Raw genomic sequence first — 72,089 nt, 5'->3', positions numbered from 1 at the left:
CTTCCCCGGGGTGAGCGGACTGTGGTGATTTGCCCTGCCTTTGAAGCTGCACTGGGGTGGGCTCAGGGTTTGCGGATGCCTACTGCGAGGGTGCAAGAGATGGCAGGGGCAGACAAGCAGCGCGTGCTGGTTTTAGTGTAATGAAATGGCGGTACTGTCAGGCTTCCCCAGACAAAGTAGTAACCTGATCCACAACAGATGGCGCCAATGCTCGCTCCCGACAGCTGTAGGCTGTGGGAGTGAATATTTACAGAGAAGGTGGGACATACCCGCCTCTGGCCAATTGCGTGCTGAAAGCCTCACGCAAAGGCCAATAGAAAGTGTGGGAAATGAAAAGGCACACGCACAAGTTTAGTGCAAGTCTGGAGAAGTCTGTAGTGATTCTGCTTAGAGCAGCGCATGCACGCGAGGCGAGACCTAAAAAGGGCTCTTTCCTACAGTAGTGATCATCAGTGTCTCACTCAGACTTGTGGTGTTCACTCTATTAGCTATGCATGCCCTGTTTATTGCCAAATCTGCATATCTTACACCTCATCTTTGTCCTCTACAGCACCCTTTTCACTCTCTCCTTAATGCACTTCCTTACATCTTTACTTCACCACCCCCAGACACACAACACACCCTCTCACCTATAGCACTGTATTTACTTAGGTTGAAGGACCGGGTTTTAGAACCCAGTGGCGTCAGGGAGAACGCCTGATACCTTCGAGTTCCCCTGTCTTGGCAAACAGAGACACGGGATACTTCTTGATGACGTCAAAGACCAAAGTTTATTGGCTGCAACCAGGAACAGAAATCTACGAAGTACACACAGGTAGTTCCTCAGAGACTGCACAAATTCAATAAGCGGAGCATGGTCTTTTATGCCAAAAATCAAGCTTCAGGCAACATTCCAAATTTACATTCGGTGCATACAAACTGACCAATGACAGTACATTTCAAAAGTAGTGTATGACGACAATCCAAGACAATCCCATTTTCCGTTGTCCAGCCCACCAGAAATGACCAAGCGATTTCCAGGTTTCCTGTTCGATCAGGCAGGACAAACCCATCATAAAACCTTCAACCCAAATCAATGATTATGTCGTAAAGGAAAGGCAGAAACAGATGAGAAAGGAGATAGAAAGGTGGGAGCAGTGTACCATAAACTCTGGCACGTCCTGCTCTTTCATCTTTATCAGACCAGCTGCTGAACAAGGAACTGGCTCAGCGAGGTCAGCCTCGGGCAAGGAGTCAGTTCGGCCAGGTCACCCAGGAGTCAGCTAAGGCGTACGTGTCTCAAGGACTCGTTCGGCCACAGTCATCTGGCCTATGTTAGGGCAACCACACAAAATGGCTGCCGCATACAAAATGGAACCCGGAGGTTCAAAACTAAATCCTTGAATACAGAGTGTTCTCCTATATCGAGTCATACGAAAACACTCAGACACGCTACACTCGCCATTTGCGGTCTGCTGACACCAAAATCGTCCATTTCCGACAATCTTTATTGAACGGGTTCGGAACCCTCGAACCCAGTTCACGGACCACGGAACCACAGACCCTCCTTTTGCCCTTACATAGGCAACAGACCCAAACCCATGCTAATCTGAATCTGGATCTATATTCATCAGATCATCGATATGTTGCTGTAGCATCATCCTATTACTTAGTACCTCTCTCTGGACAGGTCTCCTTGCACACGAAGTAGCACAGAGGCCACAAATTGCAGGAGCACACTGCACACAGAGTCAGAACATGAAAAGGATTGCTAAGACCATCCATCCCAATGACCATCAAAATCTTCCAACCCCAAGTGGATATCAATCCCCATAACCATCACATCAAAGACCAATCTCCTTTGTCCAGATGGACAGAATCGGAGATCTTATGCAATTTGAAAATGGCCTGGAAGACTGATGGAGCGTTGTCTGGAATGAAAACGCAGCAGCTCGATTGAATCAGCTTGCAAACTCCACCTCGATCTGCTAGGATGACGTCAAGGGCAACTCTATTCTGAAGTGTCATGAGTCTATCCGACTGGAGCTCAGCAGTCAAGTTACCAAGGGCACTAGCAGTCTCGACTATGGTGGACTCAACCACTCTCGTCAACTGGCGAATATTCCTACTGTTAGCCATAGGTCCCCAGAACGGCAGAAAACCCTTAAAGAAATCTCCCAGTTCTTGTCCTGCAGTGTCTTCTTGACTAAAGACACCTCTAGCAACTCTCGTCTTATGGTAATCTGCCGCAGCTGTAAAAGTGGGAGGCAACAGAAAGGAAACAAAACATGTGCCCGAGAAGTCGGGGGGCAACCATGTATACGCTTTGTCATAGCAAACAAAGTAGGTACCCTTAGCAGCTAAGAACGCCGGGGAAGACTGAGGCGCAAATACATAAGTCTTAGCGCAAACACTCTTCCCTAACTGAGCCTTCGGATTCTTGCCATTGCCCTGCAGACAATAGTGACCCCGATGGGGCACTATCCAAATCGGTGGAGAACTTTTCGCTCGCTGGTTAACACTCAGACTAACTCCATATCCGGTAACGTTCCAACCAATGTAAGCCAGTGTCTCATCTCTCGGAATAGTCTCATACGAGCTAATCCCTCTAATCATGTCGACAATGCCTTTAACTATAGCGCTATTCTTTGGATTGTCTTTCAATGGACGTTGGGGGTAAACGCTATGGGCATAGATAAACATCGTTCTATAAGCCCAAATTGAACCATTTAAACTAAAGGGCAGAACTAAATAGGGAATACCCTTATCGGTTGTATGAGGCATCAAACCACAAATCCAGCAGTTGGTCGTATTCATCACTAACTGGTGTTGGTGCAAAAGCTGGATAAAAGAATTGTTAGAAAATTCCAATCGTCTGACTACCTCGTGCTCAGGCAAAGGATGAAAAGAATGAGAAGAAATAGTAGGTGAAGGTGTAGGTTGCATAGTGGGATTAATCGTCATCTTAAAAACAAAGGTTACATAACCAGCTATAAATATCACAAAGCTCAATAGTAAAAATAAACATGGTATCAAAAAACTTTTCTTCAATATTATTTTACATATCCGTTTTCTAAAAGTCAGTGTCTGTACAGGTCTCTCCAACTCAAAGAAATCCATCCTAAACTAAATGTGCTGCCCGCGGTGGTTGGTTGATTCTGCTCAGGAGTGCCTCTGCTAACCCAGGAAGACTGCCTTGAGCCAACAGAACCCTCGACCTAGTGTCTCAGGCTTGCACTCCCAAGACTGGTAGCAACCGCGACCCTAGCAGCGAGAACCGGATGGCGGTTCAAGAAAAACAAAAATGAGTAGATCCTTGGTGGTGAGTTAACCTGCAAACAGAAAAAAAATCATCAAACTTTATTAGTCTTTATTATTTGTCCGTAACTCTCGGTCTCAAATTATAGCGATTCTTTCCAGCTAATTCTTGATCAGCGAACAAAAGGTGAGGCTCTGTAGTGTCCAATCGATCTGCAGGAGGTACTGATGCTTGTAGAATACTGTCACTCTTTTTCTGAGTTCGTTCCAATCAACCTAACATCGCTGAACGGTATAAACCGTGGGACAACTTCCGTTTCAGAGTCTGCAAGTCCCTTCTGGACCCACTTATTGTATGGCAGGGGCAAAGGTGCCCTCTTGGTATGAGATCCGTGGATCCAGTTGCGCTTGCCTTGCACTCGTACCGCAGATCTCGTTGACAGGAGTACTTGGTAGGGCCCCGTCCTACGGGGCTGTTCGTTCTTGGTCCGCTGGAAGTTACGTACAAAAACCCAAGACCCAGGTTCAATGGAATGCCCTGGATCCTCTGAAGCTTGCGGAAGACTGTCATGCACATGTTGGCGTAAAACACTCATTTTAGTTGTCAATTCACGCAAATAATCAAGCAACAAAGGATACTCGAGGTCTCTGAACCTCGTTGGTCTTGGTATGCCCCAAATGTTTGCTGGGCGACCAAACACAACCTCGTATGGACTCAAACCCATTCCCGAATGCACAGTCATTCTTGTGGACAGAAGTGCTAATGGCAATGCATCTGGCCATTGTAAACTAGTGCTCTCTTGGATTTTGGCCAATTTTAACTTGAGTGCCATTATAGCACTCGACTAAACCAGCTGAGCTCATACCCTGACAACCGAGCACTAGTTAAGTGCTGTGTCTTAGTTCGATTCAACAAGGTATCCACTGCATGTGGAACCATAACCACTAACGTGTTATCCATAACCAAACCAGCAGATTGTCGAATTGAAACAGCAGCTGCTGCCGTAGCTCTCAAGCAACTCGGCAACGCTCTAGCTACAGGATCCAAAGTCGACGAAAAGTACGCACATGGGTGTTGCTTATCGCCAAACTGCTGAGTCAAAACCGACAATGCACATCCCTCTCTCTCGTGGACATACAATGTGAAAGGCTTACTGTAGTCAGGAGTACCCAACACAGGAGCCGAACACAAAGCATTATGTAATTCGGAGAAGCTCTTTTGACATTCGTCAGTCCAGGGAATAGGATTCGGAGCATCCTTAACAGTAAGAGCTATCAAAGGCTTCGCTAGCAAAGAAAAATTGGGAATCCACTGTCGACAGTACGACGTAATACCCAAAACGCACGCACTTCTCTCTGTGTCGTAGGAACACTCATTTTCGCAATAGCTTGAATTCTTTCTGGGGTCAGTTTCCTTCCCTCCTTCGATAAGAGGTGACCTAGATAGGTAACTTCTTGTCGACAGAATTGCAATTTCGAGAGATAAACTTTGTGATGACAATCAGATAAGTGTCGCAATAAAGACAAAGTGGCATCCTTACAAATCTCCTCAGTATCGGTGGCAACTAACAAATCGTCAACATACTGGATGAGGGCTGCACCTTCAGGTAAAACCAACAAATCAAGTTGTGTCTTTAAAGCTTGACTGTAAATCGATGGACTCTCGCAATAGCCTTGAGGAGCGCGCTTAAAACGGAAACTTCGTCCTCCTAAAGAGAATCCGAAGATATCCCTGCTCTCCATGGCAATCGGGATGCTGAAGAAAGCATTTTTCAAGTCGATCGCCGAAAACCAGGTAGCAGAAGCCGGAATCAAAGTCAATAATGCAGTAATGTCAGGCACAACAGGAAATTGTGGAACAACAATCTTGTTCACTTCACGGAGATCGATGACAAATCTATATACAGGAGGCTGTGAAGGATCAGTTCTCTTTAGAACCGGCAAAACAGGACTATTGCACACGTTACCTCGCGTCTCTTCGATGACACCCTTGTCAATCAGATCATAAATGATCGCTAAGAGCGCACGCTCACCATCACTCGAGATACGATACTGCGGAATGCGTGGTAACTTAGCATTCGCCTTAAGTGTCACAACATATGGGGGAATATCTAACAGGCCCACATCATTTGGACCCGTAGCCCACAGTGAATCTGGTAACAAAGACAATTCCAATGGAAGACAATCTTTCGATATATACATCGGAGAGATCACACTCTCACCCAAACTAAGATGTACTCCTGACGGGGAACAATACAAAGTTGCATGCAATCTCTTTAACAAGTCTAATCCCAGCAAATTCTCATTACAACCTGTAGTCAAAAGAAGGGGTGCTTCAAACCTACGAGGACCAACAGAAAGGGGCAACGAAGCAGAAATCCGATTCGTAACGGGGGCGCCAGAAAAACCTACAGAAACATTATTAAAGCCAGACAAAGGTGCGCCAGGGAGTTTAGAATGCATAATCGAACTCTTCGTAGCACCAGTGTCTAGCAGAAAAAGCTCTGACACACCTGATGCAATCACCTCAACATAAGGTCCGCTCTGATCTACTGGAACTGAAACAACTCCCTCTCTTTGTCCATGGCTGTCCTAACAATCATTACCATGTGCTTCATCACCCTCAACATAGTAATCGTCTACATAGTACTGTCTTGTCCTACCAGACGAATTCTGCTGTTGGTCAAAACTGTTCATCGAATTCTGTGGAGGCAAAGGGCGCGCGTTCTGCCCACGACCTCTACCTCTAGGTGCTTGCTGAGCACCCCTACCTCTCACACCAGGTGCACTATTCCCTCGTTGTAGCAAAACCGGACAACTATTCTTGTAATGACCTTCTTCCTTACAATACGCACACTGATTAGGGCCATACGGAAAACGCTGTTGAGGAGTCTCGTCTCTTTGCGAGTTCATGAATACTGTTGAGGTTGCTGATAATCACGCTGATTATTAACACAGGCGGATAAGCTTGTTGTAGAAGAACTTTAGTCTTCAATTCCTTAGTCTTATTGTCCGCTTTCTCTAACTCATCCTTACGTCTATTCTCATAGTACTGAGCCGTAGCTAAAATCTGCGCTGATGTAGAAACAGGCCAAGCACTCTCAGAATCCTTCAACTTAGTGCATAACTCAGGAAGAAGATTGTGTACGAACTTGTCTACAAACAACCTCTGGCCACCCTCGGTAGCCATATCCTGACCACTGTGATCGACAAATGTTTCTTCGAAACGTGAGAAAAAATCTGACACAGTCTCATCTTTCTTCTGCTTGCATGCAGACAACTTGTCCCAATTAACACGTACTTCAGGCATCAGAGTCTTCATAAAAGTAATAATCCTACCAGGAAGTTCTGTAATGATATTTTCAGGCTTAGCACCTCCGACTTGTCTATCATTCGCAGCAACAAGATTCACCCACGAATCACCCAATTCATTATCATGATCCGTATGTCGAAGGACATTCCAGATGGGCAGTGGAACAACATTCCCAAACAACATATCTATGTCTGCCAAATTCATGACGCACGAACTCACAGTTTGCGTAAGCTCTTTATAATACCCCGCTGGATTTTTCTGCGGATCAGGCAAAGTCTGTTTAAGCGCTAAAACTTCTGCACGCTTCCATGGAACATATACCCACACTCGCTGAAAATGCACAACAACAGGTGGATTAGCATTCGCATCAGCAGGTCTCCATACCGGAGGAACCTCTCGCATCGGGTACTGACGCGCTTTTCTCCCAACTGACGAGTCAGGTTCAAGCAATCGTTCAGAAGAAGCATTATTTCGAAATGACAATAACGTCGACACCGCTCTCTCGATGTCGAGAAGACTCACAATCGTTCCCTTCGCAAACTCCGAACACAGTCGCAACAACTCTTCAGGAGCTTTACCCACTTCGTCCGTCCATTGTTCATGGAGGAACGCATACATGATCTCAAAAACGTACCGTTGCTTTGGCGCTTCCCATTGCCGAAAAACATCCATGATACCCTCAAGATCGTACTGGGACACATACGTAACCCATCTATGTGCCATGTGATCTAAAACCACTCGTTCATCTGTATCAGGCAGTTGACTACGCAACTGTCTATGCTCACTCACAGGAGACATACCCAATTGACCCAACCAAGGAGTCACAAAACCAGAAAAAGCAGCGGTCATCCGCTGTTTAGGAGAAGGAGTAGTCGGAAGAACAAGGGAAGACGAAACAGAAGTAGAAGAATCCAAAGTCGGAACAGGCACAGAAGCAGTAGGGACAGGCATAGAAGCAGCAGTCGTAGGAAAGGGCAAAGTTGGCGGCCCCTGAGGAGGCTGCGCCAAAGGAACAGTAGCCAACGGAGAAGCTGGCTGTAGAGGAATCACAGGAGGCAAAACAACCGGCAGTTGCACAGCCACGGCTGGTGGCGGTGGTGCCGTAGCATTCTGCACATAAGGTGGCGGTGAATTTAACAGATGCGACATTAAAGGATCTTTCGTAAGATCTTTCTCGTCTTTCTGCTCTTTAGGCGGCAAGACTGGATAGCATCTATCTACCGCTAACTTCCTCACTCTAAGCATCTGTTCACTTTCTTGTTCTTCTTCATTATCTCTATATGCAATGGCAGCTTGCACCATTGACATACCCCGTTCTCTCTTATTCCTTTTCGCTAATTTTATTTCTTTCTGTTTGGCTTCTTTGCGCCATATGCGGAAAGAGTCAAACAACGCCGGCCGGGCTTTCTTCTTGAACAACTTCACCTCGAGGTTATCTAGAATTTCCGTTTCAAAACTACCGAAACGGGGCCACTGTAGGACACCGTCACTCTTCGTATATTTTACCCAGATCTCATTATAGCTAATAGGGCCCACACCATGCTTCACATACAACTCGTATGTAGGAGTTCCGATCGGAGGAACCGGACACGAATCCTCTAACCGGGAGTCCCTCGATATACCACAACTAAACAAGTTTCTAAAACTGCTAAAACCAGGCATCTTGCTCACTAGTCTAGCTTCAAACAACAAGGGGAATCTAGAAACGATAGTCTCGTGAATACACGAATCCCTTGGCTTTGGGGCCTGCAGGTACCAAATCAAAGCTATCCACTAAAGGATACAAAATAAACTAAGGACTGGGAGACGCTCTGCTTATACTTAACTGAAATGTCGATGGCGTCACCAGAAGACCCGTCAATCGTCTCGCTCTACAAACGGCTAAGGCTCCAAAACAGGGCGACAGTCAGGGCAGCAGTCCTTCGTAGCCGTCGGAAAGCGGGAAACCTCGCAGCAAAGACTTTCGGACCACGACGACATACAGGGGTCGATGAAGTGGCTGGCCTTCCTCCAGAATTTTCACACAAAGCTTCTCACGAACCTCTGGCTTGGACCGGTACCGCTGAAGTCGCCCCACGGGGGCGCCAACGGAAGCACCGGGTTTTAGAACCCAGTGGCGTCAGGGAGAATCGCCTGATACCTTCGAGTTCCCCTGTCTTGGCAAACAGAGACACTGGATACTTCTTGATGACGTCAAAGACCAAAGTTTATTGGCTGCAACCAGGAACAGAAATCTACGTAGTACACACGGGTAGTTCGTCAGAGACTGCACAAATTCAATAAGCGGAGCATGGTCTTTTATGCCAAAAATCAAGCCTCAGGCAACATTCCAAATTTACATTTGGTGCATGCAAACTGACCAATGACAGTACAACATTTCAAAAGTAGCGTATGACGACAATCCAAGACAATCCCATTTTCCGTTGTCCAGCCCACCAGAAATGACCAAGCGATTGCCAGGTTTCCTGTTCGATCAGGCCGGACAAACCCATCATAAAACCTTCAACCCAAATCAATGATTATGTCGTAAAGGAAAGGCAGAAACAGATGAGACAGGAGATAGAAAGGTGGGAGCAGTGTACCATGAACTCGGACACGTCCTGCTCTTTGATCTTTATCAGACCAGCTGCTGAACAAGGAACTGGCTCAGCAAGGTCAGCTTCGGGCAAGGAGTCAGTTCGGCCAGGTCACCCAGGAGTCAGCTAAGGCGGACGTGTCTCAAGGACTCGTTCGGCCACAGTCATCGGGCCTATGTTAGGGCAACCACACAAAATGGCTGCCGCATACAAAATGGAACCCGGAGGTTCAAAACTAAATCCTTGAATACAGAGTGTTCTCCTATATCGAGTCATACCAAAACACTCAGACACGCTACACTCGCCATTTGCGGTCTGCTGACACCAAAATCGTCCATTTCCGACAATCTTTATTGAACGGGTTTGGAACCCTCGAACCCAGTTCGCGGACCACGGAACCACAAGCTTTCATCTTGTCAATATTCTGAAAACTGGGAACATCCTTCAAAGACATTCGCACAGAATCACAATTGTGACTAGAATGCATGACTATTGTGCCATCTGCAAAGAGGCCAAGGATTGGATGACCATGTATTTTGAACACTTAAATGACCCAATGACTGGCACTTTGAGAAACTCGAACTGACCTTAGCTTCTACTCCAGAGTGCTCTCAATCATGGCCCATATGCAACTTAGTTCAAAGTTTGCACAATACAAGAGTAATATGCAGCACAAAAACACAATATCCTGAAATAGTGAACACTCTTAGGGAATGTAAGCTTAAGTAAAACGTGTGAAATACAAACCATATCTGATTACCTTACAGATTACATTCATTGTTCAGAAATCGATCAGCGTTGCCAGTAAAGGACATAACTATAGCGCCCCATTGGGACCGGGTTCACAGCCCGTTTCTAATGACGTCCTGGTCTGAGACCCGGAATGATCCGGCCTATCTAAAGCCCTGAGAGCACCTGAGGAGAGCACAACATGGAGGGTAAATGGAGAGCACAGTAGTAAAGCACAGAGCAAAGCATAAAAAGAGGGTAGCAAAAAGCACTTGAGGAAATCCCCTGAGGAGAGCACAAACAAGCAGGCAGCAACAGCAGAGATCATTAGAGGAGAGTTCCAATTGGAGGGAGGAGCAGTTATCTCTCCCAAGCTTGCACTGATGCACAGAGGGAAGAGAAGATCAACAGGTCACGGAGCAATGCACCCCATACCTAGCACAATTAATGTCAGCACGAGTAGAATTTTGAATCGGGAAGGGGTTTGGCAACAAATATCCTGCAGGGCACTTTACTGAGCCTACAATATAGATGGCTCTGAGGCTTATTGAGAAAAACTTGACAGAACCAAATTTAGATTACTCTCTGGGCACAATCTGCTCCACTATGGACTCAGGTTTGAACCTGATTTGAGTTTCAAAGGCAAACCTAATTAGTATGCATTATTTTAAAGTGATACCTTGTGGGAGACCAAGGGCCTGATTTACATCTTGGAGGATCTGGTCCCGTTGTCACATTTCTGGCGGTTTCTCCGCCTGTCCACTCAATTTAGATGCTGTCGGGTATATGAACGAAAGTCTGAGTGCCGCAGTCTCTGCTAGAATTTTCCCATCGTGTCAGTGGCTTCACAGGCAAAAGCGACTGTCAGAGGGATGGGAGCCGGTATTTCCGCTAGGCCAATCAAGATGTGCCTTTCCATCGAGGAACTTGTGGCGGGTAAACATCCAAACCAAAGTTGGAGGAATCTTATGGATATGAGGTAGAAACGTACCCTTTTTTCTGTTTTTTACTTTCATTTCTATTATGAACCCGATTGCTCAAGTCCTTCCTTTGCTGCTGCTACTTGACCACAAAGCAAGTTTACTCCGGAGCTACTTTTTTTAACTTGTTTTCCTATGAATTGTCTGTTACATTTGGTCTGGACTCGTGCATTTGGAAATTGCTTTTACATGCAATTATTTTCTTATGTGTAATACATATGTGTTTACTTTTTCATTTATTAATTGAAAAAAAATAAACACACCTGTATAAACACTTAAAACACACATTCCGGGGGGGAAGCAGACGGGGGGGGGTGGCCAAGAGCGTCACAATGGCGGTGGCACTCAAGAGTGCTCCGGACACCTCTGTTATGTGCTCCCATCCACACACAATTCAGGACCTCATACTATCACCCCTCTGTTACTATAGTCCCGAGACCTGTGTGCTGTGATTGCGCCTACCAGCGGCTGTGGTGATCGCTTCCATCTACGGCGAGGCCTGCTGCATGCACACTCATAACATGGCCTCACCCTGAAGAAGCATCACCTCCCCACCGACTGCCTCGAGCTGCTGCGATCGGGGCCTGCCTACGGAGCTCAGCGAGAGGCTGTCTGCGGTGCACTCTTTGGTTTATCCCACCTGGATGTTAAAAATCAACCAGGTGACGGCTCATCCACACGATCTGCCCAGGTCAGCCTCGCTACAAGGGCTCCTAAGGTTAACCTTCATCGTTGAATTCTGGAGACCTGGCTGGCCGTGAGGTGAGCGACCAGTGTGCACTTACATGATTCCAGGACCTACTAGCTGTACCCATGGCCTGTCGAGGACTATTGTGGCTCTTTCTGTTCCCATGGCAACGCGAGAGCCTAGACGAGCGGCCACTTCACTGGCAGCCATTGCGGACTGCCAGACCCGGGGCCCTGCACAACAGTGCTGTGTGATGAGGCCGATTCCGCACGGCTCCAACCAGGGGCGTAACAAACACCCCTGCAGCCCCCGCGGTGCAGGGGGCCCCAGTCTCTTCAGTAAATGAAGGGGGCCCCCTCAGCTCTTCGGTGAGAGCTGTGAGAGAGGCTTTGCGCTAAAGCAAGCCTCTCTCCCTCTAAAGCAGGTGCAGGCTGTCTGCAGCCTGCTCTGAGCCCCTCCCGCTGACTGAAGAGAAACAATGTAACAACTTACATTGTTTCTCTTCAGTCAGAGCCCAGCGGAAAAACGATGGGGGTGGGGGCCCAGAGACAGCATTCCCCACAGGGCTCTGCTCCTCTGAGAAGAGACAAGGACAAGGATGGGGCGGGGGCCCCAGAGACAGCATTCTCCAGGGCAATGCTCATATGAGAAGGGATGAGGTAGCACAATGGTGCCCTCAGGTAAGCACTCGTTAGAACGCACCATGGGAGTCCACAGGGGGGGCAAGGGGAGGCACTTGCCCCCCCTGGATTGCCAGTGCGTCTGGTGTGGGCACAGTAAGGGCCGGCCCTAGTCCATCATGCTTTTGAAATGGTGCCATTGTTCCAGGTGGAAGCCCCTTCCATTGGGTGGTAAGGGTGCAAGGGGGTGGCCGAGAAGGGTGCAAGGCAGAGGGGAGAAGGGTGCAAGGCAGAGGGGAGAAGGGTGCAAGGCAGAGAGGAGAAGGGTGCACGGCAGAGAGGAGAAGGGTGCAAGGCAGAGGGGAGAAGGGTGCAAGGCAGAGGGGAGAAGGGTGCAAGGCAGAGGGGAGAAGGGTGCAACGGGGAAGGGAGAAGGGTGCAACGGGGAGGGGGAGAAGGGTGCACGGCAGAGAGGAGAAGGGTGCACGGCAGAGAGGAGAAGGGTGCACGGCAGAGGGGAGAAGGGTGCAAGGCAGAGGGGAGAAGGGTGCAACGGGGAGGGGGAGAAGGGTGCGAGGGGGAGAAGGGTGCAAGGCAGAGGGGAGAAGGGTGCAAGGCAGAGGGGAGAAGGATGCAAGGCAGAGGGGAGAAGGATGCAAGGCAGAGGGGAGAAGGGTGCAAGGCAGAGGGGAGAAGGGTGCAAGGCAGAGGGGAGAAGGGTGCAAGGCAGAGGGGAGAAGGGTGCAAGGCAGAGGGGAGAAGGGTGCAAGGCAGAGGGGAGAAGGGTGCAAGGCAGAGGGGAGAAGGGTGCAATGCAAAGGGAAGAAGGGTGCAAGGCAGAGAGGAGAAGGATGCAAGGCAGAGAGGAGAAGGGTGCAAGGCAAAGGGGAGAAGGGTGCAAAGCAGAGGGGAGAAGGGTGCAAGGCAGAGTGGAGAATGGTGCAAGGCAGAGGGGAGAATGGTGCAAGGTAGAAAAGGGTGCAAGGCGGATGGGAGAATGGTGCAAGGCAGAGGGGATAAGTGTGCCAGGCAGAAGGGTGCAAGGCAGAAGGGAGAAGGGTGTAAGGCAGAGGGGAGAAGGATGCAAGGCAGAGGGGAGAAGGATGCAAGGCACAGGGGAGAAGGATGGAAGGCAAAGGGGAGAAGGATGCAAGGCAGAGGGGAGAAGGATGCAAGGCAGAGGGGAGAAGGATGCAAGGCAGAGGGGAGAAGGATGCAAGGCAGAGGGGAGAAGGATGCAAGGCAGAGAGGAGAAGGGTGCAAGGCAGAGAGGAGAAGGGTGCAAGGCAGAGAGGAGAAGGGTGCAAGGCAGAAGGGAGAAGAGTGCAAAGCAGAGGGGAGAAGGGTGCAAAGCAGAGGGGAGAATGGTGCAAGGTAGAAAAGGGTGCACGTCGGAGGGGAGAATGGTACAAGGCAGAGGGGAGAAGGATGCCAGGCAGAATGAAGAAGGGTGCAATGCAGAGGGAAGAAGGGTGCAATGCAGAGGGAAGAAGGGTGCAATGCAGAGAGGAGAAGGGTGCAATGCAGAGGGAAGAAGGGTGCAATGCAGAGGGGAGAAGGGTGCAAGGCAGAGGGGAGAAGGGTGCAAGGCAGAGGGGAGAAGGGTGCAAGGCAGAGGGGAGAAGGGTGCAAGGCAGAGGGGAGAAGGGTGCAAGGCAGAGGGGAGAAGGGTGCAAGGCAGAGAGGAGAAGGGTGTAAGGCAGAGAGGAGAAGGGTGCAAGGCCGAGAGGAGAAGGGTGCAAGGCAGAGGGGAGAAGGGTGCAAGGCAGAGGGCAGTAGGGTGCAAGGCAGAGGGGAGAAGGGTGCAAGGCAGAGGGGAGAAGGGTGCAAGGCACAGGGGAGAAGGGTGCAAGGCAGAGGGGAGAAGGGTGCAAGGCAGAGGGGAGAAGGGTGCAAGGCAGAGGGGAGAAGGGTGCAAGGCAGAGGGGAGAAGGGCACAAGGAATAGAGGAGAAGGGTGCAAGGAATAGAGGAGAAGGGTGCAAGGCAGAGGGGAGAAGGGTGCAAGGCAGAGAGAAGAAGGGTGCATGGCAGAGAAGGGTGCCAGGCGGAGGGGAGACGGGTGCCAGGCGGAGGGGAGAAGGGTGCAAGGCAGAGGGGAGAAGGGTGCAAGGCAGAGGGGAGAAGGGTGCAAGGCAGAGGGGAGAAGGGTGCAAGGCAGAGGGGAGAAGGGTGCAAGGCAGAGGGGAGAAGGGTGCAAGGCAGAGGGGAGAAGGGTGCAAGGCAGAGGGGAGAAGGGTGCAAGGCAGAGGGGAGAAGGGTGCAAGGCAGAGAGGAGAAGGATGCAAGGCGGAGAGGAGAAGGGTGCAAGACAGAGGGGTGAATGGTGCAAAGAGGAGGGGGAGAATGGTGCAAGGTGGAGGGGAGAAGGGTGCAAGGGGGACAGGAGAAGGGTGCAAGGCAAAGGAGAGAATGGTGCAACGGGGAGGGGGAGAAGGGTGCAAGGCGGAGGGGGAGAAGGGTGCAAGGCGGAGGGGGAGAAGGGTGCAAGGCGGAGGGGGAAAAGGGTGCAAGGCGGAGGGGAGAAGGGTGCAAGGCGGAGGGGAGAAGGGTGCAAGGCGGAGGGGAGAAGGGTGCAAGGCAGAGGGGTGCAACCGGGAGGGGAGAAGGGTGCAAGGCAGAGGGGAGAGGAGTGCAAGGCAGAGGGGAGAAGAGTGCAAGGCAGAGGGGAGAAGAGTGCAAGGCAGAGGGGAGAAGAGTGCAAGGCAGAGGGGAGAAGAGTGCAAGGCAGAGGGGAGAAGAGTGCAAGGCAGAGGGGAGGATGGTGCAAGGCAGAGGGGAGGATGGTGCAAGACAGAGGGGCAGATGGTGCAAGGCAGAGGGGAGAACGGTGCAACGGGGAGGGGAGAAGGGTGCAACGGGGAGGGGGGAGGGGAGAAGGGTGCAAGGCAGAGGGGAGAAGGGTGCAAGGCGGAAGGGAGAAGGGTGCAAGGCAGAGAGGAGAAGGGTGCACGGCAGAGAGGAGAAGGGTGCAAGGCAGAGGGGAGAAGGGTGCAAGGCAGAGGGGAGAAGGGTGCAAGGCAGAGGGGAGAAGGGTGCAACGGGGAAGGGAGAAGGGTGCAACGGGGAGGGGGAGAAGGGTGCACGGCAGAGAGGAGAAGGGTGCACGGCAGAGAGGAGAAGGGTGCACGGCAGAGAGGAGAAGGGTGCACGGCAGAGGGGAGAAGGGTGCAAGGCAGAGGGGAGAAGGGTGCAACGGGGAGGGGGAGAAGGGTGCGAGGGGGAGAAGGGTGCAAGGCAGAGGGGAGAAGGGTGCAAGGCAGAGGGGAGAAGGATGCAAGGCAGAGGGGAGAAGGATGCAAGGCAGAGGGGAGAAGGATGCAAGGCAGAGGGGAGAAGGATGCAAAGGAGAGGGGAGAAGGGTGCAAGGCAGAGGGGAGAAGGGTGCAAGGCAGAGGGGAGAAGGGTGCAAGGCAGAGGGGAGAAGGGTGCAAGGCAGAGGGGAGAAGGGTGCAAGGCAGAGGGGAGAAGGGTGCAAGGCAGAGGGGAGAAGGGTGCAAGGCAGAGGGGAGAAGGGTGCAAGGCAGAGGGGAGAAGGGTGCAATGCAAAGGGAAGAAGGGTGCAAGGCAGAGAGGAGAAGGATGCAAGGCAGAGAGGAGAAGGGTGCAAGGCAAAGGGGAGAAGGGTGCAAAGCAGAGGGGAGAAGGGTGCAAGGCAGAGTGGAGAATGGTGCAAGGCAGAGGGGAGAATGGTGCAAGGTAGAAAAGGGTGCAAGGCGGATGGGAGAATGGTGCAAGGCAGAGGGGATAAGTGTGCCAGGCAGAAGGGTGCAAGGCAGAAGGGAGAAGGGTGTAAGGCAGAGGGGAGAAGGATGCAAGGCAGAGGGGAGAAGGATGCAAGGCAGAGGGGAGAAGGATGCAAGGCAAAGGGGAGAAGGATGGAAGGCAAAGGGGAGAAGGATGGAAGGCAAAGGGGAGAAGGATGCAAGGCAGAGGGGAGAAGGATGCAAGGCAGAGGGGAGAAGGATGCAAGGCAGAGGGGAGAAGGATGCAAGGCAGAGGGGAGAAGGATGCAAGGCAGAGAGGAGAAGGGTGCAAGGCAGAGAGGAGAAGGGTGCAAGGCAGAGAGGAGAAGGGTGCAAGGCAGAGAGGAGAAGGGTGCAAGGCAGAAGGGAGAAGAGTGCAAAGCAGAGGGGAGAAGGGTGCAAAGCAGAGGGGAGAATGGTGCAAGGTAGAAAAGGGTGCAAGTCGGAGGGGAGAATGGTACAAGGCAGAGGGGAGAAGGATGCAATGCAGAGGGAAGAAGGGTGCAATGCAGAGAGGAGAAGGGTGCAATGCAGAGGGAAGAAGGGTGCAATGCAGAGGGGAGAAGGGTGCAAGGCAGAGGGGAGAAGGGTGCAAGGCAGAGAGGAGAAGGGTGTAAGGCAGAGAGGAGAAGGGTGCAAGGCCGAGAGGAGAAGGGTGCAAGGCAGAGGGGAGAAGGGTGCAAGGCAGAGGGCAGAAGGGTGCAAGGCAGAGGGGAGAAGGGTGCAAGGCAGAGGGGAGAAGGGTGCAAGGCACAGGGGAGAAGGGTGCAAGGCAGAGGGGAGAAGGGTGCAAGGCAGAGGGGAGAAGGGTGCAAGGCAGAGGGGAGAAGGGCACAAGGAATAGAGGAGAAGGGTGCAAGGAATAGAGGAGAAGGGTGCAAGGCAGAGGGGAGAAGGGTGCAAGGCAGAGAGAAGAAGGGTGCATGGCAGAGAAGGGTGCCAGGCGGAGGGGAGACGGGTGCCAGGCGGAGGGGAGAAGGGTGCAAGGCAGAGGGGAGAAGGGTGCAAGGCAGAGGGGAGAAGGGTGCAAGGCAGAGGGGAGAAGGGTGCAAGGCAGAGGGGAGAAGGGTGCAAGGCAGAGGGGAGAAGGGTGCAAGGCAGAGGGGAGAAGGGTGCAAGGCAGAGGGGAGAAGGGTGCAAGGCAGAGGGGAGAAGGGTGCAAGGCAGAGGGGAGAAGGGTGCAAGGCAGAGAGGAGAAGGATGCAAGGTGGAGAGGAGAAGGGTGCAAGACAGAGGGGTGAATGGTGCAAAGAGGAGGGGGAGAATGGTGCAAGGTGGAGGGGAGAAGGGTGCAAGGGGGACAGGAGAAGGGTGCAAGGCAAAGGAGAGAATGGTGCAACGGGGAGGGGGAGAAGGGTGCAAGGCGGAGGGGGAGAAGGGTGCAAGGCGGAGGGGGAGAAGGGTGCAAGGCGGAGGGGGAAAAGGGTGCAAGGCGGAGGGGGAAAAGGGTGCAAGGCGGAGGGGAGAAGGGTGCAAGGCGGAGGGGAGAAGGGTGCAAGGCGGAGGGGAGAAGGGTGCAAGGCAGAGGGGTGCAACCGGGAGGGGAGAAGGGTGCAAGGCAGAGGGGAGAGGAGTGCAAGGCAGAGGGGAGAAGAGTGCAAGGCAGAGGGGAGAAGAGTGCAAGGCAGAGGGGAGAAGAGTGCAAGGCAGAGGGGAGAAGAGTGCAAGGCAGAGGGGAGAAGAGTGCAAGGCAGAGGGGAGGATGGTGCAAGGCAGAGGGGAGGATGGTGCAAGGCAGAGGGGAGGATGGTGCAAGGCAGAGGGGAGAAGGGTGCAACGGGGAGGGGAGAAGGGTGCAACGGGGAGGGGGGAGGGGAGAAGGGTGCAAGGCAGAGGGGAGAAGGGTGCAAGGCGGAAGGGAGAAGGGTGCAAGGTGGAAGGGAGAAGGGTGCAAGGCGGAAGGGAGAAGGGTGCAAGGGGAGGGGGGAGCGGGAGAAGGGTGCAAAGGGGAGGGCGAGAAGGGTGAAAGGCAGAGGGGAGAAGGGTGCAAGGGGGATGGTGATGAAGTTAAAAATGTGCCCCCCCCCCCCGAAACATTTCTGCAGACGCCCATGGAACGCACACTATTTTGTGAGAGAGAGTGGAGAGCGAGTGGAGAGAGAGAGAGTGGAGAGAGACAGTATAGAGAGAGAGTGGAGAGAGAGAGTGGAGAGAGAGACAGTGGAGAGAGAGACAGTGGAGAGGGAGTGGAGAGAGAGAGTGGAAGAAGACAGTGGAGAGAGAGAATGAAGAGAGTGTGGAGAGAGTGAGTGAGAGAGTGTAGAGAGAGCCAGTGGAGAGAAAGAGAGTGGAGGGAGAGATTGGAGAGAGAGAGAGTGGAGAGAGAGTGGAGAGAGATTTGAGAGATTGGAAAGAGAGAGAGTGGAGAGAGAGAAGAGAGAAGAAAGAGAGAGAGAGAAGAGAGAGAGAGTGGAGAGAGAAAGAAAGAAAGTGGAGAGAGAAAGAGAGTGGAGAGAGAGTAATGCCTACGTCATTTCCGCAGACGCTAAGTTGTATTCATCTATTATAGCGTCCAGATTACAAGATCTCATGCCCGCTCTCATCCACCCAGACCAATCGGGTTTCATTAAGGGACGCCAGACCCACGATAACACCCGAAGGGTGGTCCACCTTATAGAAAAGGCTAATCGCTTCCGTATCCCGGCAGTCCTGGTGGGTCTGGATGCGGAGAAGGGCTTTGACCGGGTGGACTGGGGTTTTTTATTCCAGACCCTTGCGGCTTTTGGCTTCTCGCCTAGATTCCTGTCCATGGTGGGGGCGAATTATAGCTGCCCCCGTTCCAGAGTTTCGGTCAACGGCCACCTATCGACCTTTTTTCCACAATCACGTGGCATTAGGCAGGGGTGCCCTCTTTCTCCCCTGCTTTTTGCCCTAAGTATAGAGCCGCTGGCGATGGCGATATGGGAGCACCCGGACATCCGGGGACTACCTTTCACTGGCGAGCAACATAAAATCTCCCTGTTTGCGGATGACATCCTACTATCCCTCTCCGACCCCACACACTCCCTCCCCCACGTTCAGACGGAACTGGCGCGTTTCGAGATGGTAGCGGGCTTTAAAGTCAACTACGACAAGTCCACTATTCTAAATCTCACGCTCTCCCTAGCAGAGGTTGACCGCCTTCGCCCGCTGTCGCCTTTGCAGTGGACCCTTTCCTCTCTGCTGTACCTGGGGGTCCACCTTACCCCCACAGTGGGGAAACTGTACGCCGCTAATTCCCCCCCCCCCTGTTGGCGCGTATCCGAACAGATCTGAGACGGTGGCTGCCTTTGTATATCTCGTGGCTAGGGAGGATACACGCGATTAAAATGGCACTCCTCCCCAAACTTCTGTATTTATTCCAAGCGCTACCCGTAGTTGTAGACACGGACTTCTTTCGCAGTGTTAAAACCCTCATGCTCCGCTTTATTTGGCAGGGAGGGCGGGCTCGCTTTTCCTTTACCTCTCTTAGGCGTCCGCGAGAGGGGGGAGGGGTTGGCCTTCCTGACATGCTTCTCTATTACAAAGCAGCGCAGCTCAGGGTGTTGGTGGAGTGTTCTCAACCAATGTCAGAAACACATTGGCTACATATGGACAGGAGTGTGGCGGGGAGATCGATTTGGGATCTAGCCTGGAAGCCCAAGAGAGATAGACCTAAGAATGCATATATCAGCACTCCCACTGGCACCACCCTGAAGGTAAGGGATTCGGTCTCCGGGGATGAGAGGGGACAACATTCCCCTCCCCCTTTACACCCATTCATTTCAACCCTGCCTTCCCGCCCGCTCTATATGAGGGGCCCTTTGATGCCTGGAGGAGTGGGGGCTGTTTTGCCCTTTCCCACCTGTTCCATGGGGATGCCCCGCTCACATTTGACAACTGTAGACGGGACTATGAGGTCCTCCCAGCAGAGCGGTACCATCATGCCCAGCTGCTTCACTGGGCGCTCTCCCCTGCTGTTCGGGACGCGGCCACTCGAGCCCTGACCCCCTTTGAGGCCTTCATCTCCCGGGCCGCTGTCATGCGGGGAGTTATCTCCTTTCTCTACCGTCACCTCCTGTCCACGGCTATTTCCCCCAGACCGCGTTACATGGGCCTCTGGGAAAAAAATGTTGGACCGCGATATATCGGATGTGGAATGGTCACAACTGTGGAGAGATTTGGCGAAACACAATCATTCCATTGAACTTCGCGAGGCACATCTCAAAACAATGATGGATTGGTACCGCTCTCCCGCTAAGTTACATCGCATATACCCTGGCACTTCCGACAGGTGTTGGCGCGGCTGTGGCCTATTAGGAGACTTTCGCCACATCTGGTGGGACTGCCCGGCTATCCGCTATATCATGACAGGAGTCTGCATCAGGAAACCCACCTAAAATAGGGAAAACTTCCCCGGCCTACTGATGACAGGGACCCTGTAATGAATGGACCACCACCTATGATAGCCTGTTGGCAGACTAAGCCCAACCTTTAACTCCACCATCCAGTGTTACTTATAACGGCTGTATTGGTGACAGTGGCGTAACAATAGCCCCGCATCCCCTGCAGTATGGGGGGGTCGCTGGCTGAGAGCTCTAGAATGGCACGGAGAATAGGGGGGCCCTCCATGTAGTTTGCAGGGGGGCCCCCTCAAGTTGCGTTGCGCCACTGGCTCAAACTACGTGACCTGCTGGTCATCCTTCAGGATTGAACATCCGCAATACAGGTGAGGAGGACGCATTGCCTTTGGCCCTGTGGTGGGCCGAAGGACTATCGCAGGAGCACAGGGGTAGGGGGGCTGGGGGCTCCTGCATGTTTTCATAGATGTGGCTGCTAGAGGCGTTGATAGTATTCAGCAAAAGTCTGCGCGATACCACAAAGGGTGTGTTGAATGTAACATCTGGTTCACTTGGAGGCGAGAGTCGAGCCAGTAAAGGAGTTTACCCTTCTTGTCTCCCCATCCATAAACTCAGGCCTCCATATTTGCTTCGCAGTTTCTAGGGAAATGTGATGGATTTTCTCTCGTATTAGCCGGAGTTGACGGGAAGCATCATCTCGGTTGCTCATGGTTGTTACGGAGAGCTTGGGCCTCCGACGGGGAGAGATGCCGATTTTGGCCAACGCTCTTCTTTTTCAGGTATCCCTTGGCATACCGCCTAATTGTGGCCTTGCTAGCAGCCCACAAGGTATCAGCTGACTGAACTGTGCCGCTGTTAGGCTGGATGTAGGTCTTGAGTTCCTCATCCAGCACCCGTTTGTAGGCCTAGTCCTGGAGAGACCAATCATTGAGTCTCCATATGGGAGGAGGGTTACCTATGGGGATCACAGATGGAGGAGAAGGTGGGCGTGGTCTGATATGCCACGTGAGAGGATTTGAATATGAGTGAGGTTGCAGCAATCTGGGGCAGGCATCAATTAGATCTATGCAGGAATGATATGATTATGATGTGTTGTGGAGGACTGAGTGTATTGGAGTTGTTGAGCGTGCCTAATCCACCATACGTCACATAAACCAAATGCAGAGGTCCAATCTGAGAGGTGTTTTGCGCCCAGCAGATGGGTCCCCTGTGGTATCTCAGTCCGGAGCCAGTACTGCATTGAAGTCACTCCAATCACTGTCAGTCCCTCAGAAAGGGCTGTCAATAATTTGGAGAGGTCTCTAGATCTGCTGGGGTGAGGTAGGCAGAAAGAAGACTAATTGTACATCTTCCCATAGTCCCTGTCAGGGCTAGGAAGCATCCCGGAGGATCTAAAATTTCCTGTGTGACCGCTAGATGAAAGGAGCGTCGAAAAAGGATCTCCACTCCTCGGGAACCATATGTGAACCCTGCATGGAAAACTCTATCATATCCCTGATGTGCCAAGAATGGGCAGTGGTTCCCCCATCAAATCTCTCTCCCGCTACATCAAGGCACAGGGAGGAATCAGTGAGAGTATTTTAGAGCTGAAGTGCTCATCCCCGGTCAATGAACCCGCTGACTATCCAGGAGAGCACCTGGATAGGTTCCTGATCAGGGAATGTTGAGGCCATATTTTTGGGTGATGAAGGGAGTGAACAAGCTTGTATGGGATGCATGTCGGTGTCTCTGTATCATGCAGGAAGAATGGCAGCGTACTGGTATAGGTTGCATTGGGACAGGTCTTTACTAAGTGTTGTGCAGTGTGCTGCTACAGCTAAAAACAAAATGTAAAACAACAATATAACACATTCTCCAACTTCCCCCAACAAACCCCTCCTCATACTTCACCCGTAGAAGCATCTGTCGCCCCAAAAGGGAAATCCAAAATGGAACACAGCTTGACCTCCGGAACGGAGTGGTAGACCCCTCCATGCTGTAGGATCAGGAGCAAAATTCATGACCCAAGGTCATTTTGTAGGTGACAGGGACATCGCCTAGTCCCCACACATGAATAAGGTAGTTGCTCTGTCCCAGCGTGGAGCTCCGAGAGAGGTCCCCATTTTCCATGTGGGCAGCAGCTGGAGTAGAGGGCTATACACGAGGATCTTCGTGGTTTGAAGCAGAGTCTAGCATCATGGGTGGTGGTGAGGCGAGTGGGAGAGGCCCGGTCCGGTCCCGAGCAGTCGAGGTGGGCGATGGTGGTCTTTTTTTATGCTACGCTCTCTGCGTGAGCGAGTGTGCGGTCTCTTCGGCTTGGGGGCCAAGTCCGACTTGGTCAGCCCGCCCTGTCTCGGAGTGGAGGACGGGGAGGTTTTAAATGCATGGAGTAGTCATTCCTCCGTAAGCCATGTCCAAGCTGACTCCAGGGTGTCAAAGAAGTGGCATTTGTTGGTGAAGACAACTCTGAGGCGGGCCAAGAACAGCAGTCTGTGGGAAAGATTATGTGCCTGGAGCTTGACAGCAGCATAAGAACAATGCTGTGATTGTACCTCATTGGTGTAGTCCAGGAATTTAAGCTCTTAATTGCCTTAATAGGATAAGTCAGAGTGGGAGCGAGCCTATTGCAAGGTGCCATCTCTGTGAGGATACGTGCAATCATTGGCATGTTAGGGGCTCCCTAAGGTGGCTTAGGTGTCAAGACCAGGTGCAGGCATTCAGGATCTGATCCAAGTTCCCATGAAGGCTGCCACCTGCAGGGGTTCCGCCCCCTCAGGAATACCTATGAAGTGCAGATTGTTTCACCGGGAGCCGTTTACTGCTTCTTCCACCCGAGTATGGAGCTCAGTTGTGTGCGACATTAGTTGGGAGACTTGTGTCTTCAGAGTAGTAACGTAGTCTTCCACTGTAGATAGGTGGGGCTCTGCGCCTCAGTGATCCTCGCCATGGCATTGTGCAGTTCTTGATGCACCTCTCCTATTTTAGTTTCAACAGAGGCCTGTGAGGTGTCAATAGCTTGGAGGATAGTGGCAAGCTAGTTCTTGGGCAATGGGGGTTTGTTAGAGGCGGTGCCCCCAGCGTGGTTATGGCTTGTGTCATACTGATCTATGTGAGTTTGAGAGGCCTGTGGTCAGGTAGGTCTGTCCTTGCCAATGACTACAGCAAAGTGAGAGGACGCTCAGAACTTGCTGTATTGGTCCGGCCTGCTTACCATGGTGTTACTGAGCACGAGCGGCAGGACTCGAGAGACACCCGGTCTCGACAGAGGCTAGGATGTATGCCAGGAGTGGCTCTGGCCACAGGGAGTCCAGTGGGCAGGTGTTTGTAGCAAAGATGTGTACCTCTCGATCTAGATGGTCCTCCGGCGGGGCATGTCCAAGCCGACTCCATGGTGTCAAAGAAGTGGCATTTGTTGGTGAAGACAACTCTGAGGCGGGCGAGAACAGCAGTCTATAGGAAAGATTATGTGCCTGGAGCTTGACTGCAGCATAGGAACAATGCTGTGATTGTACCTCATTGCTGTAGTCCAGGAATTTAAGCTCTTAATTGCCTTAATAGGATAAGTCAGAGTGGGAGTGAGTTTCCTGCAAGGTGCCATCTCTGTGAGGATACGAGCAATCATTGGCCTGTTAGGGGCTCCCAAAGGTGGCTTAGGTGTCAAGACCCGGTGCAGGCATTCAGGATCTTATCCAAGTTTCCATGAAGGCTGCCACCTGCAGGGGTTCCACCCCCTCAGAAATACCTATGAAGTGCAGATTGTTTCACCAGGAGCCATTTTCTGCGTCCTCCACCCGAGGGTGGAGCTCAGTTGTGTGCGACATTAGGCGGGAGACTTGTGTCTTCAGAGTAGTAATGTAGTCTTCCACTGTAGATAGGTGGGGCTCTGCCTCATTGATCCTCGCTGTGGCATTGTGCAGTTCTTGTCGCACCTCTCCTATTTTAGTTTCAACAGAGGCTTGTGAGGTGTCAATGTCTTGGAGGATGGTGGCAAGCTCATTCTCGGGCAATGGGGCTTTGTTGGAGGCGGTGCCCCCAGCGTGGCTATGGCTTGTGTCATACTGATCTATGTGAGTTTGAGAGGCCTGTGGTCAGGTAGGTCTGTCCTTGCCAATGACTACAGTAAAGTAAGACGACGCTCAGAACTTGCTGTATTGGTCCGGCCTGCTTAACATGGTGTTACTGAGCACGAGCGGCAGGACTCAAGAGAGACACCCCATCTTGACAGAGGCTAGGATGTATGCCAGGGGTGGCTCTGGCCACAGGGCTTCCAGTGGGCAGGTGTTTGTAGCGAAGGTGTGTACCTCTCGATCTAGGTGGTCCTCCTGCGGGGCTCTGGCAGCCAGGTTGATGTGATGAGTCTAGTTCAACCACACCCAGGGGACAGTATGTGGTTTGCACTCACCTCTGTTGTAGTAGTGCCAGGGGCTGGGGAGACACCGCCCGAGGATACTCACTGGGCCAATGGGGCTGCAAAGAGGAGCAGCAGTACATCAAATGTTCCCTACGCAGGTGTGTGCGGGGTGGTGCAGCGCGCACATGCAGCACCTCAAGACCTGGAATGGCTGTTCAGCAGTTGCCTATGGCCCCATCCTGAAAAGTCCCCGGGGCCCAGGCAGGGCAAACATCAGTTATGTGGCCCATGATGAATCAATGTTTTCCTGTCTCAAGGGAACACCGTCAAGGCCATCAATCCCAGAGCCTGTAGTATCGAGATGGAAAGCGAGATCGCATTCAGTGCTCCGATCATCATCTCCTTGTGTTTGCTTTGTTTGCCCTAAGTTGGCAGGGTATGCCCAGACGTGGGACCCTTACTCACTTTCCCACTGGATTCAAGCTAGCCTGGGTGATGAGGGCTGTTAGCCCGAAACCAGTCCCAGGATGCTTGTTTCCAGTCCAGGGAAGACATGGCTTGGCAGTTCGAGCTGGACGGTTCCCATGAGGCACCGGGTCAAGACTGATTTGAATATAGCTGTATCTGAACTGGGGTAGCGAAGGGAGCCAAAGAACGATGATGGATTCAACCCAGATCTGTGACTGGGGGTGAGTGTCTGAATAGTTTACGCGCTTCGTCCATCACCTTGTGTTTGCTTTGTTAGCCCCATCTATGTACCTTGAACCAGACCCCCACTTTCAACAGGAAGTGCCTCTCGCATGAGTCTCCCAAACTGAGACCCAGCTGCTTGACCAGCCATTATTGATTGAGGAGGTAGGAGCAGCTATTTCAGCTGTGGCCTCCGGGAAGATCCCAGGCCCGACTGGTTCCTGCAGAGTATTATTCAGTTTTTAGAGATGTCCTGACACCCCGGCTTCACGCCCTCTATGAGGAGGCAGCAAAAAAAGGCTCCATCTCCATCAACATGGTCATCTCAAAAATGCAACCCCATCATCCTCCTCTTCCTTTTTTTCACCCGATCTCACTCATCAATACTGAAGTGAAGATCTACAGCACAATACTGGCTACCCGGCTTAGGTAAGTACTCAACAGACATTCATCCTGATCAATGTGGCTTTATGCAGAAGCACGCAGTACTGCCTTCGACGTCTTCTGCAGACTCGTCCGTGTGCTCTACTCTAGTCCTACCAATTAACAAAGGTTCTTGACAGAAAACCGAATGTACAGACTTAAAATAATTATAGGCCACAATCTGCACTATAATAAGTAAGGTGTTGTGCCGGACCCTGAATTTAATCAATGGCAAGGATAAAGTGAGACACAATCCTGTATCCACAACAAACAACAAGGCTAGACAAACAATTTAAGAGGGTAGGAGGTTTAGCAGGCAATTTTACAATTTTTGAGCAGCTCGTACAATTTAGAAAAAATCAATCTAGCTTTACTCATGTAGTAAAAACGCATTTTTGTCACACAGTGGGGAACTAGTGTTTAAACTACATCAACTGTCGACGGCGTTTCGATCCAGTTAAAATGAAGGATCATCATCAGGACAACCAATGTATTGCCTAATATGCAAGCCTGTGAATGAATTAGGGAAACAAAAAGACACAAAGGACATTTGTTTAAAATCTTAATTCTTCCTACAGTACATAGCATAAAGGAATTTCACGCCATGCCTTAAAGTGGAAAAGCTGTCATACGTGCAGGTGTCTGGTGACATTCATCCAAAAATTCATGCTTGTGATATGAAACCAGTGATTGGGGTACTGTGATGGACATAGGATAAGGAGGGTGAGGAGTGGAAGGCTAAGTATTTACCTATTTCCAGGAGGAGCTCCAAGGAACAGGTCCTGAATTTAGGAGATATCGGTGTTCCGGTTCCAAAAGGCACCGGGGACTTAACGTGGCCAAAATAGGAAAAGAGGGCAAGACCTCTGGTACCTGCATGTGGGGTAACCTATTGTTAACGAGGGGTCTTAAGCCAGAGGACTCTATCAATGCTGGCAGAGTTATAGAAAGCTTACCTAGGTGATAAGGTAAGCTAAGCGTCCCATCCGGTGGCGCCGCTGTAGTAATTCGGACTGATAAGTCGGGGGTAGACTTCCTAAGGAAAAGGCACCTAATTAGGACTAACCTAAAGACAGGGTGGTCAATTTAAGGAGATAAGGGCAACAGCGCTTACCCACATAGGCTTACGGTTCCAGATGTCCGGACTGGGACGGGTGCGGATGGGAACAAGAGTTGGCCCTAATTAAGGTGAACCTGTGGGGAAAATAGTTTTTTTTTTTTTTTAAACCAGGACTCCGCAGGGCTTGCCAGTGGTACTGACGTGTTGAGGCTAGCGGAAGTAATGGGGTGCTTACCTAGATTAAAAAGACATGCAGGGTGTACCGTCCGGTGGCGCCGTTGGGGTCAGAATGAAGGTGGTTGGGGTACCTAGAGGGAAAAGAGCCTGATTAAGAGGGAGCCTGAGGGAAAGGTAGTGAGTGTTCGGCGGATAGAAGCAGTAGCGCTTACCGGCGTGTGAATTATTCCAGCCCTGAAGAGTAGTAGATGGGAGCAAGTTGCGGTACACGCCCGAAATCCAGGTGGAACCTATGAAAATTAAACCATTTCAGCAAAAGTACAAAGAGCTTGCAGCAAAAGTACGAAGAGCTTGCAAGTAAAGCTCACATGTAAAGTGTGGCAAGGGGAGAGCTGGATCAGCGCTTACCTCAATGCTCACAATGGAACAACGGACAATGTCTGGAGGGCCGAGTCTCACCGGTCAGACTCAGGGTTCCATGCATGGAGCATAGAAATAGAGTGTTGGCCATATTGTATGGGGCTAGTATCCACGTAGTGGACGACTATGGCAGCCATTTTGGAATGGGATGAAAGTCTCGGAGAGGCGGCCATGTTAGAGTGGAGTGAATTGGCGGCGCAGTGGGGGGAAGTGACTAAAAATAATTAATAGATTAAAAATACGGCGCAGTGAGTGTGAGTGAATTACATACGTTGTGCAGACTCCTAGGGAGATTGTGTGCAGCTCTACCCTACATGTGACAGAAGGAGGACACACATTATTAAATCAGGACAGCTTGGTAAAGTGGTTCAACAACAATTAGCCTGTTATCAGAAGGCTTCATGTTCAGAGAAGTGTGGTCCAATCCTCATTGTTATTCTGTCCATTCCTGATACTGTCCATGAGTAGGATCATTTTCAATTCCTCTCTATTCATTAGGTGCACGTCTCCTCCACAGGGTGGCAATTTAACTGATTTGAGGACAGTCCATTTCAGATCATTGTCACTGTGTCCTTTTGCCGTGAAATAATCCACCAAGGGAGCGTTGGGGGTTTTGCAGCGGATTCTACTGCGGTGTTGGCCTATCCTGGTTTTTATCTTTTGTTTGGTTTGACCAACATATACAAGCTTGCATGGACATTGGATCAAATAAATAACCTCACTGCTGTTACAATTGGTGAAAGTTTTACAGTTGATGGTGACATTGTTAAAAATGAACATTTTACCTTCTATAGTAAAGTCACACACATTACAAGATCCACATTTAGCATGCCCCACAAGCGGTGTTTGGTTCCAAAGAGAATTTATCGTGTCACATGTTGGGGGACTAGGGAGTGCAGCCCTGACCAGATGTTCCTTTAGGTTAGAACTTTTCTTAAATGCAAACAAGGGTTGATCAATGTGCAGAGTACCAGCATTAAGTATGGGTCAGTGTTTGAATATACTTTTTTGCAAGGCATTGGAGACAGGTGAAAATGTGGTCACACAGGCTATTCTAGGATTGGACTCTTTTTCTTTATCTTTGGGGCAGAGGAGAACCTCCCTAGGGCAGTACCAGGCACGTTTTACTGTTCTCCTGACCAGTCTTCTGGGGTAGCCCCAGTCTTTCAGTTTGTTAGATAGGACTGCGGCTTCCCTAAAGTAATCCTCTTTTGCGAAGCAATTCCGTCTGATGCGAAGGAATTGTGAATAGGGTAGGGAGTCCCAAAGCTCTCTTGGGTGATGGTGAGGTATAGAAAGGGAATAGACTCTGCGTCAACTGGGCTGGTGAACGTGAGTCCACAGCAATTGTTGTTGAGCCAATGGATAAACTGATTAAGGCTGTCAAGGTCGGTATTCCAAATTAAGAAAATATCGTCAATGTAACGTCTCCAAATGGAGATGGCAGAAGAGAATGGACTAGAGGGAGTCAGTATGGTGTCGGTCTCAATTTTGTCCATAAAGAGTATGGGTAGATTGGGGGGGCAAAAATAGCCCCCATGGAAGTCCCCTTGACTTGTTGGTAGTATTGTTGTTCAAATGCAAAGAAATTTCTTGTCAAGCAAATTTGCAACAATTGAAGAATGAAGACGGAAGGTACCCGAGGTGGTCTGGGCCTGGTTTCAAGAATGTCCTGTATAACAAGGAGGGCTGCAGTCGGGGGATGTTCGTGTACAAGGACTCAACGTCCATTATACACAATACCTGGTCTCCCACAGAAAAAGGTGTCTCTTCAATCAGGTTCACCATGGCCATGCTATCCCTGAAGTAGCACTGGGTGACTGGTACAAAATCTTTAATAAAGAAATCCACATAATGCCAAAGGGGCTCAAGAATGGAGCCACACCCGGATACTATAGGCCTACCGGGTGGGTTTAAAACACTTTTTTGGACCTTCGGCAGGGTATAAATTACGGGCATTCTTGGTGATTTGATGTTCAGAAATTGGAATTCCTTTGGACTAATGATTCCCAAATCTAGGGCCTCTGTGGTAATTTTAGAAATAAGGCTCTGTAAGTCCTTAGTGGGGTTGGTGGGGAGCCTCATATAGTCGTCTGCATTTGCTAGTTGTCTAAGAATTTCCTTTGTATATGCATCTCTGTTTTGTAAGACAATACCTCAACCAGTGTCCGCACTTTTAATGATTAGTGTATCACTGTTTTTTAGTGATTGGATGGCTTTCTTTTCTTCCATTGGCAAGTTGTATGGAATTAACGTTTTGGTTTCCTTAAGCGCATTGAGCTCTTTGGTCACCATTTTTTCAAAAGTAATCACTTCTGGAGGGACCATCCCTGCTGTGGGAGAGAAGGTGGTCTAAAGGGGGCGTTTGCAATAGCCAAAGGTTTCGGATTTATTTGAAAGAAAGCTTCTAGACGAATCCTGCGGAAGAATCTGAGGATTTCCGTCTGTAATTCAAGAAAGTCAGTGTGTATGGTGGGCACGAAGGAGAGTCCCTTGCTGAGGAGTGAGGTTTCGGCAGTGGACAAATTATGTGTCGCTAGGTTGAAGATGGGGATGATCTGTGTGTTCATTGTATCAGTACCTACCACTGGTAAAATTTCTGCCGAGTTTGTCGCTCCCCCAGGGGTTGTACCACCGTGGTACTCGTTTGGCTTTCCCTCGTGTGGGTGGGCTGGATTGGCCTCTTTCTAAAAAATTGCTTCTACTAGGACCGGGGTTCCTATTTGATGGACCTGAGTTATCCCCTGAATCAGAGTTGTCCGATAAATCAACAGAGGAATCGGAGAAGCCCACTAGGGTTTGACGTTGGTTAAAGCGACCCCAGGGCCTGGTGTTACGTGGGTTGGAATAGGAACGATTCGTATAGAAGTCCTTTTGGAGGTACGGTTATGTTGTCTCAATGTGGTAGGCCTTAATATCTTTCTTAACCTTATTAGTTTTTTTGTTTTGTTCAATCCTATAGAAATCGTCTACAGTTTTTTGTACCTGGTCTAATAACTTTTTGGCATCAGCGACTGGACTGGTATTGTTAATCTTTTTCGCAATTTCGTCAATCTCAGCAACTAGGGCAGAAAGAGTTTCAGTGGCTATTTCAATGCCCAGGACAAGCCAGTGTCTAGAACATTTAGTACCAATATGGCTAAAGTTATGGATGTATTTTGGATTATCAGTAAAGATACCGGGAATATTACGTACTATAAGTCCTACTGGTATTATATAAGCTTTCAGATACTGTCTTAGCATAAGGGTCATTAATTCTAGACGTACTTGTTTTTTCTTTAGTTTTTCCAATTGGTCGGGCAAAGTAGAGGAGACATTGGATGGAGCGTTCTCAGTGGTATCAGAAAACAGGGAAGGACCTTCACAGATCTTTTTGATGTATTCATCCAAATACAAGGGGGCAAGGTCAGACATCCTATGCGTCACTGAGAGGTAAGAAAGAATTAGGAATAACGAACAAGATTACAAAGAAGGGTACAAGGAAGGGACCACTTCAGGAGGAAGTAGATAGGGAACTAACCCTTGCAATCCAGCGATTGCGGAACATACTATTAGAAAAAACAAGGGAACCCACTCTGTAAGCAAGGACCAAGGGTATCAGTAATATCAATCAACAAAGGTCCTTGACAGAAAACAAAATGTAAAGACTTAAAATAATTATAGGCCACAATCTGCACTATAATAAGTAAGGTGTCCAGCGGACCCTGAATTTAATCAATGGCAAGGATAGAAAATATTTCAAAACGACATGTATAAAGTGAGATACAATCCTGCATCCACAACAAACAACAAGGCTAGACAAACAATTTACAAGGGTAGGAGGTTTAGAAGGCAATTTTACAATTTTTGAGCAGCTAGTACAATTTAGAAAAAATCAATCTAGCTTTACTCATGTAGTAAAAACGCATTTTTGTCACACAGTGGGGAACTAGTGTTTAAACTACATCAACTGTCGACGGCGTTTCGTTCCTGTTAAAGCACAAGTTACTACTTGTGTACCGATATATCTGTAAGAGACATTAGTTAGTGATAGATTCCTTACCTTAGAATATCCCCAGGCGTCAGACTGGATCCGGAAATTTTTGCGTAGCAATACCCCTGCCCGTCGGTAGGCGTCGTCTGCGGCTCCGCGTCAGTCGTCGGCGTCGTTAGCGCCGGAATGACGTCGTCGGAGTACTTAGACGCCGCCCATGCGCGCTGACGTCAGTTCTGATACACAGCTTATCCGCGCCAGATGCGCAGAGCCATGATAGAACCAACACTGGTGCCATGAAACTAGGGCCCTGAAAGGGGATGACCGTGACCCTAGATATCGGTTCCCAGAACGGGGAGGATGGATGGGTCGGTAAGGAATCTATCACTAACTAATGTCTCTTAATGATATATCGTTACACAAGTAGTAACTTGTGCATCTGAAAGAGACACGTTAGTGATAGATTCCTTACCTTAGAATAGATACCCCAGCAATACCAACCCCAGTGGTGGGTCTGCAAACCAATATCACACCAGAAAGTCCGGGAGGACGGAACGGCCAAAGAAGCCATCCCTCCGGACTTGACTGTCCAGGCAGTAGTGTCTTGCGAACGTGTGCAGCAAGGCCCACGTAGCTGCCTGGCAAATGTCCTGTAAGGGCAGTTGTTGTTGCCGTGGCACGAGTGGAATGTGCCCGCAATCCAGCAGGGGGCTCCTTTTTGGCCATGGAGGAACATGCCTGAATACACAAGATGATCCACTGTGAAATGGTCCTCTTGTGTACCGCCTTTCCCTTCTTCGTGCCCACGTAACCAACAAAGAGTTGGTCATCCACCCGGAACTGGCGTGTGCGATCCAAGTAATAAGAGAGAGCACGTTTTGGGTCCAGACGGTGGAGCCTCTCTTCCTCTTTCGAGGGATGCGGAGGCGGAAAGAAGGTGGGCAAGGTGATGGACTGCCCGATGTGGAAGGCCTTGACAACCTTGGGTAGAAAGGAAGGTTGTGTACGCAACACCACCTTGTCCGGATGAACAGAGAGGAAAGGTGGAGTAGAAGAAAGAGCCTGGAGCTCACTCACTCTCCTGGCAGAGGTGATGGCAACCAGGAAAGCAGTCTTCAGGTTAAGAAGACGGAGAGGACAGTTATGGAGCGGCTCAAAGGGAGCCCACATTAGATAAGTGAGTACAAGATTCAAGTCCCACTGGGGCATCACGAAGGGAACAGGAGGGAACATGTGTGTGATGCCCTTCAATAATCTATTTACAATGGGGGACTTGAATAAGGAAGGCTGATCAGGTAGCCGTAAGAAGGCGGAAAGAGCAGAAAGGTACGCCTTAAGAGTGCCCAGAGCAGAGCCCTGCTGGGCAAGGGAAAGAAGGAAGAGTAGAACTTCAGAAAGGGGTGTAGAGAGAGGGTCCACAGCCTTTGCTGTGCACCATGCCACAAATCTGTTCCACCTGCAGGCATATACCGACTTTGTGGAGGGACGCCTGGCTGCCAGAATGATATCACAGACTTCGGGAAGCAAGTCAAATGGCCTCAACTGCCGCCGCTCAATCTCCAAGCTTGTAGGTGGAGACTGGACAGGTTCGGTGCAGGACTGTCCCCTGCTGCTGCGACAGAAGGTCCTCCCGAAGAGGCAGACGAATTGGGGGATCGACTGACATGCTGAGTAGCTCGGGATACCAGTATCTTCGTGCCCAGTCCGGAGCCACCAGGATAACCTGGGCCAGGTCGTGCCTGATCTTCTTTAGCACTCTGGGCAGAAGTGGTATAAGCGGAAAGGCGTACAATAGACCGCGACTCCACTCGCGACGAAAAGCGTCGCCGAGTGCCGCCTTGGAAATTCCAACGCGCAGAACTGATGACATTGCGCGTTCTCTTCTGTGGCGAATAGATCTAACCAAGGCTCTCCCCATTGCTGAAAGAGGCCTTCGCCACATCCGAGTTCATATGCTATTCGTGATCCATCATGCACCGACGGCTGAGTTTGTCCGCCCTGGCATTCAGAGAGCCTGCCAGGTGTTGAACCACCAGGGTCACGCCCTGATGTTCCAGCCACTGCCAGAGGCGCAAAGCCTCCTGGCATAGGGTCCACGACCCCACCCCGCCTTGTTTCTTGCAGTACCACATGGCGGTGGTGTTGTCCGTGAACACCTGCACTACACTCCCCCGGACAGAGGGGAGGAATGCCTTCAGTGCTAGACGAATCGCCCGCAGCTCCAAAAGGTTGATGTGGAGCCGGGACTCCGCCGGAGACCAGAGGCCTCTGATCTCCGCCTCTCCCATGTGGCCTCCCCAGCCCTGGAGGGACGCGTCCGTCACAACCACGTGCTCCGGGTGGGGTAGGGAGAGGGATCTGCCACTAACCCAGTCGCGGTCCGTGAGCCACCACTGCAGTTGTCTCGCAGTCCCCTCCGAGATCAAGACATGATCGGACAGGTTGCCCTGATGCTGGGCCCACTGAAACTTCAGGTCCCACTGCAGAGCCCGCATCCGCCACCGTCCGTGATGCACCAGAAGGATGCAGGAGGCCATCAGCCCCAGAAGCCGCAGCGTCAACCTGACCGAAACTCGGGATAAAGGCCGGAAGATCGGAATCAGAGCCTGTATATCCTGAACCTTCGTGAACACCCGTGGGGTGCTGGTAAGGCCGAAGGGGAGCACGGTAAACTGAAAATGCTCGTGGCCTACCGTGAACCGCAGGTAATGCCGGTGGGCCGGCAGGACGGGGATGAGGAAATACACGTCCTGCAAGTCCAACGCTACCATCCAGTCTCCTGGGTCTAGGGCAGCTAAGACCTGAGCCAGAGTCAGCATTTTGAACTTCTCCTTCCGGAGGAAGCCGTTGACGTTCCTCAGATCCAAGATAGGGCGTAGGCCCCCTTTGCCCTTCTTGGGTACCAGAAAGTAGTGGGAGTAGCAACCACGTCCTACTTCCGGCCCAGGAACGCGCTCGATGGCCCCCTTGGCCAAGAGGGCCGAAACTTCCTCCTGCAGGAGCCGCAAATGATCCCCCGATACGCGGTGGTGTTGCTGTGGCATGGCTTGAGGAGTCGTCTCGAAGGGGAGGGAGTAGCCCCTCCGGACGATCTGCAGCACCCACCTGTCCGAAGTGGCAGTGCGCCAGTGAGAGTGGTGATGGCGAACCCTGCCTCCCACTGGCGTCACATGGGCCGAAAAGCACGGACTAGGAGGGTTTAGAGGTGGATGCCGCAGGGGCAGGTGTGGACTGACTCCGCCTGGTTCCCCGACCGCCTCCGCGGCGGTTTCCACGTCCGCAGCCGCGCTGGACGACAGTCTGCGGCGAGTGGCTGGTGGCACGTGTGGGGACGCCCCTTCCCTGGCCATGAAAGGAGCGAAAGGCACTCGTTTGCTGGCGTGGGGCCGAGAGGCCCAAGGACTTGGCCGTAGCCCTGGAGTCCTTAAAGAGCTCAAGCGCGTGGTCTGCCTTGTCGCCAAAGAGGCGACGGCCATCGAACGGCATGTCCATAAGTGTGTTCTGAACATCTGCCGAAAAATTTGCGGATCTCAGCCAGGCGTGGCGTCTCACTGCCACTGTCGTAGCCATCGCTCTGCCCAGCGAGTCAGTAGTATCCAGCCCACACCTGATGGAATACCTGGCTGCGTCCCAGCCCTCCACAAGGGCTTGGCCGAGTTTGGCCTGTACCTCCAACGGGCACTCTGGCAGCACTTCCGCCACCGTCTCCCACAGAGAGTGGGTGCAGCGGCCCAAGAGGCATGCGGTGTTGGAAGACCGCAGTCCCAACCTAAGGGATGAGAATCTTTTCCCATAATTCTCGTACCTCTTGGATTCCCTGTCCGGCGGGGCCGTCGGGAATGCGGTCTGGGAATTAGAGGCCTGGATGACCAGACTCTCGGGGGTGGGGTGTGAGGACAGGAAACATGGGTCGCCCGGAGCCGGCGTCTGGCCACGTTCCAATCTACGGGCGAACCCGTAGCGGTCCTGGACCAAGTGCCCAAAAGAACGTCGGTCAAGGCCTCATTAAACGGCAGCAGAGGCTCCATGGAGCATGACTGCGGCTTAAGGACCTCTGTGAGGAGGTTAGTCCTCACGGCCGCGACGGGGAGCTCAAGGTGTAAGGCCTTGGCAGCCCTCGTCAACACCACACCATAGGTAGCTCCCTCCTCCGAAGCCACGGTAGGAGGAGAGACAAATCCAGTGTCTGGAGAGGTGTCCAGGCCACTGGCCTCCCCAAGGTCTCCTGCCCAGTCCATATTAGACTGACACTCCCTGGTCAGAGCGTCCTCAGACCCCTCCCAATCCTCCTCATCACCCATCTCCTGAGATTCAGGGTTGTAATTGTATGAGGTTGGTTCATAGAAGTAAAAATCTCCAAACGGCGTCGGGTGCGGCGCTGATAGGCGTCGTCCCGACGTCGGAACCGAAGTGAGGGAGGTAGCGGGGACGGCGCCGCCCGAGGACGGCGCCGGAGGGGACTCCACACGGATTGACGCCGGGGGGTCGTAAGGTCCACCGGTGACGATCCAGAGCCCGAGGAAGGCCCAGCGGCGCCCTGCGGCGCGGTCCCGAAGGCGCCGGCGGCGCTGGTGCCGTTGTTCCCTGCGGCGCCAGGCCTGAGGGCACCGGCGGTGTCGGAATCGTGGGGCCCTGCGGCGCCGGGCCCGAAGGCGCCGGCGGCGTGGGGGCCGAAGCACCCAACGGCGTCTGGGTCAAAGCCCCCGACCCACTAGGGCCCCCAGACGGGTCCGCTGGGCCCGGAGGCGCCGCGGAGCCCGTCTGAGAAGAAAGGGACCTCATGGCCATGAGGAAACGCTCAATCTCCTCCGGCGCCGCGTTCAGCCCAGGGACCGGAGGGTATGGGGCCGGACGCGGCGCCCGCGACTCCCGAGGAGCCACGTGGGCGGTGTCACCCGAACCCCCGGCCGCATCGCGCGAGCGTCGGGGGGAGTCAGAAGAGCGATGATGCCTCTTCGACTTCTTGTGTTTCTTACCTGACGACTTGGACCCGGAGGAGTGGCGCTGACTACTCTGATCTGTCTTTTTTTTGCTTCCCAGGTAAATCGGGTGGTTGGAATGTGTTTTGGGATACTTAAGAGCCTACGAAAGGTCCTTGACCTATTGCCGGTTGGTGCCAGACAAACTCTTGTGCATGCCTTGGTAACATCGAGACTCGATTACGCCAACCTATTATATCTGGGAATTACGGCCAAAAGTCTCAACCGTCTCCAAGTATTGCAAAATGCCACAGCCCGGCTGGTGCTGAGGCTCCCTAGAAGAGCACCCTCTAAAGCCGCCTTGAGGTCCCTTCACTGGCTTCCGATCCGTGAAAGGACTACCTTCAAGACGTTATGCATGTGCCATCGCATCTTTGGAGGTAGAGCACCCGGTCCTCTGAACAGTCTCATTACCCCCTATAGGCCAGAGCGGATGCTTCGTTCCTCCAGTATGGGTCTGGCTGTTGTCCCCAAAATCCGTAAAGCTCGGATGGGGGCAGATCTTTCAGGCTCCTTGCAGCCAAGAATTGGAACCTACTACCCACTGAATTGCTCCTCGAACCCTCTGAGACCAAATTTCGTAAAGCCCTTAAAACCCATCTCTTCCGTCTAGCACTGCTGTAATTTCCTGACCCTCTCACTGGCTTTTTCTTCAGCGCGGGAACACGCTGGAGCGCGTAACCATGCGCGTTTACAAAATTCCAAAATAAATAAATAAATAAAATAGCCGCCGCCTTCAGAGATGCCCTGAGGGGGGCTAATCTGAATCTCGGTAAGCCACTGACGTATTCCAACCGTTAGATGACTAACGCTTACACAGCAGATTTGAAGTCATCCTGGGGAAGGCAGGGTTTTAGTTTCCTAGGATGCTCAGTTGGAAATTCGCTCCTTTGGTAGATGCACGGATCTGATCTTGCATGTTTAAGTTCTTATACAGCATGATTTCCTGTGACTTAGTACAGTCTGTGATGTATGCTGTTTAGTTGAGAGTGGAGAGGTTTTTCAGATATTTCTCTACGATGGAGGTTTGCTTGGTTGGTGAGATAAGGAGGAATTCCGTTTTGAGGGCGTTCAGTTTGAGGTGGTTGGAGGTTAACCAATTTTGCGTTTTGTGCAGGGTTACGTTGAGTGTCTTGATATCGTCAGGGAAAGAGAATTTCATGTACAATTGGGTGTCATCCACATACATGTGGTATTGGATGTTAGATGCTTTCAGGATTTCTGTAAGAGGTTCAATGAATAGGTTGAAAAGCATAGGGGGGAGAGAGAGGATCCTTGGGGAACCCCCAGAGTGCAGGGGCTGAAATTGGATAGTGGTTTCACAGTTGTTCATGAACACATTTCTTAATGAATTTTGCTAGAGTAGGGATAGTTGTGATTGGTAAAAAAATTATTCAGATCTTCTGGGTCAGCCGTAGGTTTTTGGAGAATGGGCAGAACCAGCCCCGACTTCAGGCAGTCAGGGATCTCACCTTGAATAAGAAAAGCATTGATAATCTTGGTCCAGAGTGGGACTAGTGACCTTATCATTTCTTTAAAGAAATTGGGGGGGGGAAGGGATCATTAAAGTGATTTGAAGGTTTCAGGGTCAAAAGAATATTGAAGATGGATGTGTCATTGAAGGGAGCAAATCGACTCCATGAGGCATTGTTTTTAGAGGAGAGACCGGGAACAGTAAGAGGCTGTGAGGGGAAAGAAGAGTCAGGAGAGAGTGATAGATAGTTCAAGGCTGACCTTAGTTTCGATTCAATCTTGCTCGCCTTTTCAAAGAAGAAGTCGGCAAAGTCCTCGCAGTTTGGCAAAGGGCAGGAGATGTGAGGTGATTGGATAGGAGTGTTATTTGATTGTAGCTTAATCAGCTCAAACAAGCCTTTTTTGGGTTTGTCCAGTTGGGTTCTGAAGAAGGTCGCTTTCGCCGATCTGATGTGGTTGTTGTACATACTCCTTCTCAGTCTTAAAATCTTAAGGAGATCAATAGATGGAGAGGATCTCCAAGAGCGTTCTGCTAGTTCAGGTTGCGTCTGTCTGAGTTTAAGCTGTCATTGAATCATGGTTTGGAGTCTTTATTGGACTTTCTTTTTTAGTTGTAGAGGAGCAATTGCATTTAGGGCTGTTAACATTATGTTCCATATAGGTACCCTAATATAGCTCCGGGTATTATCATACACCTTCACCTACATTACCTCCCCAACACTACACAGTAACAACCCTTTTAGGATTGAACCTTTACCTAGTTCTAGTCATGGGCGCAGAAGGAGGGGTTTTCCCTGAACAATAGCGTCCTATAACTTCATCAATAGACTCAGACGGTATGAATGAATATTTATAAGGATTCTCGGAAACCAGGCAGGGGCTACACCACCTGCATAATATATACGTACCCACAATTGCAGCGTGGAGGGGTCCGGATGGCACACTAGGTCTCTATCCATCGATAGTAGGTCTGGACGAGGGCGCAGAGGAATGGGCTCGCATTGGGACAACAGAAGCAGTTCTGAAAACCATGCCTGTCTCGCCCAACGAGATGCGATCAGCAGGATGTGGCAAGGTTGTCTCCGCATCTTCCACAGCACCCGCGGTATCAGCGGAATCGGCGGAAAAGCGTATGCGAATAGATCGCACCAGTCTATCAAAAGGGCATTCCCGCACGACCCGGGGTGGGGATGCCAACTTGCATAAGACGGGCATTTCCGATTCTCCGGTGTTGCAAAGAGGTCTAGATCTGGGTGACCCCACTGGTGAAAGAAAAGATCTAGAGTCGGCTGGTGTGGTTCCCATTCGTGTATTGAGGAGGTGGACCTGCTCAGAGAGTCCGCCAAAATGTTGGACACACCCGGAAGGTGGACAGCTGTCAGGGTGATCTGGTGGCAGAGAGCCCAATCCCAGATCGATTGAGCCAAGTGAGACAGATGAGGAGACTTGGTTCCCCCTTGTTTGTTCACGTAGTGCATACTGGTGGTATTGTCTGTTTGGATTAGCACTGACTCCCCATGAACTACCAGGAGGAATGATTTGAGCGCAAGGAAGATTGCCATTAACTCCAGCCTGTTGATATGCCACTTGCGCTGGGGCGGAGTCCACTTGCCCTTGATGGATAGGCCCTGGAGATGAGCGCCCCACCCCTCCAGGGAGGCGTCTGTCGTCAGCGTGAGATCCGGTGCGTGAACGAGAAAGGACGTTCCCATTTCCAGATTTGAAAGTTGCGCCCACCAAAGCAAGCTCTTTCGCATGCGGGGTGTCACTGCGACAAGGTCGTTGAAGGACCCAGAGACCTGGCGCCATTGTAAGTCCAGTTCTTCCTGAATGGGACGGGTGCGCAACCTGCAATTTGGGATCAGCGCGATGCACGATGAAGCCATTCCCAAGAATGACTTTAACGTCCGAACAGAAATGGACTATTTTCTTCGAATGAGGGTGACCAGACGAAGGATTTTGAGACGTCGCTCGTGGGAGACGAACGCTTTGGAGAGCTTCGTATCTAGGATCGCTCCCAGGAAGCATCCGGACTGCAGAGGTGTAAACTGACTTTTCGACGTTGATGGTTAACCCCAGGGACTGAAACACCTGCTGGCAAAGGCGAGTGTCCTGATGTAGCTGATGGTGGGATTGAGACTTCAGGAGGCAATCATCCAGATATGGAAAGATTTGCACGCCTTGGAGACGCAGGTGAGCCACCACAGGAGCCAGTACCTTTGTGAACACCCGAGGAGCTGAACGCAGTCCGAAGGGTAGTACTTTGAACTGAAAGTGCATTGGTCCCACCTTGAAACGCAGGTACTGGCGATGTTGTTGGATAATAGGTGGATAGTAGACTAAGGACTTCCTGCAACGTCAGCATGCGGAATGATTGGGACTTTAGGAACTGGTTGAGAGCCCTCAGATCCAGAATGGGTCGCCAATCCCCGGTCTTCTTGAGTATGAGGAAGAATCGAGAGTAAAACCCCTCTCCTCTTTGATGTTTCGGAACCACTTCGACTGCACCTTTCAACACAAGAAGACAGACCTGAAGGTAAAGCTCCTCGAGGTGCGGAGGAGGCGGGCCACGAGGGGGCGTGCACGGAGGAATCTCTACGAACTCTAGTGTATGACCCCGTCGTACAATGTCCAACACCCAGCGGTCCAAGGTGATCGAGGACCACTGAGAGTAAAACAGAGAGATTCGACCTCCAACATTTTTATGGGAAGAGTCATTGCCGTTTAGAGTTGGATCCTCGTAAGAGGATTTTCCTCTGTAAGGTCTGGAGGACTGCTGGCGAGACTTTTGAGTGGGCGTGTAACGTTGGGCGCTCAAATTGTATGAGCGGTACTGCTGCCCACCCTGAACTTTGGAAGATGTGCCGCGTCCGCGGGCACCATGAAAGGACTGCTTCCGAAATTGCAACGTGCCTAAAGACTTTGCAGTGTCGGTGTCCTTTTTGATGGACTCCAGTGCTTCATCAATATGAGAACCGAAAAGTGACTCCCCATCATAGGGCACGTCCAGTATTCTGGATTGGACCTCCTGCCTGAAGGATGTGGATTTCAGCCAACCTTGTCGTCGGAGTGCAGCCGTACTTGCAAGCAGACGGAATCCTGTATTAGCTACATCGACGGCACAGTCGATCATTTCTTCTGACGTCCTCTGTCCTTCTCGAAGGATCTGTAAAGCGTCAGCCTTGGAAGCATCAGGTATGAGTTCTATGAGATCTGAAATGTCTGACCACATTTGTCTGCCATAGCGTCCCAAGATGGCTAAGGCATTGGCTGCTCGGACAGACGTGGAAGCCATCGCTGAGAACTTGCGGCCAATAGCATCCAGACGTCGACCCTCTCTATCCGGAGGGGCTGTGATAGGAGCTGCTGCGTTTCGGGCCCGACGCTGTGCGGCCTGAGTCACTACCGGGTCCGGTTTGGGGTGAGATATCAGGCAAGCTGGAGACCCCACCGGGGCCTTGTACTTTTTCTCAAGGCGCGGTATTTGTGCAGTTAAGGAGTTTGGAGCAGTCATGAGCTTAATTCCTTCCTTCCAGACAATATCGATGATGGGAATCGTGTGGGTCTGTTTATAAGGTTTGTCTTTAAAATCATAAAGAAAACAATCCTCCTCACGTTGTGATCTTGGTAATTTAAAGCGTAGAGCTGCTTTGTCCATTAGAAGATGGAAACTGGCGATATCCACAGGAGGTTAATCTACAGAATTTCCTGGCTGAGGGGAGGGCGTCTGTGCCCGATAATCATCCCAGTCCGCCATATCTGGGTCTCCTGCTTCATCCGAATGGTCGGGGACATCTCCGTCCTCACGTTCCGGGATCGCCTCATCATCCACTTCCTGTGGATAGACTGTGGTATGGATCCTAACAGAAGTTTGGACCTGCGACGAAGTTGCAGGTGGTAACACAGGCGGCCGAGAAGGTGGAGGCAACGCCACTGTAGCCGGCAATGGCGCCGGTGTAGTCTGCGGCGTAGCTGGGAAACGGCGTTATAATCATCCAGCATATGTTGGAGATTTGAGATCAAAGTTAAAGGAATGGTGGCCATAGGGATTTGAATCAGCTGTTCCTCAGACTGACACGGTTGATCACCGTCACCCTCATCTGAATCCGTGTCTTGACACTTAATTATTAAATCAGATGGACTTTGTGCCGCTCCAAAGGTATCCCCTTCTTGCTCTGAGTCAGAGTCAGGCTCAGATGTAGTGGCAAACATTGGAGAAGGAGGTTGCGTCTCAGGATCAGAGAGTTGGTGACACGGAATCTTGTCGCGACGATGAGAAGATTCTGAAGCCTTCAAGGGCACTAACGGCAACGAGGCAAAGGAAGTGGGTGCCGCCGTTGACGGTGCCGTCGTCGATAAAGCCTAAGATACTGTCTTCGTTGTCGACGAGAACGGTTTTGGGGAAATCATCGTCGACGGAATCGTCGTCGGGGCCACTGTCGACGGTCGATCAGCTGTCGACGAGGCCGTCGACGAAACAATCGTTGACAGGACGGTCGTCGACGCCAATGTAGTCTTAGTAGACAGCGTCTTCGTCGCCGAGGCTTTGCTCGACGTTGGCTTCGTCGACGAGTCTTTGGTCGACGGTATCTTCGTCAACGAGGTCTTTGTTGACGGAGTCGTCGTCGACGAAGAGGACTTCTAGAAGGCAAGGCAACCCTCGTCGACGTGGAAGTGGTCGACGAGATCGTCGTCGATGATGAAAAGGCTGAAGAGGTAGTCAGCATCGTCGTCGAGGATGTAGCCAATGCTGTTCTCGTCGTCTGAGCGCTCGTCGACGCTCCCGTCGACGGCGGAACTTTAAGAGGCGTGAAAACACCTCGAGAGGCAGCAGAAGACGCCTGAGAGCCAGGTCTCATGGGCGTAACAGTGGTAGGAGTGGCTGACGCCACAGAAGCTAGAGGCAAAGCCAACTTCATCTTTTTAAGGAAAGGAGATGGAACATCCTGTAAACTACCATGTTTAGAAGCTGCTGAAGAAAGTCCAGAATGAAAACTTTCTACGTCTGACAAGGCTGAATCCTTGTCTTTGAGACGTTGAAGCCAAAGGAGAAGGCGGCCTTCCCTGTCCTTCAGAGTCTTAGTAGAAAAAGTTCTACAGAACTTGCAGCTGCTGGCTTCATGATCAGGGTATAAACAATATATACACTTCTGATGGGGGTCCTTCTCAAAAAGGCGCAGCTTCCCACAAGAAGAGCAGGGTCTAAATAAAGACTTCTTACTTGACATGTTGTGAAAAACACTGGAAATAGAGTAGAGTTGAAGAAAAAAAAACTGAGCAGAGCTCAGGGAGACTCCCTTCACACGACGTGCGGTAGAAAATCTGAGGGCTTGTGCTTCTGAGGAGAAGGTTCTAGAGAGTGCTGACGTCTGATTGGCTGTAATTTGGACTAACATAATGACACTAATGTGTTACAGTAGTTTTTTCTCTTTACCATGCATTCCTATGCAAGAATGGTTTTTTTGAGATTCCTATTATGTTTTCTTTCTTTTTCATGTATTATATGTATATATATATTATTATATATATTATTATATTTAGCATTATTGCTATTTTATTTACCGTGGGACTCCCACTTCAACGACGGGGAATATTCAAACATGTGAATCTATGAAAGACACCCCAATTACTGGAGAAATATATATCTGCTACTGTCTAACGGTTGTTGCAGCACATCTGTTCTACACTAGAAGAACACGCCTGACTGTTTCTTCTGTGTAAACTATGAGACGAATAAATGAGCACGAGGGACAGAGCGAAAGGTAGTACATTGTTTAAATGATTCTGAGGGATCAGGGTTGTCATGTTCTAAAGTTGCCAGAAACCATTCTCTCCCCGGTAAGAGGAAATTCTAGTGACACTGTGAGCTAGCTAATGCAGACAGGTTAACATTCTTGATGGGGGTGCTCAGAACCAGTCTGCCACCAAACCCACAGTTTATGTTATCCGAACGAGCAGATTCTGTATAGGAATATATAGGAACTACTCAACAACATGGAGTTGTAGTGTTCAGTGCGTTTGTGGATGTCGAATATGCACGCAGGAGGAGGTAGGGACAGATTGCAACGAGATATGAGCTTATTTGTATTTTGCAACATTCTTTTCCAATGTTTTTGTTTCAATGGTTGGAATCTTTTGGTGTTCCATCTTTCAAGGATTTGAAAGGTGATATAGTGATGATCTGACCAGTCATAAAGGTCAATAGATTTCAGTTGAATGGAGTTGGGATTGGAGATGATTAGATCGAGCTTTGAGCCTAAGTTGTGCGTTGGGCTGTCAGAGAATTGAGTCAGTTGGAGGTCTGCTAGGACGTTTTTGAAACTGTTCACCGCCTGATCATTTAGGTCATTCCAGTGAAGATTGAAGCCACCAAGGGAAATCTGGGGGCACTGGAGATCCAAGTTGTATGAGATGGTTTCCATAGTTTTTTCGATCAAAGGGAGATTGTCACCAGGAGGATGGTAAAAAATGTGCAGGTTGCATAAGGGTCTATGTTCGCTGATGAGGTCTATGCACAGATATTCACAGGATGAGAGAGTTGCAGAGGGGGACTGCTTTGCTGAGAGACTGTTATGGTAAATACAGGCTATGCCACCTCCCGTTCTCTTAACTTGATTGAGTCTTATAATGTTGTGGCTAGGAGGGACTAGGATGTCAAGGATAGTATGACAATTCTTGGGGGGGGGGGGCATGAAGAGATTGGATACCTTTTCAATGGAGTAGCACAAGTGGATAACAAAATGTAACTAACCTTTCCAAGATGGCGATCCCCTAGGGATAAGAACAGTGATAGTGATCCAGGTTGTTGCGGTAGTAGAAGGTGTTTACAATCCTGATTGGAGTGCAGGGTATCCCACGTCCAGTATCTGGAGAAGATACAAGACCTGAAGGCCATCCCATTGGGATAGCGAGGAGCTGAGAGAGTGGTCCATGATACTACCCAAGACTGGAGAAGTTGACAGAGAAGATGATAGCCATTTCTAGAAGTTGTCACAATGGAATAGCAAGGAGCTGAGTGAGTAGCCCAAGATCATACCCTAATGAGAAGGGGGTGAGTGAAGAGCCCTCGGAGGTTGAACAGAGAGACCCCAGCCCAAGGGTGCTCCAAAGAGTGAGTACTCCAAGGGGAAGCAGCAAGCACCTACCCCAAAGAGGATGGATCTAGTGAGGGATCAGCAGATGGCCGCCTCATTAGTATAGGTAGGAGTTAAGGACAGAGTATAAAGGCCATAGAGCTACAATAACCTTCCTAGAAGGCTGGTATTGATGCTCTTTCGTAGCAAAAGGCAAAGAAGCAGTGCTCTGCCCCTGTAGTGAAAGAATAGGGGGGAGCAGAGATGGACAATTCACTATTCGCAGGGGACAGGCCTAAAGAGAGAGAGCATGGGCCTCTTTCGAGGTTTGTAAATTAGGTCGGGATTGAAGCTTCTTCAGGAGCGGCCATTTTGAATAAAGGCTGGATAGTAGTCACCAAATGGTGGGTAGTTTGGTCACTAGCCCTGCAATCGGATGCAGAGAAACAAAAACAAATGCGCTCTACAAACGCTCCTACCAGCAATGTTAGTCACCCTGCCCAGCAGTGACTGAGCACAAAAGGCTTCTGCTTTTTCAGGAAGATTGTGTCTGATGGCTGGGGCTATAGACAGCAACAATAGTACAGCAGCGACCTTGCCAAATAGGAGCAAGCAACAGCCCCAGAGTTGAAGTTCCAGGTGGGGCAGTAGAAAGGCACTTACCCTGTCATCAGAGTAGCAGAGTGGCCCTGAGGCAACGGCGCACAGCAGCCAACATGATGCCTGGTGCATCGCAGGAAGATGTGGCTACAGTGGTCATGAATGGCACACAGAATGAGGAAGCTGGCAGGACGTTCACGCATACAGAGCCAGGCTAGCAAGCCACTTCACAGCCAAGGCTTCAGGATGAGTGGAAGCAGGGCACCCAGCAACCCGCACCCTGGGTGAGAGCTGCATCAGAATGAAAAGCTGCAAACCAAGTCCCAGCGATCCTAGCAGCAGCACGATCTGAGGGACCTATAGCCAGCACGTCATGTGCCAGCCAGCAGTGTTGTCCCGATGGGTGCTTCACTGGGAGGCCCGAAATTCCCCCTTTCATGGTTGCCGTCACCACATCATAGGCAGAAGCAGAGGAGGTGAAGCACACATGTCCCGGGGAGGTCACTCAATCGGTGAGAGGCGTAGCAGAGGCGAGGCTCAACAGACACAGGAAGATCGATTCTGCAGGTAAGTCATGTTAAAATTGAAGTTCTAGCGAATTGATGAGTAGTATGTATGAGATGTATTGTGGTGGATGGCAGATAGCCGGGTTATCAGGGGGATAACTACCGATTTGGTAATCCCCCATCCTGGGAGCACCAGGGATGAGCTCCAGGGATGAGCTCCTACTCAGGTATGGCTATGCTCACTGATCCAGTCATATCCACCTCTAAGTGTTCTAAATTGTATGTATCAACCATCCCAAACTAATCTCACTCCCTTCAAAGAATAAATGTGAGAGAAGTCAGAAAGTGCCTCATGTAAGCACTATCCATGGAGCTACTGGTTGGTACTCACCAGTTTGCTTGTTCTGCCATCATTGGCAACTTTCTCGACAGAAAGTGTTGCCTAACTTTCAGGCTCATGTGAAATGGTAAAGAAATGATAAAGTGTAGATAATAGTGGCTTCTATCAACGGCCTAAACCCCGTAATGTGAAGAAAAGTGGATAGATTTCCTAGTTAAAAACGAGTTGTGAAAAACTACTCCATACATTCTTTATTTTGATAGTGTCCACACTCAGGTTAAAAGAAACCGCATGTTTAGACCATTTTAGCTGGAACGGCCGACATGTTTAATTGCCTACAACATTTTGGCAATTTTATCAGGGCACGGGGTGAATCTCAACCTCACTGATGCTTTAAGTCTGTAATGGTTGATAAACACAATAAAAGTAAGTAAGAATGAAAGTGCTATACAAAAGTTGTAAAATGGTTATTATGTGTTGACATTCCCAAATTACAACACATCCCACAAGGTGTTCCTTCACCAAATGACCTAGTTATCATGTGGTTGCCAGGTGGACTCCTACCAGCAACTCAACAGGGGGGGGGGGGACAAACTTTGGCCTCCACTGTTAAGTAATACGCAGCCAACAACAACGTACCTGTGAATGAACGCAAATACCACTTCACCGTCCTCATCATGGTAATGTAATTATCAAAAATTCTTATTCCACCTCCAGTATCATTAGATTATTAAGTGCTTCAAGGTGTGTTTAAGAATGTATATATGTCATCTAGACAGGGGGAAATGGGCCACATATATACAATATTGCATTATACATAGGAATCCCTGTTGATTACCCCGCTATTGGATACACTGGGTGTCCCACTCACCAGTTAGTTGTGATGAAGCAAACTTTTAAAATTTACTGAGTTACTGTTCGCAGATTTAAACTCCCATAATTAATAATATATTAACGAGTGTTGCATGTTTTTGTATTAATTCAACCTAGAATAATGTGCACCTTCATAAACACGTGGGATTAATAAAATGTGCTCTTGTTGCATTAGTCAATACGTTTGAATAATATATTAACTTTGCCTTTCTGTTTTGTCAACATTAGCTGTGGCTGTTTTAAATAATAGCATGTGCTTATTCTTAAATGTCCTCTTGTTTATGTCGTGTCTTTTATGTGACAGAGTTTTGTTCATTTCTTGTGCTTAAAGCTAGGTAATATAGATTAATGGGTTAATATTAGTAAAAGGGGTGGGTAACAGAATGGTCTCAATTCTCTAATTAATTACTGTCTTGTGTTTGTTTAAATATTAGTTTTCTGAGTGGGCCTTAGAAAATGGGTGCCATGGCAGAGCTGAAATAATGACTTGACCAGAGTGAAGTCTTCAGTCACGCGCTGTGATAAAGAAAGAATTTCCTGCCAAAATAAAGGAATAATGTGCTGAACAGTTGATGGTCGAGTCGAAGTTGTGTTCTTGGAGAGATTACCAAGGACAGTGAAGCCTGTATTGTCTGCCAAGTTAAGGAAGTGGAAGTTTACTTGCTCGGTTAAATGTTGCATTTTTAAGGAAGCTAGAAGGATGGAATCTAAGAACAATAAGGGCTTATGATGTGTCCCGGACGTGGTCAGGAAAGAGTGACATGCTGGTGGACTGACATGGCTCAGCCAATAGTAAAGCAGGATTTTTTGTGACTTTTAGATTTTAGTTACTTAGTTAGTTAGAAAGGTATAAAAACTGGTTCCTTTGGACAACCCTGCTGGCTGTTTCCTGATACCTGATGACGTGCTGTTGGACTTTTGGCGCAGGTAAGAAGTTCTGACTTTAATAATAATTTCCTTCTCAGGTTGAGACAGAGTTAGACAGGGAAATAGTTTAATATGGAAAATTAATTTGCAAATAATTCATTGTTTCTGACTTGCTTCATAACAACAGTTTATTAAGTTTGTGCCTTAATTAAAAGATGCTTTCATTTGCTAATAAAAGATTTTAAGTTTAATGCTCTTATTTTTAGAATAAAGTTAATAAAATAGATTTTGAAATGACAAGCTGGTCTTGATTATTTCATATTAAGTTACCATCAGTTAATCCATTGCCTAGGTTTTGACTTAATTAAATGTTCATTTAAGTGATTTGATTAATTAGGTCATATGATTCAGTTGGTCAATTCATGTCTCAGTCATTTATGGGCCTAGTGTTAAAATTGTGAATAGTGGTGAGTATCGTGGTGTAGAGATGTGCTTATGAGACAGAATTTCCTTTGGCCCGCTGGATCAATTCTCTGGTAGCAGAGGATGGTTACTATGGTAACTGACATGTTACATGCTAATTACATAGGATACATGTTTAACATATGTTAAGTTTTGTCTAGTTGTTATATGTTGTCGAAAGGTTTTTCCAGCAGTGAGAAAAATCCTGGTTATGTGCCGGCAGAGTAGTGTGACATGTGAAGTTACACAGTTCATTTGTTCTGTTTTAAAAGTAGTGGTACTGAAATATCACTAAGTGTTGTGGACGTACAGCACAAGTGTAGGGATTTTAGGTATGACAGGTTGTATGTATAGAGAGGTTTGCCTATGAGATTGTAGCTCTGAGTATAGGGACTAGGAGCCCGTTTTAAAATTCGTTGCGAAAAGAGTAGTAGGATTTTACCGAGCTTGTGTGAAGTGTAAGGTGGCGTCGTCTATTCTTACTGGCGATTGTGGATTTCTATTGGTTGGTTAGAATCCTGCCAAAGATTTCATGTATACATGGATAGGGTTTTCCAAATGAATGTGTAAAACTGATTTTGTGAAAATAGCGTCGTCTATTTCACGAGAGTGAAATCTTGAATGTCTGGTAAAACTATCACTTTGTTTAGCGAAACCGACAAATGGTTTGTTTTTCCGTAGTTATTAACTGAAATTCATTGAAAAGAATTGTTTTAAAATGGCGCTGTGAAATTTTTTTTGTGACGGAGGGGTGAGTTTGCGGAGCGAAGACAGCGAAGCTGCAGCAGCAGCATACGTCACAGGGTTTGCGCTGCGATTGGTTAACATATGTCACAGCAAGCGCACTGATTGGTTCACGTGACCAAAATGAGCTGTTAGCTGATTGGTCTTTTCCGAAAAAAAGTATTTTTGTTGGTTGAGCAAGGTAGTGACGTGGCTTAACCTGATTGGCTTGTTGGTGAGTTTCGCGTACGGATTGGCTAGAGTAGCGGAACAACAAGGAAATACTTAAAATCTTTTTCTAAATTAAACGGAATAGTTTTAAATCATGAGTTATTGGTATAAAGAGAAAAAGAAGCCTTCATGGTTTCAGAAATTTAAAAATGTATTCAATCCTGACAAGAAAATTGAAGCGCGTGGTTGAAAATTACTTCATAAGTACAAAACAACCGCAGCATATATGGAAGGAGAATATGGTTATCATACGGATCTCTGGTTTGAAAATTGGATGCAATATACCAAGAATGATGGTGTTTTAGCGTGGCCAGAAGACGGATCGTTTAATGTTAAAGTTTTAAGAAACTTGAGATAAAATGATGGCTCTTACGCCAAAGCCCAGACCCACTCAATTTGAAGATATAGTTGAATGTGAAATTGAAATGTTGGAGCTCGAACGAGAAAACTGGGGAATATCGAGAGGCCCAAAATTAGATATAAATAGGGAAACTCATCAGGATAGAGTGCGTCGTTGGAGAAGAGGAGACATGCATGATGGTTTGTACCCAGTTAGAGAAATGGTTGTTGAAACATCAATTCAAAAGAATTCCTGGAAAAAAGGTAATCTTGATGAAGAATTAGATGATGCAGTTTTAGAAGAAATTCTTATTAATCCACCACCTTATCAGCCAAGCTGTTCACAGTCTACCCCGAGAAGTTCTTTAGGAATTTCTCTTAGTGCACCTCCTAGAGAGGTTGATGAAAATTCAACCAGATTTTTAAGATTACCTGAAAGGGCAAGGACAAGAAGTAAATCAAATACCACAAAAGAAAGCAGAAATTATCCTGAGATTTCAGATTTGAGAAATAATTTCCAGAGAAATGACAAAAGAGCAGAGGTACCTGAAAATATACCAAACATATCAGAATATTTAAAAGCGAAGGGAGAATTAATTCAGCAATTAACAAAAGGGATGGAAGCAGTAACAGTACCAGTAACAATTGGTCCTGTTGTACCAGTTTTTGAACAAGGTGAAAACAGACATTCAGTTTTGACAAATCTATTAAATGCGGAAATTCAGAAAGTGGCTGAAAAAATATATTCTGAATTAACAAATTAATCGAGATAAAACAATGCCAAATTTAAATTTTAATCAAAGTTTGTCAAATGGTGTCACACCATCAGCTGCAGGTTCCGATTCTGGGTCTTTAGAAAAGACCACGAATAAAACCGATTTAACACAGATTCCACAAGTTCCTGAGTCTAAACAACTTGATGTTGCAAAATTAAAAGCAGATTTAGAAGAATTAATTATTGGCACAATTGGTACTGACTGTTTGAAGCAATATCAGGACGATGAACTGTTGTTTATTTGCAAAAGTATTCAATGGAAAACGAAAAATAAATATGATCAATTTGAAGAAGTGGCTGCTGAATTAGAAATAGATTCAAGTCGACAGAAGCAATTGCAAAAACATTAGAGTGGATTTTTCAGAGAAAGATATTGAGAACCTGAATACCACAGGCAGGATAACCCATGTAAAAGAGTTAATTGTGTTTCTAAAAAGGTTAGGTGAATTAAGTAAATAGAGAGTTAAATGGACAAAGAAAAGAGAGGAAGAAAAGAGAGAAAGAGGAGAAGTTTTAAATGAATTTCCTATGAGGGAAATAGCTGGTGGAGGTTATGTTCATGTTCCATGGACAAGACAGGACATTCTGCTTTTTACAAATGATTTCCCTCGGCTGAGAGAAAAGCCAGTAGAATGGTATCGTCAGGTTGACAGATTTATAAAAGTTTCAAAAGTTCTTTGGATTGACCTTGATGGTTTCTTTGACATTGTTGTCCCATCAGATCTTTGGACAGAATGTAAAATTTCTGTTGGTTGGCCCAGAGAAGAACCAGCTCGACATAAAATAACAGGTGCTCCTTCAGACGATGTCATGGATTTCTATGACAAAGTAATTGTCTGGCTGAAAAACAAGATTCCTGCAAAAGAAGTAGATTGGGTTAAAATAGACAGGACAAACCAAGAACCAAAAGAATCAGTTAATTCCTTTTATGAAAGATTACTCCTTGTATTCAAACAATACAGTGGCTATGAAAAATTAAATGAAAAGGACAGGAGTCACTTCATTTATAGATTTGTTTATGGCTTGAAACCTGAAATTGGAGAAATGATTAGAAATGGAATTGTCGGCTGGTAATCACTTTCAATTGATGATATCCTGAGGAAAGCAAAATACTGCAGTGATGAGATAGATGCAAAGCAAAAGAAGCTTAAGGAAAAGGCAATGTGGGCACAAGTGAAGGTGGCTGAACAGCAGATAGCAAACTTAGAAAATAAAAATTTCCAGCAGAATCAAGGAAAGTTCAAGGGAAACTGTGAATAAGCCCAAATTTAATATAAATATTATAGAGCTAAAACAAAAGCTCCCATGTTTTAATTGCGGCGAAATTGGACATTGGAAGCGAGAGTGTAAAAATCCGCTCAGAAATTTAAAAAATTCATCATTAAATCCACAGATGCAGAGTGAGATAAATCAGCAGCAACAGCTACAGCGACAGTTAAATGAAATTAGTCAGCAGCTACAGCGACAGTTAGTGAATCAGCATAGCCAAGTGAATCAGCAGAGCCAAATTCCACAGCCACCTCTACCAAATTGTATGAATGCACAGAGATACAGTCCTGAGACGGGATTCTGCGGAGCTGAACAGGTAAACAAATCACAAAAAGTGAATGTGTCGAATGTCTCTCAACAATTTTGGCTAAAAGAAAATGAGAGCAGTGATTCGGAAGATTACTCATGACGGTGCCTGAGAGAGGAGGAAGACTGTGTACTTGGAGCCACTATTGAGGTAGATCAGTCAGGTCCATTTGTAAATGGTAAAGTGAATGATGTAGATGTCACTTTTCTTGTGGACACTGATGCTACCCGTTCTACTGTTAGATCAGTGAAAATTGAACATTTTCCTCTCTCGGGTGAGACAATCCAGGTGGTTGGTGTAGCTAATCAACAAATAAAGATAGATTTGACAAAACCAGTTGATGTAGAAATTGGGAATTACAAAGACAAACACAGATTTGTTGTCTGTAACAGCAGTCCCGTTAACCTATTAGGTCGGGATTTGTTGTATAAAATGAACTGTAAAATATATTGCTCACCGGATGGTATTGAGCTTCAGACCTTAGAAGAAGATGGTCTGTATAAATTAACAATGCTAATGGTTGATGAAGAAAATAAAATGTTTCCTGCTTTCGATAAAAACAATTTACCTGAAGAATTGAAAGAGGCAGTTAATCCGAAAATTTGGGATTTAACTGGTGATGAAATGGGTTTAATGAAACATGTGGACCCAGTAAAAATTACTGTGAAGCAAGGGATAGATTTTCCAAACATTCCCCAGTACAAAATGAAAGCTGAAACTATTGAGGGTGTCATTCCTGTGATTGAAAAATTCATTAAGCAAGGTGTTTTAAGAGAGATTGAGAGCAGCCCATGTAATTCACCGATTATGGGAATCAATAAGCCAAACGGGACTTACAGAATAGTTCAAGACCTGAGAAAGGTTAATAAAATCGTTGTTCCTTGCTGTCCAGTTGTACCAAACCCAGCGGTAATTCTATATCAGATTCCGCATGATGTAGAATGGTATACGGTCATTGACCTATGTAATGCCTTCTTTACAGTACCACTGCATCCAGATAGCCAACAAATGTTTGCGTTCAGATTCCAGGATCGCATTTTAGCATGGTGTCGTATTCCTCAAGGGTATACTGAAGGTCCATCTATCTTTAATCAGTTGTTAAAGAAATCCCTGGAAGATTTAGAGTTGCCTGGAAAGTCAACGTTGGTCCAGTACATTGATGACCTCCTTGTGGCTGGAAAAACTAGAGAAAATTGTGTAACAGACACTATTACACTGTTGAATCGATTAGCAGATGAGGGACATAAAGTGTCACCTGCGAAACTACAGTTTTCAAACAAGAGGTTAAATACCTTGGTCACAGAATTGCAAAGGGAATCAGACAAGTGACAACTGAAAGAATAAAAATGATTCGAGCAATACAACCACCAACAACACAAAGACAGATCAGAATGTTTCTAGGAATGGTTGGTTATTGTCGCCAATGGATTTGTGGGTTTTCAGCAATTGCGAAACCACTGCAAAGGCTGACAAAGGCAGACATAGAAGACCCGATTGTTTTGACAAAAACAGAATTAGAGGCTTTTGAAAAGCTAAAGAGAAGTCTATGTGAAGCACCAGAATTGGGGATGCCAGATAATGACAAGGAGTTTGAGCTGTACTGCAGTGAAAGGGAAGGTTGTGCATTGTCAGTTCTAATTCAGAAACATGGAAAAATGAGGAAACCAATATCTTACTTTTCAGCTGTTCTTTATCCTGTTGCAAAAGCATTGCCAGGTTGCTTAAAAGCAGTGGCTGCAACAAGTGTAAGCCTTGAGCAAAGTGAAGGAATCATAATGGGGTTTCCTGTAGAAGTATATGTACCTCATTCAGTCGAAACACTTCTTACCAGAAGTAAAACACAGCACTTGTCAAGTAACAGATTGACGAAATATGAAAAGGTTATTTTGGGATCAGATAATGTATCTATTGCACGGATGGTGTGGTTTCTGAAATTGATAATGAGGCTGATGATATTGACCATGAATGTTTAGATGTTTTGGAATACTGTACTAAACCTAGAAGAGACATTAAAGATGTGCCTTTACCAGAGTCAGACATTGTTTACTTTGTTGATGGCTCCTGTCTAAGAACAGACGGAGGCATTCTGAGAGCAGCATATTCAGTTTGCACAGTTTCGGAAATAGTTGAAGGTTCAACTTTTGAAGGAATTCGTTCAGCACAAGTGGCAGAATTAATTGGTTTAATTCGTGCATGTGAAAAAGCAAAAGGGAAAAAGGTTACCATAGTGACTGATAGTCAGTATGGATATGGCGTAGTCCATGACTATGGCCAGCTCTGGTCTCAAAGAGGTTATTTGACCTCTGCGGGAACTCCAATCAGAAATGCAAAATTGATCAAAAGACTGATCGATGGGATTCAATTACCAGAAAAAATAGCTGTTGTCAAATGTGGAGCGCACAAGAAGGGTGAGGACTATATTACTAAAGGAAATACCTTTGCAGATGAAACTGCACGTTCCGTGCGAAAAACAATCTTTCAATTAATCGGGAAAAAGACAACAATCATATTATGACCTCTCTCATGCTAATATCTGTAGTTGAAACATGGCAGGGAGTAAAAGATTTACAAGATGGAGGAAAATGTTGAGGAGAAAAACACATGTTTCAAAGAAGGTTGCAGACAGAGGGAGGAAGATGAAATTTGGGTTTACAAAGATGGCAGACCTGTTATGCCCAATTGCATGATTGCTGACATGGCTCGGATGTATCATGGTCCAGGTCATTTAGGAAGAGACTCGATGATTCGAATGTTCAGAGAAACTTGGTATAATCCAAAATTTAGGATTATTGCGGAGTCACTTTGCCAGAGATGTTTGATCCGCCAGCAAATCAATTCAAACAGAAAAACAGTTGTAAGCATGGGAACCATAGGACGGGAGGATGGTCCTTTTACCAGGTTGCAAATGGATTTCATTGACATGCCACCCCATAACAGGCTGAGATATGTCCTTGTTATTGTCTGTCTCTTTTCAAGATGGGTGGAAGCTTTCCCAACTCGTCACAATGACTCAGTTACTGTGGCAAAATTGCTTTTAAGGGAGATCATACCTAGGTACGGATTTCCAGTGACCATTGAAAGTGATCGTGGCACACACTTTGAAAACAGATTGCTAAAATTAATTTGTGAGGCTTTCAGTATAAAGCAAAAATTACATTGTGCATACAGATCAGAAGCATCAGGTGTGGTTGAACAAATTAATGGCACAAGTAAAAATAGAATTGGAAAAATGTGCCTAGCTACAGGGATGAAGTGGACAGATGCACTTTCACTTGTTTTGATGTCTTTGAGGAGCACACCAGATAAAAGGACAGGTCTTAGCCCTCATGATATACTCACGGGAAGAGTAATGAGACAGGCTTTTATACCAGTTGGAAAATTGTTAACAATAAATGAAAGTGCAATTATAGAATATTGCAAGCAGTTATCTGACGTGGTAACTTCTGTATTCCATCAGGTGGGAACAGATGTGATTTCAAAAGAAAAGGAGTAGGCTCATGATCTATTGCCAGGAGACTGGGTCAGAAAAAAGGTTCATCGGAGAAGAAACTGTTTAGTACCTAGGTGGCAAAAAGCAAGACAGGTGATACTAGTCACAACAAATGCTGTTAAATGTAAGGGTCTGAAGAGGTGGGTGCATGCAAGTCATACCATTCGTGTACCACCTCCTGATAATCCTGATGAGGATAGTGACGACACAACAACTGATTCAGACTCTGAAGCAGAACCTGAAGATCCAGATTCTGAAGATCGACAGGAAAGTCGACATCTGGAAGATTCTGATGCGGATCAGGCATCAAATGAAAAAGATCTAGAAATTGTGGTTGTTGATTCAGAGAATGATGAAGATGTTCTACAAAAGAGAACTGAAAAAGAAACTGTGTCAGAAGAGAATCAAGATCAGGAAAGTATTGAAAAGCAGATTGGAAGCTCTGAAAACAGGAACGAAGATTCTGAAACTGGGAAGTTAGAAGTAATTCCAGAAGAGGAGGAGAACGAATTATCAAGTACCAGCTACAGAGATGTTGTTCCTAACGGAGTGAAGCTGCCGAGTAAAGAAGTTCCTAGATACAGAATTGAAATCTATGAAACTGACTCAGATGAGAGTGATGAAGAGTTTCATATAAGAAAATTCAGGAAAAGGGCTTGGAAAGCTGAATGTAACTGGGTGACTGGGTGCCCCTCTTGTTGCCTCTGAACTGCAAAGCTCCCATTGATCGTGCAGTTTAATTGTCTTTCTTGAGTTGACTGAGTTTGTCGTCAACTGTTGTCCCGAACAGCGTCTCGCCGTTGAACGGAGTGTTCAAGATGCTGTGTTGCGCCTCTGGCTTGAAGCCCGAGATTCTGAGCCATGCGTGTCTTCTTTCCGTGACACCCATCATCATGAGCCTGCTGGAGGTGTCTGCACCATCTAGGGCCGTCTTGAGGCAACAATTTGCCGCATTCTTCCCGTCTTCCACCAGTTTCTCGGCCTTCTGCCTGGCCTCCTGGGGCAGGTCTTTCGCCAGTTTTCCTAGCTCCTCCATGATCTGGTACATGTGCCTGTTTATGAGGGCATTGGAATTAGCCATGCACCATTGGGTCGCGGCAATCCGTTCGATCCTTCTTCCCACTAAGTCCATCCTTTTGCTCTCCTTATCAGGAGGCGGTCCAGAAGTAGTGGCCACGTTAGCCCTCTTCCTTGCTGTGGCCGTGATGATGGAGTCAGCTGAGACCACGCCTCGAATGTAGGCTGGGTCCTTTGATGAATGCTTGTACTTCTTTTCCGTTCTGCTGGGAGTGACTGCCTTGCATGTTGCGGGCTCCCTGAATGCTTCCATCCCCTGCGCCAAGACGCTGTCGAGCATAGGTAGATACTGGCTCCTTGTTTGCGTGGGGGGTAATGTCTCGAGAAGAAAGTCCGCTTTCTGCTTCTCTTCGCCGAGCTCGAGTTTGAAAGCTGCTGCCGCAGACCTTCTCACCGAGTTGTAGGCCCCGATGTCGTCCGGCGGCGATGGCCTCGAGGGGTAGGGGTCGACCGCCTCTTCCGGGCTCTCGGTGTCGACATCCAGTTAATACTCCTCCTGCGGGTCAGAGGTGGCCGACTCGGCGTCCAACCTGCTGTCCTCTTCCTCCTCATAGCTGTAAGCTTCGTAGGGATTCTCGTCCTCTTCCTGGTCGTTGACCATTTCGGCGCCAGGCTCATGTTCCTCGACGTGTTCGTCTTCCTCCTCGACCAGTTCTTGCACGGGTGGCTTGGTCTTGTGGGGAATCATGAAGGCTCTCATCTTGGCGTAGAAATCTTTTTTCCGCTGCAAGATGTTTTCCATTTCGGCTTCTAGTCGCCGTCTTTTCTTCTCCATCTCGGCCGCGTTGTCCGCGCCGGATTGTTCGGCCCCTCTCTTTGGTGCCTGGCTCGGCTGTGAGATTTTCGGTGCCGAGGGCTTGGACGTCGAACTGGGTTTCGGGTCCCTGGACGGCGTCGGGGCTTTAGGGTCTTTCTCCCTCGAAGTCGATCAGTCCTTTTCGGGGACGATCTTCGACGACTTCTGCTGTTCAACAGCTCTCGGCGCCAGGGACTCCTTCTCAGAGGATCTGCTGGGCCTGTGGGTAGTCGCGGACGCCAGGTGTCTCGGCGTCGACGCTTTCGGGGTCTTGCCCTCGCTTTTTCGAGACTCAGAGTCTCTCGTGTTCTTGGGGAACGACGAGTCTCCTACCTTATCAGATGTCTTCGTGTAATCGGTCTCTACGACCGTGTAGCTGTCGTCTTCGGCGGCAGCATTGTCCTCTTCCTCCGAGGACATCCCCAGGTCGTACCGCGATGGCGTCGGGGCTTTTCCTTGGAGGGTGGCGTGCGCTACCCTCTGGCTCTTCCTCACACGAAGGGTCTTCGGGGCGAAGGCGGAGCAGGCGTTGCAGTCCTCGCTTCTGTGGTCTACCGGTAGGCAAAGGTTGCAAACCGGGTGTTGGTCTTTCTGCGCGTACTTGTGGTGGCAGTTAGGGCAGAACTTGAACGGCGTGTTGTCCATCATCGAGTGTTCAGGCCTCCCTGGCCGCGTGGACGTCGACGATCGTCGAAGTCCTCGATGATCTCTCCTTCTTTTCGCCGGTCAGTGGTCGGCGAAGTCTTCTGTAGTCTTTTTCTTTCGATATCTTCTCCAATTTCAATCTTTTCCTAGTACTTTCTCCAAAAATGTCTGGAGCCCAAACGGGAACGATCCAGACCCGACCGCGGAAAAAAGAATCTGAAGATGGCGCCCAAGGGTGGGAGCTTCCGCAGGAAGCATGCCGACGTCACTGGAAATACACCCAAGGAGGGGTAACGCCGACGCCCACCTGGGCGACGAAAAAAAAAAAAAAACAAAGAAAAGACTACGAATCCGGACCCAACCACAAGACCGCGGAATATGCACAGCATAGTGAATCCAGAAAGATTCACGCTGCAAAATTGAAGTAATTAGCAGAAAGGAAAAAAGACCATTGAAGCCAAATCAGAAGTACAAATCTCCTGAGTGGGCCTACATTATAATTACACCAGTAGTTGAGATTAGTAGTAGTAGTCAGGAAGATTTGGAAGAAAACAGTGACAATGATTAGAAATAATTTTCTATGAGTTGAGGTTTATTTTTGGCATAAGGCTGAAGAAATTGTGTTAGGTGACACAAGGTCGAAGAAATTGTGTTAGCTGAAAACACTTTTATGTAAGACGCAAGGTCGAAGAAAAGCTGTTAGAGGGTTACTAAAATTTTTTTTAAAGGGGAGGTGTTTAAAGTATTACTACTACTATTTTTGAATTTTTTGTTCGAGTAAAAAAAACAAAAAGAACAACAACAAAAAAGAAGAATGCCTAATACTGACAATTCAAGGTGTGCTATCCTCAGGAGATGTTGTAAAATGTCTTCCATTTGTGTGATTCACATAATTTTAGTTTGGTTAATTTTGGCAGTCATTTTTCCTCTTGGTATAGACAAAGAGGATTATAAGGTAAATATGACGAGCAAAGCTGAATCTAAACAAGCTGCTCATGTTGTTGCAGGCAAAACTAACAGGGTTATTGAGCACAAGCCAGAGATCCACCAAGACAGATCTGTTGGTGATTTTTCTACTAATTCTTTTTCAAGACTCTTGTCAGAGTATGTAAGAGTCATGGATGTTAAAGATTGTTATGTTTGCGTTAAGCTTCCTACTTCAGTTTCTGAAGGGGTCAAGTATAATATGCTTCCCCTTACTTATGGAATAACATGCAGTGTTATAGCTAGTTTGTTCTATCAGACAGGTCGTCTGGAGTACTATTACTCAGACTTTGATGAAATATTTGCTAACCTGAAAGTTGTACATAGTCTTAACAAAGTTAGACCTGCTAAACAGATGAGGGAATTATTTCTGGTAACTAATGAATTCACTTACGAGTATGCTTACAAAAATAATTTAACCTGCAAAATGAGAGGTGAAGAAATATCTTTTCTCAAGTTGGTTGAGGAGAGGAGGGCGATTTACAAAAGAAATGAGATGCTGAAACAGACTAAATCCAAGTTTTGGCAGCTCGAGGATGAGAAGCTCAATGGTGAAAATAGATATGCTGCTATTCACATAGATGATCCTGTTAGTGGAAAATTCTGTATTAGAAGAGACAGCACGCTCTACGACAATTATTTTGTCGGTGCTAGCCAATATTACCAGTATTGTAGGGGGTTGGGGATATAAAGGTGGTAAGGATCCAATTTTCCCTGGAATTTATTTTGTTTGTGGGAACAAAGCATATTTTAGTCTCCCGGACCATTGGTATGGCACATGTTACCTTGGTCTAGTCTTTCCTAAAATTTTCCATGTGGACAGAAATGGGAAAGTTTCATTTGAAATTGGCAAACACCTGAATAGGTACAAGAGAGAAAGCTTCTCTGAAATCATGGGAGATGTATTTGGTGCAATCATTCCTATGGTGGGAATAACCCTGAATGCAATTAAAATTAGAAAGGTTTCCACAATTGTTGACAGATTGTCCACTGATGCTGCAAGTGGTTTCCAATTAGTCAATACTGAACTCATTGCCACCAGAAGCATGGTTATGCAGAACCGACTTGCTTTAGACATTCTCCTAGCAAAAGAGGGAGGAGAATGTGGGATTTTAGATGTTCAGCATTGCTGCACTTATATCCCAGACAAAAGCCAGAACATAGAGTTGCTTATAAAGAATATCACTGAATTTCACTCAGAAATAGAACCCATGGAAAGTGACAATTTCTCAGAACGTTTGGGCAAAAGATTTGGGGCAATTAGGGAATGGTTTGCTGAAATTGGCAGTTCAATCATTGGCAAAGTACTTTATCCTGTAATAATCATTGTTATAGTAACACTTTTGTTAAAAATCAACTGCATGATTCACAAGAGAAAGAAGCATGTGAGGGAAAAGAAGAGAATCTATAAACTTAGAAAGGCTCAGGAGAAGGAGATAGAAATGGAAGAATTTCGTAGAGCTAAATATGAGAGCTCCAGACAAACTGATGAAACAGGAGTTTAGATTTACTAACACAGAGAGTGTTCATAATATAAGATTTCTAAAAAGTTAACATTTTGGGTAACATTTTTGGGTTTTGTTTGGTGATTTAGAAATCACCAGATGAGGGATTGATGAAGCGAACTTTTAAAATTTACTGAGTTACTGTTCGCAGATTTAACTCCCATAATTAATAATATATTGAGTGTTGCATGTTTTTGTATTAATTCAACCTAGAATAATGTGCACCTTCATGAACACGTGGGATTAATAATATGTGCTCTTGTTGCATTAGTCACTACTTTTGAATAATATATTAACTTTGTCTTTCTGTTTTGTCAACATTAGCTGTGGCTGTTTTAAATAATAGCATGTGCTTATTCTTAAAAGTGCTCTTGTTTATGTCGTGTCTTTTATGTGACAGAGTTTTGTTCATTTCTTGTGCTTAAAGCTAGGTAATATAGATGAATGGGTTAACATTAGTAAAAGGGGTGGGTAACAGAATGGTCTCAATTCTCTAATTAATTACTGTCTTGTGTTTGTTTAAATATTAGTTTTCCGAGTGGGCCTTAGAAAATGGGTGCCATGGCAGAGCTGAAATGAGGACTTGACCAGAGTGAAGCCTTCACTCACGCGCTGTGATAAAGAAAGAATTTCCTGCCAAAACAAAGGAATAATGTGCTGAACAGTTGATGGTCGAGTCAAAGTCGTGTTCTTGGAGAGAGCACCAAGGACAGTGAGACTGTATTGCCTGCCAAGTTAAGGAAGTGGAAGTTTACTTGCTCGGTTAAATGTTGCATTTTTAAGGAAGCTAGAAGGATGGAATCTAATAACAATAAGGGCTTATGATGTGTCCCGGACTTGGTCAGGAATGAGTGACATGCTGGTGGACTGACATGGCTCAGCCAATAGTAAAGCAGGATTTTTGGTGACTTTTAGAATTTAGTTTCTTAGTTATTAAAAAAGTTATAAAAACTGGTTCCTTTGTACAGCCCTGCTGCTGTTTCCTGATACCTGATGACGTGCTGTTGGACTTTTGGCGCACATAAGATGTTCTGACTTTAATAATAATTTCCTTTTTAGGTTGAGACAGAGTTAGACAGGGAAATAGTTTAATATGGAAAATTAATTTGCAAATAATTCATTGTTTCTGACTTGCTTCATAACAGTTTATTAAGTTTGTGCCTTAATTAAAAGATGCTATCGTTTGCTAATAAAAGATTTCAAGTTTAATGCTCTTATTTTTAGAATAAAGTTAATAAAATAGATTTTGAAATGACAAGCTGGTCTTTATTTCATATTAAGTTACCATCAGTTAATCCAATTGCCTAGGTTTTGACTTAATTAAATGTTCATTTAAGTGATTTGATTAATTAGGTCATATGATTCAGTTGGTCAATTCATGTCTCAGTCATTTATGGGCCTAGTGTTAAAATTGTGAATAGTGGTGAGTTTCGTGGTGTTGAGATGTGCTTATGAGACAGAATTTCCTTTGGCCCGCTGGATCAGTTGTAACGAGACTCAGCGTCTCGTATCGTCATCTGCAAAAGATCACAGGCAGCCGCCCGTATTGAATGGCCACATATATACAATATTGCATGTTACATAGGAATCCCTGTTGATTACCCCGCTATTGGATACACTGGGCGTCCCACTCACCCGCTAGTTATAACGAGACTCAGCGTCTCGTATCATCATCTGCAAAAGATCACAGGCAGCCACCCGTAATCGAATGGCCTCCTTACTTACCACTACACCGATAGTACACGCTCAAATGCTCCACGGGTGGAGAGGATTTACGAGCCCCATATAATACCAGACTGCGACCCAGAAGTCGGTTGGAGGCCCCTCCCTCTCCCCTGGATGGAAAAGAGATAACAACAAATCAGGGGCATCGACTTCAGGACCGGCACCAGGGACGGTCGCGTCAGCATCACTGCCACCGATCCGAAATCTGGTCCATGAAATCACAATAGAGCCGTCGGCGCAAAACCTGATGGTGCCTCTTTTGACCCCGCGGGGCCAGGAGAGGTCGGCCCCCTCAAATACTCAACACATGACCTCGTACAAACTTTGAGTGGGGTTTGCTCTGGATCCCAGAAAAGGGGGTGGGAACGGAGTCGGACCTGACAATGGCTCTGCAGAACTATGCCTGGAACGTCGATGTTCCACACATCTCATCAATCTTAAACAGACAAGGTGAAGTCAAAGTCTGTCAAGACAACTTCTTTTTGTGCTTCTTCCTAGAGTTTACAGAGGACCTTAAGTGCAATATATAAAACTTGGGGTTCGTGGAGCGGTTCCACGAACTTCTTTCTTTTCCTCAATCCGGACCGAGACCTCCTAGGAGTCGCACTAGATGGCATTGAGTGGCGGGCCGCATGCAGCTTTAGGGACTGCTCCTTCAAAGCCTTTGGCGCCATGGCCTGGCAGTCCGAGAATGACTTAGAGTTGTGGTCGCACTTGAGACATCATAAGAACACAAGGTACTGGCATGTAACTGACATGGCGCGGCGACAAGTGCCACACGGCTTAAACCCTACCTTTCTAGAAGTCATCCTTCAACACACAAGGAAAAAATCTTTGACAAAACATCAAAAAAAGTCTGTAAAAAAAAAAAAAGACAGCGTTAGTTCTTCGTATGCGTGCCAAGTGGCACGAAAAGAACGGACATCCTTTGTAAGAACTGTCCCAACTCTCCAAGATTTGAGGCCTAATTCGTATTCACTTAGTTCAAAACTAATTACATAAAGACTGGCACATATAAAAACCACCAACATTTACGCTGCCTATATTCCATTAGCACTTTTTTTTTTTTTTTTTTTAGAGGGGCTGGATACGGACTTGACCTTGACTTTGGATTATGTCAAATTGGTACTAAGAGATTTGCCAAAGACAGAATTGATTATCCTCCATCTTGGGTAGGGTAAACATCGTTCACTATGACCATAAAGTGTGGGTGGCTATGGTTAGAGTCTTATATACCATTGGGCAGGTTGCAAGCCTTTAGGTTGAGAGTGGCAGAAGGTACTCCTAGTGTTGATTCGAGAGGCATAGTTACTATAGTACATTTGTATATGAAGGTCATTATGAGGTTATGGTGGGTGGAGCGCCCCAATTTGGGTTGAGTGTCTGTGTTGGTCTTCTGTTATGGTGTGATAGTCGTACTATTCCGGGCTCTGAACTGTGCTTATACTGGTAAAAGGATTATCACTCTGGGCTCTATCTCAGAGTCAGTGGTTGATATAATTGAGAAAACAATCATTTTCACCTCTATAAACGTTAAATGCTTCTGGAAGCCTCGTCTCTTTATGGGCAAGGAATTAGAGTGCCTGGTGGGTTGTATAGAGAAAGTGGAGCCTGTTAAGCATTTCTTATTGTAGGGTGGTATGATGATTTATGGTACTAATCTGAAGCACAATATATTGATTTGTTTGTACTGTTTACGTATCATTTTAGGTTTTTCAATACTGAAGGTCTAGCAACAGGTAGCCAAGTAGGTGTTTGTAGGACTGGTGTAATGTTTTCTCTCGGGTGAAGGTGGAGGAGGAATCAAGATGCAGCATTTTAGATTTGTTTACCTTTATGTATGATTAAGCAGAGTATAGGCCTATTGGCATACTTCAGCTTGGAGATCACAAAAGTGAGGTTAGTTTGCAGTTTTTGAAGGTACTATAAGTATGGGAAGAAGTACTGCCGATTTTTTTGTGAGAATATTCTCTTTGTGACCTCACTGATATCTTTTTTCAGTGAAAGATCTGATTCCATTGTTAATCCTAGGTTTTTCACTTCCGTTGACATGGTTGGCATGGCATCCCATCTCTTGGGCACACTGTCTGTACGCTGGTGTTAATGCTATTGCCAGAGGTCATAATTTCTGTCTTTAGGTGGATAATTATCATCCATGCCTCTAAGGCATATGGGCAATAGTTGCAGTGGTCTTCTGGGCCATCCATTTTTAGGATGATGTGTGTGTCATCGGCATAGTTGTAACATGTATGGTTGAATGATCTGATCACTTCTGATAGGGGGTTAGAAGGATGGTGAACAGGAGAAGAGAAATTGTTCCCCAAGGGCCCCACAATGTTTGCTGTTGGGGCAGAAATGAAACTTGGTATGAAAACCAGGATTTGTCTACCTCAGGTCAAAGGCTATCCATTTTGGGGTGTTTTTACATACAGTGAGGTTACTGAAATCTGTGCAGTAGTGTATGGTGGTGAGCTGTGCCAAATGCTGCTTAGTCCAGAAACAATAAAGCAGCCACTCCTTTTTTTTTTAAACACAGTGAGGTTTAGTTCATCCCATGTGGATACAGGAGCTGACTTTTCCTCTATGTGGTTCAAATTCAGATTGTTGGTTCGACATCATGCTATTTTCCTCAGTAGAATTAGAGCATTGAAGAAATACTGCTCTTTCAAACAGTTTACATAGGACTGGGCTGATGGAGATTGGCTTGTAGTTTGCTGGATTGCGTGGATCTAGATTTTCTTCATGAGGTTTTTTTATGTTCATGTAAGAATGGTCCTGGTTCCAAGGCCTTTAGTAAACGTTTAGCTCAATCAAACAATCGTCTTTATTCGAATTGACTAAAACACATCATAAAAGTACATAAAGATACAAATGTAGTAATATCAGTAAACTGTCCACCCGAAGCACAACATCTCATACATAAGAATGAAATACCCCAGATAAAAACCAAGTGCGATATAAACAGACAGTTGGTGAGTGTAAAAATTGAAGATACTATAGTGCAGGTCTGACTTGCATAATATTCTGGGCTAAAAACGACGGGCACATAAACTTAAAATGTAATCTAGAGAATTTAGGACACATAACAACATGCAAGGTATCAAACTTAGCAGCATGGTTGCAGGAGCAAGGCAGAGACTCGGGGGGGGGGGGGGAGGCTTGTGTCAGCCCATTAATTACAGTAGGAATAAGTTCAGGAGTCGCCTGTGAACTGGCACAGCAAGCAACAAATATAGTTCAGTATGATTCTGAGATTTACGCATACAAAAGTGCACAAGGGATTTCTTAGACAGTGCAATCAACTCCCTCTTTTCCTCAGCGTTATTTAAGAAAATTTTAGAAGCCCAAGTAATATCTGCCTTGGTAATAGATCTTGGGTTCTCAAATAACTTAGGTTTGCCAAGGTTACTAAAAGTGCATTTGACATAGTTTAACCAGAGTATGTGAAGCCACAATCCATAACAAGGCAATCTCTTAGAATCCTTCTATTAAGTTCTAGTGCCTCCTTGGTCCATACTGGCAACCACTGTATTCTTGGGAGGACTTGAATAAAGTCAGAGACATAACCAACTCCCAGTTCCACATGCACAATCTCCATCAGGACGCTGTGGAGCAACCTTAAAACCTTTCTCAACTATTTATGTCCTGAGACCTGAATTAGGTCGCAACCCTTGTATGCCCAGATCTCACAACTAAAGGTAGCAGTTGGAATGCATTTTGCTTTGTATAAATCAATAGTTGATCTGATATGGGGTTGGCAAGCCTCCTGGAGAACTCCTTAATTGTATGGAATACTCTATTGAGTGCCTGAACCTGGAGATTGAGCAATAATTACCACTTCAATTTGGTATCCAGTCATAAGCCCAGGACACAAAATGTATCGACCCTGCCAATTCGATTACCTTTAATTGTACAGGTTTTGTTTTCATTTTTGCTGGGCCAAGGACCATAGTATCGGATTAGAAAAGTTGGTTGTCAGGCCCAAGCTGTCCATAAATAAAATTAACTGGTTTAGCAGATGTAGGCTGATAGCTGTGTGCGCTATGAAGAACAGTATAGTCAGCTGTAGGATCTGCTTTTATGGTTACCCCACTTTTTGCTGTTGTCATTCTGTTTCTGACTAGGATCCTGCTAATCAGGACCCTAGTCTCTGAGCTTCCTCCCTAAACTGGACCATGGTGAGTACTAGGGTACCACCCAGATTGGCTACTGGTGTACCCTTGTGAGTCCCGATTATATGGTACTAAGGTACCCAGGGCATAGGTACACCAGGGGTCCCCCATGGGCTGAAGCCAATGGGAGACCACTCAAATTGTGACTACTGGCTGCTATTGCAGCTTGTGTAAGCTGGTGATAGCATCATTTACGACAGAAATAAGTGACAGAAATAAGTTTCCTTATATCTGAGGTCACTGCACTTAAAACCTATAGGTCACTCCTAAGGCAGGCCTTTTCAATCCTGAAGGCAGGGTGCTCGGTTCTAAGTGTGAGGGTGCCCCAGCAAGAGCAAGACACCTCTACAAATGCCTGAGTCCATTCCTCAGGTTCTGTGAGTGCATCAGCCATTACGATACATAAAGTGGCCATGCGTCATTACGCGATGGCTAACTCTAAACTGGCTGAAACAAACCCTGGCATGGTTGGTATAAAAAATGTTGGAATCATACCTCCAACACCGTAAATGGTGTTGGAGGTATGATTCCATGTACTGTGTGGCTCCTTCGGGAAGTTCTCTGTGAGCCTGGTATGAGTCTTCCAGAGTCTGACAGCAAGCTATGGCTGCTGCTGACCACAGACAGCCAAAATCTAGCAGGGAAGTTAGGACAATAGGTTTCCTGTCACAAGGAGGTATGACCACCTCCCAGACAGGACTTAGTGTATTGGGCCAGGGTAGGGGACGATTGCCAGCGCCACAAGGCTGCATTGATGGCCACATTTGGTGCCCTCCTTGCATACTCCCGTTGGAAACAGTTCAGGGAGCCATTGGCTCCCTCTCTGGTGCGAAACTGGACAAAGGACATGGGAGTATCCTCCCCACAGTCCAGCACCTCCTCTGGGTTGGACACCTGAATCGTCCCAACCCTTTCCTTAGGTTCCTAAGGGCTTACCTGTAGGTGGTTCTTTAGATTCGTAGTGGGACAAGTTTCATATTCAAAACCACTTCATCTTCAACCACCTAGGCACTTTGGACTTCACTTTGGGAACCGAGACTGAAGGGGAAGACTCCTGCTGCCCCTTGTCTCGTCACCCTGCCAATCTTCTGTGTACTCTGTGCGTGGGATTCATACAGGTTCTTCTCCAGGCATGTGGACATCCAAGACACCTGAAAGAATCTCCCGTGGATTGAAGGAGTCACTCTGCTGCATCAGCAGGCCCCGCAACAAAGCTGACCGGCCTGCTGTTCCTGTGCTCCCAAGGACTCCGAAAGGTTGAGCAACATAGGTGGTGTTTCTGCAACTCCCATGCAGCCTTCATTGTCTTCTCAGCAAGTTTGAAGACAGTATCCCTCGTTGAAACCACTGGAAAAGTACCCTTGTGCACCGTGTTGACTTGCCGTTGCCAAGGCTTGTCTACTCTTCTCCAGAGATCTTCGAGGTCTAAGAAGCTCCAACCTCAACCATCTCTTGCTACCAAGATCTTCGTCCTCACCACATCCTCAGAACTGTGGGCGTGCATCATTGGTGAGGTGCTCGAGGCCCTTTTGCGACTCCGTTGCCTTCGGCCCGTGGGTCCGCTTAAGGGTCTTCTTTGACCCAGTGGGCTCCCCTGCTTGCTTGGGGCCTGCTCTGACTTACCTGTATTTGGTGAGTCCCTTGGACCTTGCTGGTTCAGACACTACATCCTTTTCATCTGCCAAGTTTGTTGCTATTACCAAGGCTTGCTGATGTTGCCACTGGACACCGACCCCCTGGCTCTTGACATTCAATGTGGGACAGCTCATAAATGGCTCCTGATCTTTCACAGTGTCGTCTGGTCCGCACAGTTACAGCGCCACGGTCACTGTCAACTCTCCTGCATCTTCTGACATCTGTGGGCATTTGTCTTCCTTGCCTCTTGGTCACTCCTGAGTGGCATAGACTTTGTCTCCTCTGCTTGCAGGTACCTCTCATCCTCAATCCACACTTGAATTCCACCAGACTCATTACCCTTCTTCGCCAGTGGCATCTTTACTGAAGTCCTCCATTGGGATCTACGGCGGTTTCCGACGTCACTTCACACCTATGCACCCGGCATCCCTGGTGTAGGTATCCTGGTTTCTGAGGTATCCACGGGTGGGGTGACTCTCCAACCTTCCATTATCCACAGGATTTCTTCAGGGTCCTCTGGGAAGGGTCCTTCTTGAAAGCTGCAACCACAACTTTCCCATTGACTTGTATTGAGCAGGCAGTTGTGTTTCCACTCTGCAAACGGCCTCTTTGGGGTTCCTGGGTAATTACCTTGGGCCCCTAAGTCTTCCGGGTCCAGTCTCGACTTTGGTCGTGAGTTGCATTCCACTTTCTTAGTATAGGGTCTGGTCTCCACATAGAGACGACTGTGTATTTGTGCTACATACGTGTTCTATTACTGAAGTATTGTGAATATATCTCTGGGGAGGAGATATTGCACTGCGTTAGTGAGTGTTTAAAATAAATACATATTTTTATACACTGTGTGGTTCTTTTTCACTTGACCTACCGTATATGATTAGAACTGGTAAACAAGCTGCCCCACACTCCTTATGGACTAAGCCTGAAGGCTGCTCTCCAAAGCTAACACTTAGAGAGCTTCCTACGGTTGTCTAAGACCACTAAAATCAACATAAGAGTTGTCTAGATTAGTGCAGGGTGCTTCACTTACATAAATGAGCACCATATACTAAGCCAGCCTCCTACATCAGCATATAGTTGTATCCCCTGCACAGGTTTTGTGAAGGATATCTTTAAAGATTTGGAGGTGGGGATGAAGGCTGGGTTTAAAGGTAATATTCATGGCCTGCTTGTGTTGAGAACATTGTAAAATTGTTTTTCAGAGAGGACTATTATGACTGTAATAGAAGGGAGATTGGTATCAGTAGTTGCAATTGGTGCTGATATGAAGGAGAGGATTACTAACTATTTTCTCCTGAAAGATATTTTCTATTTTTTAATTTTGTTTGGTCAGTTCCATGAAGAGATTGTTGCAAAAGGCTTGAAATCATGGAGTATCTGTGTTTTGGTACTCTGGACTGTGGAATTCTGCTAGAATCTTGTGGAATTCCTTTGATGGGCAGTCAGCTTCAGTTAGGAGTGTGAAGTAGTGTTGCATGTTTTGTGGTCCTGGTGGCGGTTTGTAGGTTTTGTTTCAGTGATGCAAAATGACTGTCATTTTCATGCCTTGTTTTCCTCCACTTTCATTTTCATATTTCTGATCTTATCATTAAGCCATGTGGTTGTCTTCTTGGGGCTAACCCGGATAGTGGACTTTAGAAGTATCTACTTGTTCAGTGGAGATACAGTTGCAGAAGTTGGGAACATCCTTAGGTTGCATACAGATTGGGTTTTTTTGAGGTGTGAGTGTTGGGATGCATACCTTTTTTTCCAGTGTCTGTATGTAGATTTATTGTTTATGGCAGTTACTGTTTTGGAGATGTTGTTCTAGATTGATATGTTGATCCTGAGGAAAATAACTTTGGGGTTGCACCAGATGACAGGGATGCTGTCAAATATGATGTCCAATGAGTGACTATTGGAATGGATAGTGCCCAAAACAATTTCTTGTAGGTTTAAGATATCAAGATTGGATAGAATGCCAAAGGTTGCTGTTAAATCCTTATTATCAAATGAAGTGTTGAGGTCTCCTAGGATGTCACGGTTGGGGTATTTTGGTAGTCTTAGTCACTGGGTCTAGTAAGGTGTCCTAAAATTTTCCATTACTGGGAGGTGGTCTATATCTCAAGAGGAAGGAGAAAGCAAAAGTAAGAGAGGAGGGACTTCTTATCGGTAAGGATTCACAGTCTCGAATGGTGGTGTCTTTGATGCAAGATATTTTTAAATGTTTCTTATGGATGACAGCTAGACCACCTTCAATCCTGTCAAAACAATTTTTGCTCATGATTTATTTCTTTTTTTGAGTCATTAAGTGGGGGTTAAGTGTCCACCTTAGTTAATAACCATAATTGGTAAAGCATTAATGCAGTACCAAAACAGTAATAACATTGAAAGGCAAAAATAAATATATCCCAAAACGAATATTAAGCCAATAGAGTAAAATCTAATACACTAAATGACACCAAAATGACAAATTCAACAAGATGAACGAAGATATATATTTTAAAAAGGTTTAAGTAAAAATAGCACCAAGATGCACAAAGTTCCAGTGATAGTCAAAGCCACAGTAGAATAAGACCGAGGCATAATCAGACGCTGACTACAATGGAGCACAGGCTCAGATACAAAACATAGGTTCATCCTTGTCAACGATTTTACCTTCTGACTTAAGTCCTTTAAGTCCCAATCCACTAAAGGAGTACACTTCTAACCCCTCCCCCCCCCCAGAAGCTATTTGGGAGGGATGGCATTTAGAGACTCCAAGGGTGACAAGCAGATGCCAAAAAGAGAGTCCAGTCCAGGTCCTCTGGTCACTGGTCAGTTGCAGGAAAAGTCCTCTTCTAGTTATTTGTGTCCATGTAGTGTGAACAGGAGGCCAGCCTTATGAGCCTTGGAGTCCACTTCTTTGTTCTTGGTGCAAGAGAAAGAGCAGGGCCAGTCCTCCTTGGCTCTACTCCGGTTGCATACAGCATATCCTGTGCGATTCCTCTGGCCCACACATATTCTGAAGTGGGTGCCTAGATAACGCACATTTATGCCTGACACAAGCTAGTGGGTGGGTATGAACACTGGGGATGCCCTAACCATTGGGGTAAAGGTTCTAGGGTAAAGGTTCCAGGGGCTAACCCTATCCGCAATGGGTATTTTTAAGCTAGCCAAGGTCTTCGGCCAACCTAAACTTGGGCTCTGAGGGCTGGGCTGTGTGTGGTGCGTGCCCGAAGAACATGTTACTTACCTTCGGTAACGCTTTTTCTGGTAGATACTATATCTGCCTGTGGATTCCTCACCTTGTGAATATCCCCCTTGCGTCGGCAACATTCGGAAATTCTTTTCGTAGCCTCGCGCCGACGTGGACTTGGACGTCATAGAGACACGGCTCCGCTCGCGACTCCGCTGACGTCACCGACGCCTACAATAGGCCCACGCCGGCGGGATGACATCAGTTCCGCCCTTTTTTCCGTGCCATCGAGGCACACGGACGGACCAATGACAGTAGAAATATACATAGTATACACAATACACAATAGCCAAGGAGAAACACACATAGTGTGAAGCAAGTGCTAGAAAGCAATGGAAACAACTCCTTAACATTACAATATATAAACAATACATTATAGAAACTCTGGTAAAGAAGAGTGGACAACGGGGAGGTGGGTGGGTCAGTGAGGAATCCACAGGCAGATATAGTATCTACCAGAAAAAGCGTTACCGAAGGTAAGTAACTTGTTCTTCTGATAGATACATCTGCCGTGTGGATTCCTCACCTTGTGAATAGAATCCCACAGCAGTCCCAACTCCCGGATGAGGGTGTTCACTCTTCTAAACCAGGAAATCCTGAAGGACAGAGCGCGCAAAATGACCGACCCTCCTCACTTCGGTATCCAAGCAGTAATACTTCGCGAAAGTGTGGAGGGAAGACCAAGTTGCCGCCCTACAAATGTCCTCAACAGGAACACCTCTAGCCAATGCTGAGGTTGACAACTT

The sequence above is a fragment of the Lissotriton vulgaris genome, chromosome 2_1 (assembly GCF_964263255.1).
Source record: "Lissotriton vulgaris chromosome 2_1, aLisVul1.2, whole genome shotgun sequence".
Taxonomy (NCBI): Eukaryota; Metazoa; Chordata; class Amphibia; order Caudata; family Salamandridae; genus Lissotriton; species Lissotriton vulgaris.
Note: the sequence above shows the minus strand (reverse complement) of the source record.